We start from the raw sequence: 70,357 nt of genomic DNA, 5'->3' as shown, positions 1-70,357 counted from the left end.
TGGGCTGGCCACCTGCCAAGGACCCCAGGGTGAGAACAGCAGGACTTCTGCTTGGCTTCGTGCCATGCCACACGCAGCAGGGACTGGGTGGCTCTTGATGCTCGCGGACATCCAGAACAAAAAGCAAGGGCCACACTCAAAGTAAAAACTCTGCCACTGAAGGTTTGTACTGTGGTTGTTTTCCAAGAATAACAAACAAATGTTCCGACCGCTCTAGTTTTGAAAATAAGTAGCCATAAATTCGAATGTTAATCTGCTGGCAGTAAAATGTACACTGCGGTTCTGTGTCCTAGCCAGTCACAGACACAGAAGTCGAGCCACAGTTCTGCCATTTCCAACTGTGTGAACTTAGCCAATTATGTGAATTCGCTGGTCTCGTTGTGCCCTGGAAACAGATGGAATGTATTTATCTCCTATGCTCTAGTCTATCCTTAGTTCCTAGCTGAACCTGTGTTATCATGAGGGAGGTAGTGAGGGTGCAGTACGAGAAAAGATATTTCTAGAATGACTGATGCTGTGTAGGGTGTGTGTAGGGTCTCTTTCCCTCCTGAGACTGGAAAAGGTGGAAAGCTGGAGACTAATTTTCCTCCTGGTGACTGGATACGCAGCTCCGGGAAGAATAATACCAGTTCACACTGGTGTTGGCAGAAGTCTCAGGAACTCTGGAAAGAATGAAGCTAGTTCACACTGGTATTGGCAGAAGTCTCAGGAACTCTGGGAAGAATGAAGCTAGTTCACACTGGTGTTGGCAGAAGTCTCAGGAACTCCGGGAAGAATGATGCTAGTTCATTACGTTTTGCCTCAAGGCTTTTTACCTTTCTTTCATTCTGTATGTCCTGCTCCATGTTTGCCTGGCAGCTGCCTGGCTGGCCCTGGGCATCTCCCTCTCTTTCTCCCTTGCTCTATCTCCTTCTTTCATCCTCCCTTGAGCCTAGATTCCTCCTCCTACTTACTCTCTCTGCCTATTTCTCTACTGGCTAGCCATTGGCCATTCATCTTTTAATTAGACCAATCAGGTGACTTAGGCAGGCAAAGCAACACATCTTGACATCATTAAGGAAATGCAGCATGAACAAATATAGCATATGTTTCATAGTTAAAGTAATAGTCCACAACATAAACAAATGCAATACATCTTCACATAGTTAAAGTAATAGTTCATAACATAAACAAATGTAATACATCTTTACATAGTTAAAGTAATACTTCACAACAGTTTGGCCCCTGGTGAAGACTTTCTACTTGTATTGCATCATGGCAAAGGCATTATGGAAAGACAAGAAACAAGATGGGTTCTGGACCAGGATGTGTGTCTGTGTGTGTGTCTAGAAGATGCACCAGAGACAAAAAAGCAGGTTCCTCTGAAACCTCTAGAATGGTGGTTCTCAGCCCATGGGTCCTGACCCTCTGGGATAGAACTATCTTTTCACAGGGATCATGTGACCCTTTCACAGGAGTGGCATATCAGAGATCCTGCATATCAGAAATTTATATTATGGTTCATAACAGTAGCAAAATTACAGTTATGAAGAAGCAACAAAATAATTTATGCTTGGGGGTCACCACAGCATGAGGAGCTGTATTAAAAGGCTGCAGCGCTGGGAAGGCTGAGAGCCCCTGCTCTAGATGGAACCAGCTCTACCTACAATCTGTCTTCAGCCTGATAGAGTCTCGTTCTGCTGAGCTCCCAAATGTAAGCCCAGGCGCTTGTCTTGGTCCCAGCAGTCCATCCACCCAGTAAAGGAAATGAACACCGCCCTGACCCTCCCTCCCTATTTTTGCTCTCCTGATTAGCAGTTACTTTTACACCCTACTCAGAATTACAAAGACATTTGCCACTTGTGTAATCATCAAGATCTGCAAAGATAAACTACTAACACCTTCTCAATCACCCTGGGCCAGGCCCTGTGCAAACCCTCAATATGCCCCGGCTATTTGGTGCTAGAAATATCTCATTTGTCCATTGTCACTTTGAGCCAAGATACACCACATATGGTTCTAATTTCACAATCCATACTTTCAATTAATACCTGCAACTGTGCTATGTTTTCTCATACAGATCATTCATCCATCCGTTCATCTGTCGACCTACCCAGAGCCATTCATTCAATGTCAGGCCTCAGACAGATCAGATGCTCCATTCTCTTGGACCTATTCATGGGAAATAATTGGCCCTCCCTTGAATGCCTTAGATCTTTGTAAATACCTGTCACCTCAAGGTGCTCAGATTGTGCACCTTTGACATTGAAGCCTTTAGGACGCCAAATTCTTGCAGGTCAGCCTTCCTATGATGTCATTATTATAAAAATACAACCGGCCAAAACACCAAAAAGAAAATCTTGAGTCTTTGTTTCTTTTAAAAGAAAGAAAGGAGAGAACGGAAGAAAAGGGAAAGAGCCCAGTGTATACTTCTCACCTTTGCCCCCTCCCCTCTCAACCCCAGGAAGCCTCAGGGGCCCGGCTGGTCCTCTTAACCCCTCTGGTCCTCTTAACCCCTCCCCTCCCTTGGCCCTAAGAGTCCTCGCCCCAGCTCTGAACCAGTCATTACAGCCATCCAGATTCCTGTCTGATCCTGTCATCAGTTAGTCGTAACCCCACGTCACAGTTCTGTTTTTGTTTGCTTTACATTTCCTCAGTATTTCTTGCAAGCCCATGGCCGTAGAACAAGAGAGCAAGCTGTTAATCTACACAGCCAGGTGGGCAAGGGGCAGCCTGGAGAAAACCCGCTCAGTTATCTTTCAATACATCTCATAAGTGACAGTAACACAGCTCAGTGTAAATCCACCCGCATCCGCATGCTGTTCCTGGGATCCCTGAGGGGAGTGTTTCATTTGAAGACACTGACTCAGAGATCATTGGTTCCGCTGGACTCCCCCCCTCCCCAGTTTTCTTCCTTGTCCCACCCCAACAACTCCCCAACCCGGCCTCCTAATTAGTACGTCTTATCAATCCCTCCAAAGCTTAAAGCAGAGCTACGCCAATAGGAAGGACTTGACAGAAAGGCAAAGCTTTCACCCACCTTATTGCTAACCGGAAGTATTCCCGACACTGTCCCACCCACCCCATCCCACCCACCCACCCACCCACCCACAGGGACCAGAAGTCAGGAGCCTCAAGGTCCACACCTACAGAAGTTCTTAGAGTCCTCCGGAAGAGCTGGGAAGGCTTTTGCCTACGTCTATTCTCAACTCACTGTAACCCAGGGGTCAAAGTGGTCAATGGCTTTCCCCACGCGTCTGCTGGAAGGGCGGTTGCAAATACAGAACTTAGAATTTGGCACAGGCATTCTTCAGGTGGTTTCTCCGAATTCCAATCTGTATCTATTCCTGGAAAGCCATATGGTTAACTGGTTGTATTTTTGCATAATTTCCCAGTAAGTCCTATTTATGCTCTATCGCTGAGTTTATAATAGATCGAATTAAACTCACCTTCACTTCTGGGAAAGTCATTTGCTCAGAGCACTTTAATTAACACATCAAACAAAGGGAAGGCCACTAACTTCCGGAATGAAGGAGTAGATTGGGGTGGCAATCCTGAAGCTGAAATTTAGTCTTGGGCAATTTCCCAAACACAAGATCACTGAATTTGACTCAAAGGATTCCTGGGAGCCTCTCTCAGAAAGCAAGGACACCAAGGTTGTTCCACCCAGCCTTCTCTGCCAGTCTTTGTCACCTCTACTCAGGGTCCAAGGACTCCTAGCCTCACCTGGTCACCTCTGTTTTGTCTCAAGTGTCTGCTTGTCACTTCAGGCTGGACAAAAGGTCACAATTTCCCTTTGAAACACATTTCTTTGTTATTCAAATCAGTCTCTTTAAAATCCTTTAATCCTGCATTCCCCCCCCCCTTAAGACCCAGAACACCCCCTCTCCTCCTTCCCTCCACCTCTCCCTCCTTGGGTGTGTGTGTGTGTGTGTGTCTGTCTGTCTGTCTGTCTACTTTCTACAAGATCTTCCTTCCTATCCAGTCCATGCTGACCCTTAACTCACTATCCACCCACCTCAGACTAAACCCACACGTTTGGGTTCCAAAATTCATCTTCATTCAACCAAGACTTTCTTCCATCATGTGCTGAGATCTCTGCCAGGAACTAATGGGAGCAGAGATGAGGGCCTCTTGGAGCTGAATTCTGGTATAATGTCCCTCTGCTTTTCTCTCCTCCTCGACATGTACAGTGAGCTTTTCCCCAACCCTTCCAAGATGATCTCAGCCAGGAGTTAGCTGGTACCTGTGGTGCTACTGGTGGGCATTATTTATGTTGCTGTTTGATGCTGACATTGATTTGTGTTACAGTGTGTGTGTGTGTGTGTGTTATCTGTGTATTGATTGTTAAATGTATTCAGCTAGGACTAGTCTTCCACGGTTTTGTCTGATAAGGAACAATTGACACTCAATTTAAAAATGGCATTCACCTGCAGGATGTATGAAGTAATCCCAGGACTTTGGAGGCCAGAGGATTGTTTCAACTTTGGGACCACCATGGACTATATAGCAAGTCCCAGGCTAGTCCAGGCTATATAGGGAGACCCAGTCTCAAAAGTTGAAGGGGGAAAAGCCTTTGACCATTTATCGAGTGCTTATTTTTGACGCAAAGAGATTTTTTCAACGCCATCAAAGGGTATTATCTGCTTCTTCTGTTTTTCTGTATTCTGATACATTGATATTTGAGGCTTTGCTAGCCTTGAAAAGACATCCCACAGACCACAAAAAGTCAACATTTGCCTGGAACTTAGCTGTTAGACACCTGCCCTTGTTACTCCTAGGCCAGAAACCAAAAGACCTGAACCTTGTAACTTAGAGCCCACTGAAATCTGTCAAGTTAGCCATACTAAGGCTGATTTCTGGCCTCCATTTATTCCTAAGTCATCCTCCTGCCTCCTCGCTTGGTGCTTCCCTGCTGTCCCCTCTACCCTGTGCCATGATGCTCCCCTGTGGTGGGAAATTAGTTTAAGCTTTTGTTTATGCTGTAGAACATTTGTTTTAATGATGTAAAGATGTGTTACATTCTTTAATGTTGCATTTACTTAACTCCGGGAAGCTGTGTTACTGTGTCGGTCTAAAATACCTGGTTGGTCTAATGAAGAGCTGAATGACCAATAGCGAGGCAGGAGAAAGGATAGGCAGGGCTGGCAGGCAGAGAGAATAAACAGGAGGAGAAATCTGGGAAGCAAGAGAACAAAGAGAGGAGGACATCAGAGGCCAGCTACCTAGCCACCCAGTAAGCTATGGAGTAAGAGCGTAAGAGTGTAAGAAAGATATACAGAAGTAAGAAAAGGAAAAGCCCAGAGGCAAAAGATACTCGGGATAATTTAAGCTAGGAAAAGCTAAAAGAAGCCAAACTACGGCTGGGCATTTATAAGAAAGAATACGCCGGGCGGTGGTGGCGCACGCCTTTAATCCCAGCACTCGGGAGGCAGAGGCAGGCGGATCTCTGTGAGTTCGAGACCAGCCTGGTCTACAGAGCTAGTTCCAGGACAGGCTCCAAAGCCACAGAGAAACCCTGTCTCAAAAAACCAAAAAAAAAAGAAAGAAAGAAAGAAAGAATACAACACTGTGTCATAATTTTGAAGCTGGGTGGTGAACTCCCTCTCAAAAGAGTAACGAGTGAAAACCCAACCAGAACACTCCCCCTCCTCCAGGGAACTGTCAGCAACTATCTCGTCAGGGACAGTCATCTCCCTGTTGACCTTGGATAGCTCAAATTTCATATTAACACACTAACTACACTGTAAAGCAATTAGGAAATGATCAGCTTTTCCCCCAAGAGAGATTATATGGAAAACTGAATAATGACATTTTCTGTTTGGAAAAACTGTTGTAATTATCTTATGACTTCAAATAAAGTAAAACATTTATGGTAGTGGAAATGTACAGAATCTGCAGTGATTTTCCGCAGGGGTTGGTAGGAAAATGAATACATCAATGGAAGTGGGGATTGCTAGGGAAACTGGCTTCCTTTTGGGTCAAAAAATGGGGAGGGGCAAAGTTTTAAGGAAAAAGGTCTCCTTAGAATGAGAAAAAAATCTGGTAAATAGTCTTTTATGGCACAACATACACACACTTCATTCTATTTTGTATTTTGTAGGCTATCTTTCAAGAATGTTCTATTCATTGGGTGAAATCAGGATAAGAAATAGTTTTCAGTCTTCCTCTGCAAATTGGCTTTTTTCACACCATAGTCTTTTTATAATCTCAAGTTTTATGGATGTGTGTGTGTGTGTGTGTGCAGACGGCTATGGAGGCCAGAGGATATCGGACCTCCTGGAGCTGGAGTGAGGTTGCGAGTCCTCTGATGTGAGTGCTGGGAACCAAAGTCAAGTTCTCTGGAAGAAAAGGAAGTGCTCTTAATGTTGATACTTTTATTTCCAGTCAGCTAATCTTGATGCAATGTCTTCAGCCCCTCCCCTCCCATCTCAGAAGGAGCATTTATGACTGTCCAAAGGGAGCTATAGCAGTTAGGACATGACAAATGTCTTAACAAGAGCTTGCAGCAATTAACCGGGAGTGCAGAGAGGATGGGAATTTTTTTGTTTTCCCATGTTGGAGGTGGAGGTGAATCATCACGGTTGTCCTGAATTTTGCTCCAGTCAGTCATGCAGGGACTTTGCCTGATCCACATGACAGAGCCTGGACCTCCACAAGTTCTAACTAGGAAAGGGGAAGAGAGTGTGGAGATACAGCATTATCATAGGAGAGACTGCAGTGGGCCTGCATATGCTATAATCCTTAGTGAAAACTAGCCGGGTAGTGGTGGCACACACCTTTAATCCCAGCATTTGGGAGGTAGAGGCAGGTGGATCTCTGTGAGTTCAAGGCCAGCCTGGTCTTACAAGCGAACTTGGTCACATGACATGCACATGCGTGCATGTGCGCGCGCACGCGCGCATGCGCGCGCGCACACGCGCACACACACACACACACACACACACACACCACAGCTTATCCTTGAACTGCCGCAAGGGAGTTCTGATTGAGGGAAGGTGGCTTATTCTGCTAGAGACTGGGGCAGTTTGAGAAGTCCAGCCTTTTGTGTATCTCGAGAGAGGCTGTCATTTTCACTTGGTAGCTGTTTACACTGGAGCTCTAGATGGTAATTAATTAGCCAACTCAAGTCACATCCATGGCTGAAACCAGAAGTAGAATTTAAAGTGAGGACGGGGACTTTTAAAGCTCCTTTCCCTGGCTTGTCTTAAACACAGCCTAAGCATCCTTTTTCTTCTTGTCAATATCCTTCTACTTAAAAAGGCTCCCAGTCTCTGCTAACTCTGTCTCTCCTCCTTCACTCCCTCTCCAGCCAAGGCTACCCCAGTTCTTAAGGAGGTTGGTTGTTTGGTGCTGACAGGGTTTCACCGTTTATATAGCAGGGCTTAGGAAAGAGCTGAACCCACAAAATGGGGACCTCACTTTCCCCCGCCTGAGCCCTCCATCTGCAGGGATGGCGTAAGAGTCCAAGTGAGTGCTGTGCTTGCTTTCTCCCTTCCTCTATTCTTCATGCCAGCGCCACCTAAAGAGCACGTGACCACTCTGGGTCATACTTTGGGGCTGCTTACCTTGGGAAGTGTCCATGGTTCCCTTAGGAGGCCTTTCCTCACTGTTCTAATAATGCTTCATTCCGACAGAACCATGGATGCTTTTGATCTGAGTTAGTCTATCTGGAGTTCCACCGATATGTAAAGTCTATAAAATAATAACATTAACTTGAGTTTCCAAAATAGTTTTGCCCGGGAACTATCAAGCCATCTTATTGAATGAGTGTGGTTGATGAACAGTATTGACTCTTCCTCCCCAGAGTAAAAAACAAACATGCTACAGCAAAGTGACGAAAAATAAAAATATGGAAACAGTTCAATGCTAAGCCATGATGTCATTGCCCACAGGTAATAAAGGCAAGAAACATAGAAGCCTAAGAATCAATTTGATGGGATGCAATTTCATCTGTTTTTAACCAAGAAATGTTTTATATAAATAAATGAAATCAGTTCAGTAAAGGAAAAGCAAATGAATATCTTAGTAATCTTAAGAGACCACTTCAACCAATAAACAAAATTATAAATTAACTCTCCTGTGGCAAGACAGTGTCTCAAAATTTCAGAAGTCCCTGTGGTCAAACAAAAAAAAAGAAATAAAATACCATTATCCCCTCCCCAAGTACAGTAGATGTTTTCTTGTGTCATTCTCATCACTGTGGAATACGGACTGGACTCTGTCTTTTCCAAAGGAAAAGCGATGAAAGACAATGGACTCTCATCTAACCATGCTCCCTGTGGGAAGTCATCACGGATGTGCTACAGCCACAGGCAGTCTGAAATTACTCACAGGAGACCAGCTGCGAGAGCAAGCCACCCAGCCGTCCCTGTCATTTCACTTCTGTGATGGTGGGATGCGGGTGCTCCTGCCATTGAGACCTCCGGGAGGCTTTGCTCTCAGCCATGGCTCAGACCAGCCTCATATTCTTGGGGTCTCTGCTCTTGCCTACACGAGGCATGAGAGTCTATGATTTCTGGCTTTACATACGGAGAGGGAATGATGGTCGCTGGTGCACACTCAAATCATCCTGCTTGATTTGTTTTCCTCCAAGAAGAATAATGACTCCAGACCATCCGTTCTCATCTGGATGGCTCTTAAGGTGAGCGGCCTTTGATCTTCTCGGGGCTGATGGGAACCCCAAGCGAGGAGGGGAATTGAAGACAAGGCAAAGAGACATACAAAAAGAAAGGGCCCGCTTTTGACTAGGAGCCCTTTGTGGGTGGAATAAGAGCTTCCTGTGTGGGCCCTTTTGTACCTCTAGACTTTCAAAGTTGGGCTAAGCTGAGACACAGGCAAAGAGCAGAAAGAGGCTGGACTGGAGATCCAGAAGTTTCCTGTGGGAGAGGACATCACCTTCATTGTTTACTTCTAGGCATGTTGATCTCAAACTTCAACCAGAGCTGGGTTCTGTGAAGGTTTGTTTGGTGAGCGCTTTGTGTCTGTTCCTTTGTCATTTGTGATGTCACCTACGGCCTTCTCACAGTCTATGTGCCAAGATGAAAGGCTTTTCCAAGCACAGCGAAAGTCTTCATGATCTATAGCTTGAAGGGCTGGAGAGGGAGCTCTGAAAATTGCTCACACTTCAGCTAAAGAGCTCAGAGCGGCTAGACAGGGTGTACTTTGAAACGTTTTCAAAGAGGGAGAGCCACCAATTTGTTTTATCAGAGCTCAGGATCTTAAATCTCACACAGAGAAACAATCAAGCACTTGGGATGTTTCTGGGTAGTAGAAAGTGTGTGCTTAACACACTGGAGGCACTGAGATCAACTCTAAGAAGCCAAAAAGGGTTCTATTTATTTTTTTAAAAAAATGTAAATCTAGCTTTCTGTATACTGGCGTAACAAGACTGTTTTGAATTCCAAAAGAATCCAGCATGTCCAACATGTATTATTCCTTTAAAGCACCAGCTGTGAAGGTCGGGCTTTCTTTTAAATTCCATTGATCATCATTGCACCACGCGTCAGACGTGACTAGTCACCGAACATATCGCATTGACCCACTTAGAAAAGGTGGTATTTTTGCTTGTGTACAACCTGCACTTGGTGATCTTAGAGGACAGAATGGAATGTCAGAGCCTCAGTTGTGAGCTGCCATGTGGGTGCTGGGAATTGAATCTGGGTCCTTTGAAAGAGCAGCTAGCACTCTTAACTGCTGTAACCTGAATGTTTTCTAATTTTCTTCTATTAAAAGATATTTATACACATGTATACAAGCAGACACACACACATACACACACATACTCACATATGTATTTATGTGTATGTATATATAGAATGCATGTATTATATAGACTGTAGTAATATATGTATGTGTATATGTATATATATATATTATGCTTGCATGTGTATGTATGTATGTGTATATATATGACTGCATACAAAGAACTCATGAAGCTACCAAAGAGTAGCTGTAATGGTTTAGAAATAAAATGCTGCAGGTCCCCAAGTGGTGGCAGGGGGCAGCAGGTGCTGACCACGAAGGCAGCCAATCCCAGGCAGGGAGCCGCATCATGAGTGAGAGACAGAGACATGGATAGGCACGCCATGCAGAGTGAGGCTAATTCTTCCCCTTCACAATCCCGTTAAGAAAAAGAAATGCTGTCTAGTTCGTCATGTCCATTTGATTCTTTAAAGAAGAAGAGTAAAGATGGTCAAGTAGCACCCGACTTGAAATTTGGTTGTCAAGTGAGAAGGGGAAGCCATGCTGACTCTCCCTGGATGACTTTTAGGGTACTTCTAAGGGACAGTGAGCATGGCTCAGTTCCATAGCCTCAAAAAGAACTGCAATACACACAAAGGTATGAAAGCTGCCCAACCAAGCTGGACAAAGAACAAACACAAGAACCTGGGGTCGAGGGGAGCAAAATCAGAAGTGGTCCTGCTTCCTGGCAGGGCTTACCATGCTGTGTTTAAATATTAAGCAGCTATGACCTTGATACATATCAACAGATGTTTATTGTGTGGGTTAAGCAAGATAGCCGAGACACACCTTACTGGAGATTAAACTCTAAATTTGCTAACTAAGATTCAATATAGGGCCGTGTCCTCTTTCCTTCCCTCCCCCTCCTTCCCTCTCTCTTTCTGTGTGTATTTGTGTGTGTGAGAGCTTGTGTATATATGTGCGTGTGTAAAACTCAGCTCATATATGCTGTTTTGCAGTCCTTCTGTATGTTTTACAGGTAGCATGATCTTTTAACCATTTTCCCATGGTGAGTGTTCTAGAACACATCTTCTGCCTGTGTTAACATTCAGTTTTCTTCACACTGTCTTTGGTAAGGGCGCATGTGACTTATGTAGTACAATGTGCAATTCGTGCTGTAAATCCTTACACTGGGCCTTCTTTCCTACCTGGGAACCCAAAGTTACTCTTCTACTGTTGCGGGGAGACACCATGAACAAGGTAATGTATATAAGCCAGAGTTTACAGCTTGTGGCTGACACCATCAGAGAGAGAGAGTCCAGGACCATCATGGCAAGGAGCTTGACAGTGAGCAAACAGATGTGGTGTTGGAGAAGTGGCTGAGAGATGACTTATCTGCAAGTAGAAGGCAGAGAGAGCAAGAGACAGAGAAACAGAGACAAGAGAGACAGAGAGAGACCAAGATTGACTCCGGCTTTTGAAACCTCAAAGCCAGCCCCAGCGTGGCATGCCTCCTCCACCACATCTCCTAGAGCTTTCCAAGCAGTTCTACCAACTGATAGGAACCTATGGGGGCCTTTCTCATTCATACCACCACAGTTATTATAGATGCTCTGTCAGGGCCTGAGGCTGAAGGACAACTGTCTTAAAGGAGAGATCCACTAGAAGCAAAAAAAGGCCATCACAATGAGGGCATTACAAACACCAAGTCTGTTCACGCCTTCCCGACCACCCACGATGGACTCTCTAGCACCAAGGATTGAAACCATAGCCTCACACAGACTTGGCAAGTGTCCTACCACTGAGCTCTATCCCCAACCCTCTCACTCCTTTTAGTTTTGGGACAGTGTCTCTCCATTGCCCGGGCTGGCAATGTGCTCATCTGTGACTCAGGAAGGCTCTGTCCTCCTGCCTCATCTTTGTGAGTGTCCAGGTTTCCAGGTCCGCACCACTATGGCCATTTCTCTGCGAACGTCATTTGTCTGGTGTGTGTGTGTGTGTGTGTGTGTGTGTGTGTGTGTAAAGTATAGAGCAATAACTAGACATCAGAACCCTAATGAGGCTGCCCAGAAAGGAGAGAAGCTGAAGGCAGAGAAACAAGGCAGTCATAGCAATGTCAGGAAGGACTCAGAAGATATTATCAGTGAAATTTAAAAAGGGGTGATGAGAAGGAGGGAGGTTGAAGCCTATAGAGATGCTGAATTGGAAAGAGTTGTTGAATTCCCAGAGGTCAGCGTACCCACAAATACCATGTTCTGTATAGAGGTCTGTCCAGCTCTGGGACCTTACCCAAGAGGAAGCCCCAAACTTTTGGCAAGATTTCTACACACCCTGAATGGCCATGCTCAGACTCCATGGCCTCTGCCTTTTCCACAGGCTGCTTCTGCTTGTATCATGTGATACTCCACTCCCACTTTGGTTTCCCAGATGGTTACCACACAGTCAGCTGATCTTATCCAACGTCACACCTTCCCGCTGTCTGCCCTCATTTAGATGAATAAATGACCTCTTCCCATCCTGTACTGAAGGAGGCTGTGTGATTGCTAGGGGTGGTTCTGGGATTTTACTTTCTTACCAGGAAAGCAAGGCCTTTTCTTCTTTTCCTGTATTGGATGTGGATTTGATGCATGAGTAAACAGAACCCAGCCAGGGAATGGAATTTGGCACCATGAAGCCTCAAACTCAATAGCAAGGGTAATCAGGTGGGAATATGTATAGCCCTGACTCCCAGGGGCATGACTGAGCAGTTACACACACACACACACACACACACACACACACACACACACACACACAACAAAGAGACTCCTGATTTTAAATAAGCCTCCACTGACCCAAGCCCCAGGGGTAGATATAGTGTTCAGTCCTCATTGCCGTTGTGGCATTTCATAGAACCCTGGGAGAGTGGAGAAATCTATGCATTTTTCCACTGGGCTTGTCCCTAGCCCTTTCTCTCTCTCTTTCCTATCCTTCCCCCTTTTCATTTCCTCCAAACCAAAGCACAATTCATAATCATCCCTTTGTTTTCCATAGGGAAGTTAAAATCATGATGACTATTTTTTTTTTTGCTGTTGTAGCTTAGATATCCTTCCCTCCATTTCAAGTGTTGGTGTTAGTGTGTGTGTGAGAGAGAGAGATTTCTTTTTTCCTCCATGAAGTCAGTTGTCTCCCTAAAAGGAATTCTGGTGCCAGGTGTGCAGATAAAAATATCCTCAACTTTCCTACATAAAATATAAGGCATTTCTAAAACAGATTCTAACACCGAATGCCTCAGAGATGGATGCCAGCACTGCTGAGGTAATGCCGCACAGGGGTGAGAGTTGATCACAGACTCAGGGATGACAATCTATCACAGAGTTAAGGATGGGATCCCACCACAGTGCCGACTCCTCTGACTAGAAAGCACTTCAAAGCCTGAGCAATTGAACTTGTCCCTTCCTGATAAAAAGGGCCATTTCCTTGGGCTCAGACAACAGCCACTTTGAGATGGCATGATAAATCCTAGACAAAGCCCCAAGCCTCTGCTGGCCATTCTAAAAACCCTGACTTCATCCACCAGGAAAGGCTCAACAGATGACAACGTGGAGGTCTGCACTTGCCCAGCCTCAGCCAGTTCCTAAGATCACCCAGCAGATGTCCAAGGGGAGATTTCTTAGAGATACTATTTACTATTTCGTGTGTTCTCTTCTGGGAATAATTGGAGTTTCCTTGCATAAAGGTTTTGAGTGCATTATTTAATAGTTTTCTCCCTTTGTGTAAAACCAAATCTACACATTTGTTGAACCTCTTTAGGACAATTTTTCTCTCTTTTTAATTTTTGAGGTTATATATGTAATCTCAAAATAATAATATATACTTTTATATATGTAGAAAGGGTTTCTCTGTGTAGCTCTGGGTGTCCTGGAACTTGCCCTGTAGACCAGGCTGGCCTCGAACTCAGAGATCCATCTGCCCCTGCCTCCCAAGTGCTAGGATTAAAGGCATGCATCACCACCACCCAGCCTGAGATTATAATGTAATAACAACATTTCTTCAGAAACCCTCAAATATACACTACCCTGCTCTCCTTCAAATTTGTGTGGCCTTATTTTTGAAAAAATATACTCATTTGTGTAAACCAATTGTCCTCAATAGCTGTGATTTTCCTCCCTCGGCTTCAAGGACATACAGTAATGTCTGACATTGTGGTTGTCTGAACTATCCCCACAAACTAACATGTTTGAACCAGTCCTTCGCTTGCAGTGCTGTGTTTGAGGTTGTGGAAACGTTGGGAGGTACATTATTAGGGGTGGACCTTGAGGACTGCAGAACAGCCTTGCTTCCTGTCCTGTCTCTCTTTCCTGATTTACCTTGGGAGAGACAAGGGTAGTGGTCCACACCTTTAACCCCAGAACTATGGATACAGAGACAGGCAGAGCTCTGCAGGTTCAAATCTAGCCTGGTCTGCCTAATTAGTTCTAGTCCAACAAAGACTCTAAAGTGAGACCAGCTGCCACGGCCCAGCACACTCCAGCTGCACACCTTCCTCACCATGACAGAACATACTCTCTGAGATGGAAATGTGAAATTTAACATTAACATCAGTTTGGCAGAATCTGGAATCAACTAAAAATCATGCCTCTGGGTGAGTCTGTGAGGGTATTTTCTGAAGGATTAGCTGACATAGAAAGATCCACTTAACTATAGGCAGCACTGCTCTTTGGGCTGGGGTCCTAGATTGAGGATGAAGGAGAAAGTGAGCTGAGCCCAGGATCCACCACTCTCTGCCTCCTGACTACAGAACCGGTGAGACTAGCTGCCTCAAGCTCCCACCATGGCGGCTTTCCCACCACAATCAACTCTTGGACTATAAGCTGAAACAAACCCTTCCATCAGTAAGCTGCTTCTCTCGGGTATTTTTGTCACAGCAACATGTAGTATGAGGCTGCTTGTTTGTCCCGTCTGCCCAGAACCAAAATAATCACACAGAAACTGTATTAATTAAATCACTTCTTGGCCCATTATCTCTAACTTCTTATCAGCTCTTGCATCTTAATTTAACCCATTTTTATTAATCTAAGTATCGCCATGAGGCTGTGGTAAAGTTCAGACATCTGTCTCTGGTGGGGCTATATGGCTTCTCTCTGACTCCGCCTTCTTCCTCTCAGCATTCAGTTTAGTTTTCTCCACCTACCTCTGCTATAGGTCCAAAGCAGTTTCTTTATTCACAGCCTACAGAGAGGAATCCCACATCAGCAACATAACAAGAAACTAATACATCAAACCCAATCAATCAATCCTTCCTCACTCAAGCTACTTCAACCAGGTCTTCTTCTGTCAGAGTCATAAAATGAATGCATCTGGAAGCATTTCAGACTGTCAGCATGAGGTGATCCTGGGGTGCTGTTGGTAAAAAGGAATACAACTGTCATTTAACAGGGGCTGGCAATACTGTCAAACATTATCCATGCACAGAAAAGTCCCAAATATCAAATAACTATCTATTCAGAAATATCTATCCACTGGGCTGAGCTTGAGAAACTCAGGGACCAATAAAATCACAACAGAAAAAGACAGCCCTTTCAGCTGACTGATGGATGAGTCTTCAGTTTATTGGTTTTCCTTCTAGTTATGTTTTCATGGTTACTTTGATTGTCTTTATGGTTTCATAGCACTTTTATAACCTAGTGACGACAACTGAATGTTTAAAAGCATTTGCTGATATTGATACTTTTGTTTATTGTTTTTTATGTCATAGTTCGTGTGTGGAGATGGTATACTTGTGTATGCGTGTGTGTGTGTGTGTATGTGTGTACTGTGAAGGCCAGAGATCAGCATTAGGTGTCTTTAATATCATTTTCTGACTTACTTTTGAGACAGAGTCTCTCGATGAACCTGGAACTCACAGATTCTGCAAGACTAACTGACCTGCAAGCACCAAGAATCCCCAGTGCTGGGACCAAAAGCAAGTCCATCACTCCAGGCTTTTTATACCGGGGCTAGGAATCCCAATCCAGATCCTTACGCTTGCAAGTCAAATACTTTACCAACTACAGCCACTTGGCCCCACATCTTTGGCTTTTCTTTTGTTTTGTTTTCCCTGAAGTGGAGACAATCCATTAACTTTCTCTCCTGGTAGAATGATTAAAACAGTTTCCATCTTTTTCTACGCCTCCATCTGAGCTTCTCGTGTAAGGAAGCCTGTGAACATCTTAAACCATGCACCTGATGGCCTAGCCCACCACTGTGCTGCTTCAAGTCAATCGTTTCCTTTGCTTTTGCTTTTCCCTTTCATTTCATTTTTTTTAAAAGTTATCATGTGATTCAATGAGTTTCATGGTGCCATTTTCAGAAAGTATTCATAAACTATATAATTCCTTGTATACTTTAAAGAACAATGTTTTAGGTGTGGACCATATTGTATGTCTATTATAATTGTTGTGTTTTCTAATGTCAAGTTTTTTTTTCTATATTGGTATACTGTGCATTGCAATGAGTTTGCTAAGGATGCTTTCTTTCAAGTATATTATATGTTTTAACCATATTAAACCCCATACCCTCTCATTTCTAACCTTATCCCTCCCTACTTCCAGCAGTCTCCTTCCCTTCTCTTCCATACGTAATATGCCATATATAGTATGTATATGTGTGATATGTGTGTAGTTTATAAAAATTACATCACTTTTATTTATGTGAAGGTGTGTATGTTTTATGAGTGTGTGTATTTAGGTGCACACAGAGGCCAGAAAAGGCAATGGATCCCCTGGAACTGGAGTTATAGGTGGTTTCTGATCCCCCTGATGTGGGTGCTGGGAAGTGACTACCAGTCCTCTGTCGTCAGGAGCCATTTCCTCCTAAAATTATTACAGGAACCATCACCCTGGGGAGTCTGCAGAGAACCCCACACCCCCAATTGTATTAAGAACTGTTCTATTGACAGAGCCTATCCCACACCCAATTAGCTGTTAATAGAGAGCTGTCTGTTAGCGGAACCAGCCCCACATTCCAAACTATCTAGAGAACTAGGTGTGTCAACTCGTGACTTCCTGGCCTACGTGACCTGACCGAATGTAACCTCCTGGCCTATGTGACCAACGTGAACCACGTGACCAATGTGAACCACGCAGCAAGATTCCATGCCCCTGTCCCCATCCCAAGCCAAACTCCTTATCCTATATAAGCTGTAACATAAATCTCTCTTTTTGACTCTTACTCCTCTCACCCTGATTGATTGATTAAATTCCTGTATGAATTTCTCTTCCTTTGAAAGTCCCATATCTTTTTGGACAACAGTGAACCTGTGCCTACCTCGTTCTGCAGATCTGTCGAGTTCTACAGCTGCAGAATGTTCTTTTTCCTTCTTGTTGACGTCCCGGGACCGCTCGTCAGTCGTCCAATAGTTGGCCGTGCTCCGAGTCCCTGTTTGGGCGCCACTGTAGTCCGCCTCGGCGGGTTACTCACTCTGTGAGAGCTGTACATGATCTCTTCATCCCTGTGTGTGTGGTTTTAAAAAATATTTTACTTAAAATTCATATTTACATATGATATGTTTGGATCCCTATTCCTACCCTCAATCAGTTTATATATTGACATGTCCATAGTTGACAAAGAAAATATGTTCAAGGTGACAAGTTAATCACCAGGGACCTTTGTTCATGGATCATGTTATTTCAAATTTTACCAATTGTATCAACTTTTACCTTTTGAAAACACCACTGCTTCTCACTAACTCAAGAAGCTTGTCCCATCAAGGACCACAGCTCATCTTTCATTAATTCTGGAACACCAGATTCGGGGTTCATACAAAATCCATTGGGACAGTGACCGTGTAAACCAGATGCACATCCCAGCTCTCCATACCTAAGACAGGACGAGCTTGCTGCTTTATCCCAGTTCTCAGTTTGATCATATCGACCATCAGGAAACATATCTGGCCTCCCTCAGAAACTTCCTCCTACAGTAAAAAGTCTTAGGTAAGCTTGGCCACATTTCTTATAACTCAGTCATGACCAGAGAGAAACTTGGTCCATGACCTTCAGCGATAAACCTCATGTAGAAATGTCAGTGAGCTTAATAAGAAAATGTCAATGAGTTTAATAAACAAAGACAGTTGTCAAAACTTAAAGCATCAGAGGTTCTGCTTGTGTGAATCCTGAGCCCGCACATTCTGAGGTGTTAGAGTTAACTTTCTGATCCTGTTTCTCTTTCTAGTGTTTGCTTTTGACTAGCCAGAGCAGCTAAGGCAATCAGGAAAAACAACCCAGGAGAGATGTCTTCCACTTCCCCACTGCCAGCTTAGACAGTTAGATGCGTGCTTGATCCTAAGCCAAAAGACTTTCCTCAAAATAAGCTGGAATATGAACCAGGACACTGTTTCTTTAAAATAGAACATATAAATTTTCATAATCAAATTGTCTATCCTACCATATGATATGAATTTTTATAACATTCCATAAATGCTTCTCCTGTAGGGAAATGCATATCCTCCTCCCTACAGAGCTGTGCTGATCTATCCTATTCATCCCTAAAGTGTTTTCCTGAACTGAAAGGGACAAACAGCAGCTCTCAGAGTTTTGAGTCCACCAGACTCTGGCAGCCCCGTGGCCCTGACCTGACTCACGGCCCTGCCCAGGATTGAGATTCTCTAGAATGCCTGTTAACTCCGTGTGCAGTCTCTTTTTCCGTTAGCTAAGGAGTCCTAAGCAGTTGATAGAACAGGACCTAAAACACAAAATCAAAGGGAGAGCATGAGCCTGGATGTCAAAACTCAGGTTGAGTGCCCTTCAGATTTATCCCCAAAAGTTCAAGGGGAAGGCAGTTGAATGGCAGCTTCAGTGTACCAAGAGAGAGCAAGTAAAAGGTCAAGGGAACGTGGGGCGAGGAGCAGGAAGACCTTAGGAACAGCCCTGCAGCCTGGGCAGACACTGCGATCACAGCAGACCCAGCATGGGAGCACAAGTGTCTTTCTTCCATTTGTTCCCTCTGTGCTGAAGCTGTCCCACCCCTCTGACTCCTTTTGACCTATAAACAATTTGTCCATTAAACTTCCTGCCCTGTTTTTCCTGTCCACTACTGCACAGGAACAAGCCGAACAGCGATCTGTGTCCTGTAGTGTTGGCTGTACAGCAAGAGAGAAGAAAGATGTCACTGGTCCTAACGGGAGGCCAGTCAAGGCAGAACTTTACATAGCTGTGTCCCTCTTGGTCTGGTATGGAATTTTCCCTGGGAAGGTGGAACCAGCCATGGTAGGTTCCAGAAATGATGGAAAGAATCGGATCACAAGCCCAGGAAGAAAGTTCGGTGGCCATGTGACTGACCCTATAATGCAATTCCACTCATTTAAAAATAGCACTTAGATGATTCACACCAGAGTTAAGTAAGACACCGCCTACTAAAAATAGCACAGGGGGCAAGGAAAGTTGCTTTTAGGAACTAATCCGCCTCCTGCTTGACCAGTAACACATTGGCTAACAGTTAAGTTCTCAGTAATTGCATGCAGTATAAAAGAGTAACGTGTAGAATTACGCCTACCGATACTTCATGTAGAAGTATGTGTAGTAATTCTCCATCATTTCGCCATGAAATACTACTGTAATACACTATACAGCACAGGGAACTGAGGTTTAGAGGCTGTGGTGACTCTCCTGTCACCCTGGCGACTGGTATGGTGCTGAGGTGGGGTCCTATGCCTTAGACTGTTGTTCTTAGATGATTGACTTCCCGGGATCTGTCAGCTTAAGGCGTCATTGTGTGCTATGACAGATGAAACCCAGATTTTCCATTACCTGTCACAGCAGGCTTCTTCCACACCTGCCAGGTCCCTGTGGAAAGAGTGCCTCATGGAAGCAGAACCCGTCCCACTGAAGTGGTCCAAGGCCCAGAGAGAAGGGCCTCTTCGCCACGTTGTCCCTGGAGCTTCAGCTCAGCGTCTCACTGTTGATGAGGCCTGCTTGACTGTCTGGACCTAATCTGCCATTTCCTGCTTCTGACATAATTACTGCACCAAACCCCGACCAGCTTTCACTTCAGAGCTGAACCCGGCAGCTTCACTCTCAAGGCTGACCGCAGATCCAGCAGCGGCTTCCTCCCCACACTTATCATCGGACTCTCAGCCCGCTTCTGAACTTGGACTCTGATGGAGCCTTTTGAACTTGTATACTGTATGTGTGTGTGTTCTCACATGTGTATTTCCTGTACGCTATGTGATATGAGAGTTAATATTAGCAATTAATATTTAAACCAAAGAACCTGAATTCTCTTTGGCCCAGATACCAAAGGAGGCGGATGACACATTGTCGCTAAAACCACTAACCCTTGTGAATTTATCATTATTCAGTAAATTCTACAACTGTGGAAAGATACAAGCATGTTCGTCTATGATTCCACTGCAGCAGGCTCATGAGAGTCTCTGTAGAAGAAATCAGAAGTTGAGAAAACCCCACCCTTCGAAGAGCCTGTAGCGGTAGGCATGACTTCTTTACAGAAGGCCCCTGCTGTGAGCTAGGGCTAAACTCCAGACTGAGTACTGTCCAAACACCCACCCTGGCACTGAAGAACAACAGAGCCTTGCTGTTGTTCCTGCCTAGTGCTCTTCCTTTGTTTCCCTCTTTGGTGCCTAGACCCCCTTTCTATCTGTGGGGAATCTTTGTGATGAGCTCTGCTGGGAGGCAGAGGTTCACTGCCCACAAGGAGTCTAGCTAAAGAGACGATCTTTTGCCTCTCTGTTGTCTGACAGTAGGAACAGGACAGCCAAACCAGGGTTAGCCCCTGGAGCCCTTGCTTGAGGACTCAGTTCTTGACCATCAGAGACAGATGGGCAAATAAGTATATGTTCTTATGATGCTGTGGCATCAGACAAAACTGGTCCAGAGATGGACCCTTGGCCACGCTGGCAAGTCGTGCCAGAAGGCTGATCCTTCTTGTCATGAATTTTCTTGGCCCTTGGCTTCCATCTGTTTCCTAAGGCTGATTCTTCTACCTTCCTTCTGAGCTATGAGCAACTAATTTCCTACTTAAGAGAAAGTTCATTGTTTAAACAAACGATCCACGGGTTCACGAATGGTTTCCCTCCCTTGCTCTTTGGCATCCTTTTTTACCTGTGACAATGTCAGTCTGTTTTCCCACTCCATTCCCTGTCTTTGTCTCCACATTCTGACTTTGGGTTGGTGACAGAGCAGGGAAAAAAAGAAGTCACACACCGGACTGGAACAAGTTCAGAAATGCATGGTCCTTCTAGGAGCAATTGGCTTCTTAGCCCGTTTCCTCTGAACAGTTCCTGCAGTTCCAAGACACTTCTTGAACCCGCTCCACCATCTCTCGCATGTCACATTCCAAGGGGCTTGCAGGAAACCACTTAACTATCTGCCCACGGCTGGAACAGAGACCATGAGGTAGAAAATCATCTGGATAAACAATCCTGATTGCACCCACACTGCACACCTCCTCTTCAGCTTAAGAGAGCCACCAGGGCAGGAAATGTAGCTCAGTTGGAGGGATAGACCCCATCACTCCTTCCACTTTAGGATGAAGCACCAGCATACGCACACACGCATGCACACACGCATGCACACACACATGCACACACGCACGCACACATTCACACACACACACACACATTTCTGTCACTTAAACGATTCTAGTATTTTCCTAGACTACATAAACTTATTGTGCCTAAAGATGATACTGATATATACGCATGTGTCTATCACACGTTTGGGGTTTTGGGTGGAACAAATTTTTCCTTTATGCCTACTTACACTATAAATAGGGCAGATATGTTTGTATAAGTAATATTGTTTCCTTTTAGTTTATTTCTTTAGAGTATATTTCCAAGATAGAATAACTAGATTAAAGTGTATGAAGAGATGGTTGGAGAGATGGCTCAGTGGTTAAGAACGTGTGTTGCTCTGAGTTGAGTTTCTATTACCCATGTCAGGTGGCTCACAACTGCCTTGCTCCAGGGGATCTGACGCCTCTGTCCTCTGATGGTACCTGAACTCATGTGCATGCGTGCACACACACACACAAACACACACAGACACACAGAGAGACACCTACACACACAATTAAAAGCAAATATTTTTAAGGCATATAAAGATTTTTTTTAACTTATTGTTTATATGAGTGTTGTATATGCCCCGTGTGCTTAGAGAGGCCAGTAGAGGGCATCAGACTCCTGGACCTAGAGCGACAGACGGTTTGTGATCCACCGTGTGAGTTATGGGAACTGAACCCCAAGTTCTCCGCAAGAGCTGCAGGTGCTATTGACAACTGAGTCTCTCTCCAGACCTGGGGTTTGAAAATTTTAGAAGAACCTGAAATACATTACAAAGTAATTCTAAAGAAATATGTAAACTGTAGTTAGCTGTTTTTCACTTTTTACTCTTTACTCTTTTGGAGGGCCTGCCACCCAGCTCCCAAATCATGACACGGAGGCTTTTCTCCCTTACGAATGCCCGGCTTGAGCTTGGCTTGTTTCTAGCCAGCTTTTCTTATCTTAAATTATCCCGTCTATTTTTTTTTTTGCCTCTGGGCTTCTATCTTTCTCTATTTCTGCATATCTTTCTTAGATGTTTTTCTCTGCAGGTTGCTGTGTAGCTGTGTAGCTGACCCCTGATGTCCTCATCTCCTTGTTCTCTCTCTCTCCTTCCTTCATTCTCGCAGATTTCTCCTCCTATTTAACCTGTCTGCCAGCCTCGCCTATCCTTTCTCCTGCCTTGCTATTGGCTGTTCAGCACTTCAATAGACCATCAGGTGTTTTAGACATGCAAAAAATCACAGCTTCATGGAGTTAAACAAATGCAACGTTAAAGAATGCAGCACATGTTTGCATCATTAAACAAATGTTCCAGAGCGTAAACAATTATAACACACCAAAAAACAATATTCTACCACAGTAAATCTCAACATGAGAGGCTGATGTAGGAAGATTCTGAGATGAGGCCAGCCTGGACTACCTAGTAAGAGAGTGTCAAAGGAAAGGCAAGAGGGGAGGGCAGGAAGAATGGACAGAGAGAGGAAGGGAGGAATCTCTTCTACAATGGTTCATAAAATCGTGTATCAATATTGTTTGCCCGTGCTGAGCAGGCATCACTGGCTACACTGAAAATCACTGTTTCTATTAATTTTTAATGCTTTTTCTCATGAACTCCTTTCCCACAATGCACTGTGTGTTGCTCCATACCACAATGAAATAGCTGCCTAGTGAGCAATGTTGATTTCTACACTCACATATGGCTAGGTTTGGTAGTAACTGTGTGGGATATTGTCAAGTGTTACCTCTAGCTCACTCCTTTCTTTCCGAGGTTTGTTGTTTTAATTTTACTGTGTGTATTCATACTTTCATCTTGCTGAATGAACAGGGAGGATTACACTTCTCTGTTCATAGCCCGTCCTGTCTGGATTTTCAAATCCTTGTCTCCCCTCAATGGCTGTATTCAATTTGCCAGGACGTTCTTCATGAGCGTCTTTCCTTCAACAAATTGCAGTTCAATGGTACTTAAATCTGTCCCATTCGAAGTATACTTTAACATGTCTGCGAAGTGAGGATCCAAATGAATTTTCTCTGTACTCTTATCTACTTGCTTGGAGATGTTTATTTCCCTGTCCATCTTCACGCCCACCCCCACCGGTTTTCCACTCCTGACCATCATTTTTCAAGTGAGACCTGCAGACTTCCCTTTGAGAAGACAAGGTTGATTTCTCTTCAGCTAACGAACACATGGAATAGAAAGGCTCTGTTGCATTTCTCTTTCCTGTTGTAAGCGAGGGAAACTGAGTCACCAAGAAGCTGAATATGGCAAAAGATATTCTGCTGGGAATGTGGGAAAACATGACAAGTAGAACATCCGTGAGAAATTAGGAGGATGGCTTTCAAGTAAACATAAAATGCACATAAGCATTAAATATACCACTAATAAAAATACATAGTAAATATAAAAAGCACACCACAATAATACATTATTTCTAAGAAAATATATATCTATCTCATAATAACAGCCATGACTACTAGTAGAAGCTCTATGATCCAAGCCCTGGGTATCTCTTCTAAGCTTGTGATTCTTGGCCACTGTTTCCGCTAAAGCTCCTAGTAGTAATTTGCCATGATCTGCCACCAAGTGGCAAAAGCCAGGTATCAGCTCACCGCCCCCACCCTTGCTTTTTCTTGTGCAACAGTGCCTCCCAGCTACCCAGCGGTAAAAGACAGGCTACCAAGCTCCTAGTGGGCCTGGAACTGGTTACAGAAGCTGAGGTGTGACCAAGGACAAATCAGGTGACTACTTAAAACCCAGTTGATCCCGCTGTGAAGAGAGTAGGCACTGGGCTGAGAAGCTCAGTGTGAAGGAAATGACCTTAACATCGCTTCCATTTTTAGCGCCTAGGATTCTATTTCCTGCTGTTCACATTTTATTCTTCAGTGCATAATAAAAAGAATATAAAATTTTAAATTTTTATTTTTTGAAATAAAAACATAATGACATCATTTGCCCCTTCTTTTTCTTTCCTCTAAACCCCATCTACCCTCCTTTCTCTCTCTTAAATTCCTGTCCTTTTCTCTTTAACTTTTTATGTGTGTGTGTATGTGTGTATATACACATAAATATATTCCTAAATATATAAATACCACCTGCTCGGTCCGTAGAATGCCGCTTGTAGGTATGTGACTGCAGCGCTGAGCACTTTGGTACTGGAGAAGCAATGTGGGGGCTCTTTTCCGGGGAAGACGACTTCTCCCTCCATCAGGATTCTTTACTTGCCTACGTTTCTTTGTCTTGGGTTGGGGTCCTTAGAGGTTAGCATGTCTATTGTGTCTTCCTTCAGGTCTTGTGTGTGCAGCCGTGTTGGTGAGACCTCATGGGTGTAGCTCCTCTGGCATGTCTAGGACACACAGTCTTACAGTAAACTCTCTGTTCCTCTGGTTCCTACGGTACATCCGCTGCCTCTTCCACAGTGCTCCCTGCGCCTTAGGAGCAGCTTTGTTCCGGGTGCAGTCAGGACTGGCTACCGCACATCACCAGTTCTCTGCAGTTTTATTGGCTGTGAGTTTTCTGTCACGGTCTCTATAATAGGAAGTAATTTTTAAAATTAATGAAAATTATTTTTATTTATTTATTTATTTTGAGGTTTTGGACAGGATTTTTCTGTGTGGTTGCTCTGTAGACCAGGCTGGCCTCAAACTCAGAGATTTGCTTGCTTTTACCTTCTGAGTGCTGGGATTAAAGGCATGCGCCATGCCTGGCTATCATTCTTACGTGTGTGTGTGTGTGTGTGTGTGTGTGTGTGTGTGTGTGTGTCACGGCGGAGATCAGGGACAGCCTGTGGGAGTCAGCTGTCTCATACCCTGGGTTCTGGGAATCAAACTCAGATCATCAAGCTTGGGCGGCAAGTGCATTTGCCCATTGAGCCATCTTGCTGGCAACAGAACCTATTTTTTTTTTTATCTTTCCATTCATTTATTTATTTAGTCAGTTCATTTTCTGTTCTTTTTTTTTTCAGACAAAGTCTCTCTATGTGACTGAGGGGAGCCTCAGGCTCATTAGGTAGGTCTGGAATTTTCCATCTTCCTGTCTGCATCTCCCCCACGCTGGGATTGCCAGTGTGCTCCATCATCTCTGGCTTCCTTTCCTTTTGTAGGTCTAAGACAACTGGGAAAGGATACCGGATTGGTGCAGGTCAGGGTCAGTGTGGGGGCTAGGTGATTGGCCAACAGAACCTATTTTTGAACCAAGTAAAATATATTTCTATTCTTATGGCCAGTAACATTTCAGTAACCACAAAAGAAAAGGAAATAATAAAATAGCTGGAATCTCTTACAAAACTTTCAAACTCACATAAAAATATAAAAACAGATTTTTAGTTTATGGAATTCGTAGCACTAGCTTTTCATTTGTTTATTGGTTTCTAATTTACTCCTAAAGCACAAAACTGTGGTTTGCAATAAAGAACTTGGAGAAGAAAATGACACCTAGGTAGAGAGGTGGCCAGCGATTGAGAGCACTTGATGCTCTCTGAGAAGACCTGAGCAGAGTTCCCAGCACCCACACCAGGAGTCACACAGCCATCTGTGATTCCAACTCTAGGAGAGCGAATGCCCTCTTCTGACCTTTCCAGATACCTATATACATACGATATATACACTTCTAGACACACAAACACACACATAAATAAAAAACTTAACTTTTTAAAAAAGAGAAAATTATACCTTTTGTTTTCCCCCTAAAGCAAAGTCTCATAAAACCAGACTAGTATCAAATTAGCCTGATTCTTTTACCTCTGCATTATGCTTGCTAGGGGTTTATTTTGAGACAGAGCCTCACTCTGTAGCCCAGGCTGGACAGAAACTCACAATGTAGCTGTAGCTGTTCTCTGATTCACCACAATTCTCCTGCTTTAGCCTCCTGAATGCTGTGATTACAAGGATAAGCAGAAAATATTGTGTGTGCCTTTAAGAAGTATCCTTTCTCATATGAAAAGATGAAATTTTTCCTCTGTAAATATTAGAATCATTTATTTATTTTTCAACCCATTTATATTTCTATTTGGGGTTATGCTGTATGAAAGCAGAATTTAAATTGAGACATTATCATCTATTATATTTGGTTATCACCTAGAGTTCAGTTCATCACCCATGGCCCAGGGAGATGACTCATTGGTAAAGACACCTGCTCGCAAGGCTGATGGCAAACCTCTGCCCCGCCCCCACCTGAATGCTGTCTTAGTTAGGGTTTCTACTGCTGTGAAGAGACACCATGATCAGGACCAATCTTATAAAGGACAACATTTAACTGGGGCTGGCTTACAGTTCAGAGATTCAGTCCATTATCACTGTGGTGGAAAACATGGCCACATGCAGGCAGACATGCTGCTGGTGGAGGAACCAAGGGTTCTACATCTTGATCTGCAGACACTAGCCATAGCTTGGACATATCAGACCTCAAACCCCACCCTCACAGTGGCATACTTCCTCCAACCAGGCCACACCTCCTAATAGTGCCATTGCCAACACATGAGTCTATGGGGGCCATTCATACACACCACACCACACACACACACACACACACACAAAACATAGGTGCACGCACACACACACACTTTTCATTGCTGCCCATGTGTTAAAAACTACATTTTAAAAATGCTTTGGGAGGGGAGCATTGACAATACAAATTATTTTTAAAATAAAAGATGTTTAAGATAAGAAAATTAACTTTAAAATATACATGGCTATATAAGTATGAAAACTACCATATTTTCTCTCAAATTCTAAATGTATATTTATATCAGCCTTAAGTTTGATGAAAACTCTCAGCAGAACATCTGGATGATTAGAACATAACGTCTCTGCAAACAGATGTCTTGGCATGAAGGCTCACGATAGTCCCTGATGACTCGGAGGCAAACAATTGATGTGAAACATCACTCATGAGAAATGAGGAAGTCACAGATGAAAAGATGCTTCTTCTCCCTTTGAACGATGCGTATTAGGATGTTTTACTTCCACATTCCATTACAAATAAAGGGCAAAGTGCTAACATGTCACTTAAGATCATGTGGACTCTTCCATTTTCAAAGAACATAACAAATACCTGTGGAATGAAAATAAATCTATCTGCTTCAATGAGTTATAGCCACGATAAATAGAATTGTATTAACAGTTAAAGGCCAAGGTCCCAACTGAGTGGTGAGACTCAGGGTTCAGCTTAATAATCACCAGTCTGGTCTCCAATATCACCATCATGGTCTCCAATATCTTCAGACTAAAAAACCAGGTGTTTGTTTCATTGTTTTTAGGATTTCAGCATATTCCGGAAGTTTTTCATATGATTTCCGACTTCCGGCTTCACCTTTTACAGCTTAAAATGACGTCGGCATTCAGAGGTTCATGGGTCTAACATCCGAGGCCTGGATCCCCACTTTCTCCTCGTTTTCCCTGTAAACTCCTTGTACCACTGTTGCTGCTGCCTGGTCTTCCCACCAGACTGAAGCCTTTCCCTGTGGAGGAGTGGGAAGCTGCAGGGGCGAAGGAAACTCTAAGTAAACTCACCAGACGCCAGAACCTGCCCCTGAGTTTATGTAAACAGTGAAGAGCTGCTGGGGAAAGGAGACTTCACTGTTGTGGCTGCCTGTCCGATGTGCAGGGGACTCCATCGAGGCGGCTCTGGGATTTGACCATACTGGGCTTTTCGGTGATGCGGATACCCTCGTCACCCGTGTTCAGGAAAGGAACCCCTCACCTTCGTTCTTGTAAGTAACTCCAATAACCTTCTGATTCATGAAGGTGGACTTTGAGGAGAGTTTTCTTATCTGTTTCCCCCTCCCTAACTGAGGTGAACAAAAACAGTCTTCGAGGAAGAGTAACACGGCATCCACCCAAACACTGCTGCTGAGCACAGCCGCCCGGCATTTTCATGTCTGGAACACGCTCTTGCCCTTCTTCCTGTAACACCAACTTTCTTTATTCAGATTCATTTTTCTTTATGTCTCAGCTCCTGCTTTTATTTCCTTTCTGTTTCTTCACTCCTTGGAAGAACTGGAATGCTGACCATAAACTGGGGGGAGGGCGTCCTTTCGTGCAGGTACTGCGGATGGGTGGCCGTAAGCTGTCAGCAGCAGGCTCAGAGCACAATGTCTAGTGGACTTCTGGGGCTTTCTCCTAAACCTCAAGGGCACAAGCTCTGGAAACTGCAAATAACAGAATATTTTAAATACAATATTGCTTCAAGGTGGTACAGGGAAATAAAACAAATGTTTTTGTTTCATTTAAAGCTACAATAACTATCCTGAACAAGTAAACCAAAAAAGCAAATGCGACGGTGGGGGGAAGAAAGATCTATTGATTGCTTTTAAACTACGGTTGCCATGACTTCAACTAAGTTGGTTGTAGATCTTGAATAACCAGTAATTTCTGCTTAAGTCATTTCCGTATACCGCACTCTTACTTGAAGGTGTGTGCTAAATATTCACGCTGATATATAACCAGAGTCAGGCTAGGTAAGATCTTAGAGCTGAGCAGATGTTTCCTCTCTGAATAGAAACAGAATTCTGAAATTCCTGTAAGATTATATAAGCTGTTGCCAGTGTGAAAGAGATTCTGCCTCTCTCTCCACTGGGGTCATGGTGGGCCAAAGGGTGTCCCACGTGAGCAAGCCTGGGGCTGTAGCTTTTACCTTTCAGGGGAAGAGCCCACAGGGTTTCATATATGTAAGTAAACAGAAATGGAAATTTTAAAAACTATTATTATTTATTTATGTATGTAAGTGTTTTGCCTGAGTGTATGTCTGTCTGACACTTGAAGAGGTCTGGAGAGACCACAGGATCCCCTGCAACTGGAGTTACCAACAACTGCGAGCTGCCTTGTGGGAGCTGGGAATTGAACTCAGGTCCTCTGGAAGAGTAGTCAGGGCTCGTAACTGCTGAGCCATCTCTCCAGCACCTATTTTATTATTTTTAATTGGGGAGGGGTGGTTATGTGCGTGTAAGAGCAGGTGCCCAAGGAGCCAGTGTTGGATCACGGGGAGCTGAAGTTACAGGCAATAACGTTGGTGGAGGGAATCTAACTCACCGGCTCTGGGAGAGCAGCCATTCTCTGAACCACGGGGCCGTCTCTCCAGCCCCGCAAAATGGGGAATTCTCAAATTTAAATTAAGTAATATTATTAAAATATAAACAGAAAAAAGTCTATTCCTCAAATTTTCTAAAATACTTTGAATGGACTAAGACATAGATTGCTGCATGATACCTCTTACGTCATCCCATAGTTCCTAGAATTTTGTTTTTTAACCAACATTAAACGTGGTGCCTGAAGAGGGCGCCCTTTCCTGTGAAACCAAAATTCAGCCACTGAGCCTTTAAACCTAAAAAGAGGGAGTATATCAACTTTAAAATTTTAATAGCATTTTTTTTAAGGAAACACGTGACTGGTGACGTAGCCCGAAAGTAGAGTCCATCACGCACAAGGACTGAACTTTGGTCACGCCTACAAAACAAGATGTAGTAAAATGCGAAGTAGACCCTGGTAGCCTGGAAACCCTTCTGTGCGTCTCACAAAGCGTCACAGTCTCTCCTGTCTCCAAAGCAAACCACGTTTTACCATTTTCTTCCTTTCTATTAGTTTTATGACTTTTACATTGTTTGGCTCCTCCCTTGACAAGCCTAAATACAACTGTATTGTGCTGTAAGCTTTCTTCTTTGGTTGGCTTCTTGATCAATGTAAAGAGCTTGAGATTCAACCATCCCGACACATGGAGCTGTCTAAAGTTCTTGCATTTGGACTGCCATGTAGGAGTCCATAATACGGACACAGCACACATTACATTCATTGCCTGTGCTTACGGGAAAGTTTTTGGTTGTAACAGCAGCCTTCCTTCAGACCCTCTTAGTGCATATGCACGGCCATCCTGAGACAGGGGTCAGCTCACTGCAGTCAGTAGGGTACAACACCTCCCCTCTTGTTTTTATCTAGCCACAGCTGAGAGTGATTTTTACACGTATTTGCGTAATTTTCCATTTTTGTTTGTTACTGTGTATTTGTAAGATATATATTTAAGAACATTGACATACAGGCCGTAGCATGCTTGTAGAAGTGAATTGTAGAATTATTAGTTTAGTAATTGAATAATAAACTAATAAGTAAATTATTAGTTTAAGATGTGTTGCATTTGCTAATGCTGTGGAATATTTGGTTAATGACGCAATGCTGTGTTGTATTCCTTTATTTTGCATTTTGTGTAACTCTGTGATGCTGTTTCACTTCGCCTGCCTGAAACACCTGATTGGTCTAAGGAAGTGCTGAATGGTCAATAGCAAAGCAGGAGAAAGGATAGGCAGGGCTGCCAGGCAGAGAGAATAAATAGGAGGAGAAATCTGGGCTCAAGAGAAGAGAAGAGAGAGGAGTAAAGAAAGGAGGAGAGGAGGACACCAAGGGCCAGCCACCCAGCCACCCAGCCACCTAGCCACCCAGCCACACAGCCACTCAGCCTCAGAGCCAGCCATCAAATAAGAAAGGCATATAGAAAAGAGAAAGGTAAAAGACAGACCGGATAATTAAGTTAAACAAAGTTGGCTAAAAACAAGCAAAGCTATGGCCAAGTATTCATAAGTAACAATAAGTGTCTGTGTGTTTATTTGGGAGCTGGGTGGCAAGGCCCAAAAACAAGAGTTAAAAAAAAAAAGAAAAACAAGCAAAACAACTACAGCAAGAGGACAGCTTTGAGAATTCAACAGCTTTGAGTAGCTCCAACCATCAAACTCAGGTCAACAAGTTTGGGCATCAAGCACTTATAGCACAGAGGCATCTTGCCAGCCCAATGTTTACATCTTAAATGTCTGAAAAGAGAAAATGTTTTTTTCTCATGCCAAAAATTACATGAAACACAAATGTAAATATAGACCAACTTTTATTAGACCGCAAACACACTCATTCACATGTGTGTTCTCTACTCAGCAAGCACAGCGGTAGTCACAACCTCCCGACTGGTGCAACCCAAGACACTTCCTGTCTGGCCCTCTGACAGTAAGCCTTTCAGAACCCTGCTGTAGACGAACCACTCCCACCAGAACCGCTGCTGCCAGAAACACACTGCTAATTTGATTGTTCTGCATCCCTATTTGGGAAGTATAAGGTTCTGTGTTCTCATGGTGGAAAGAGAAATAAGTCATCCAGAGAAATGATGAGGTTACTTGCTGTGCCTCTGTGGCAATGTGGTAATTGGCAAAGCCCGTGCTACAGTTTCAGTGAACTTGTAACAAAGATGGACCTTAGCTTGGCTGACTTTGGCTAACCCTTAGCAATTTTCAGCCAGTAGGGCCCTTGAATGGTGAGGTAGTCCACGCCTCATCCTCCCTGGGATCTTGACCAAGTCATTGTCTGAGGTGACTTACTCCTCAGTGGGGAAGAGACTTCATCTGGCTGAGACCAACTGAGGGTCTTTTATAAAATCGGATGAACTGAATGTTATTGGTATGACTGTTGTGTGATTGTGATTGGTAACTGACTCAAGATTATGAACTGGTTCTGATATTCTCTGAGGTGAGGCCTAAACTACATTCTAATTATGCCCAGGCCTGGCAGCCCCGACAATGCTTGACATGTCCTCATGCAGCAAGACATCTGTAGACAGTTTAAAATCTGATGTGTAGGCTGTTTCTAGCCTTCAAAAGCGAAGAGACAACACCTCTGAAGGAAAATACCAAAAGCCAGGTGGTGGCGGCTCGTGCCTATCCCAGCATTGCAGAGGCAGTGGTAGGTGGATCCCTGTGTGTTCAAGGCCAGCCTAGTTTCCAGAGCAAGTTCCAGGACAGCCAAGACTGAGAAACCCTCTCTTGAAAAAACCAAAAAGACAAGAAAGAAAAGGAAAAGCACTGAAACACTACCAAAGTCTCAAACACTACCAAAGGAAGCCAGTTTTACACTGAAGACAAAATATCATGCTTATAGTGTGGATACAAAATGTTCCCACAGGCTCTGATGGCACTGTTTGGAAGATTGTGGAATCTTCTGGACATGAGGCATGAGCAGTCCAGGCTGGCTCCAGTTCTAGCCTGAGCTCCCTCTTATTCCTGATGTTAGGGCAAGACCAGGTCCTGTCAACAAAGCTTCCCCATTGTAATAGACTCTATACCCTGAACCAGGAACCAACAGAAACCCCTCCTCCCTTAAGTTGCTCTGTCAGATCCATTGTCACAGAGACAGAGCAATAACTAAGACAACGATATGACTTTAAGAAAGAAATTCCTGGGGCCATGGGTACACCTCAGCTGGTGGATCCTTGACTAGCAAGTACAAAGTCCTGGAGTTGGTTCCCAGCACCACGCAAACTAGGGGTGGTGGTACATTCCTGTAATCCCAGCATGAGGGAAGTAGAGACAGGAGAATCAGGAAGTCAAGGTCAACCTCAGCCACCAAGTGAGCTAGCTACAGGAGACCCTGTCAAAGGAAGGGAGGGAGGAAGGGAAGGAGGGAAGGAAGGAAGAAAGGAAGGAAGGAAGGAAGGAAGGAAGGAAGGAAGGAAGGAAGGAAGGAAGGAGAGGGAGGAAGGGAGGGAGGGAGGAAGGAAGGAAGGAAGGAGAGGGAGGAAGGGAGGAATGGAGGGAGGGAGGAAGGAAAGAGAGGGAATAAAAGGAAAAAAAACATGGATGTCATTGTGTCAGAGCTGTAACCTTCTCCAGCTCCCCTTTCTCTTGTGATCAGGAGGGCTGCCATCTGGAGGGGGGCTGCCATCTGGAGGGGGGCTGCCATCTGGAGGGGGGCTGCCATCTGGAGGGGGGCTGCCATCTGGAGGAGGTTGCGCACCCAGTGATGGGAAGGGCAGCAGGTATCATCCTTTCAAAGGGATTATTTCTCAGCTGTTTCCTCGCTTCACTGGAGGAACCTTCATGGCCTTCAGACCAGGCTCTGCAGGATTCTGGGAAACAAATCATAAAGAAAGCTGGGATAGCTATCAATTTTTACCAAGTTTTATTCTTCAATGAATGATAAAAACAATATGAATTTTTCACTTTTTTCTCTTTTGAAATTAAAATATAATGACATCATGACCCCCTTTCCCTTTTCAAGCACAACTCCCACCAGTCTTTCTGGCTTTAGACCCATCTTCACCTCTGCTTCCAGAAACACGTGGGTCCTTGGGGTTCTGCCTTAGAGAGGTTGTTCTCAACAGCAAGTCTAGAACTCAGGGCTTCAGACTGCTGTAGAACTCACTTCCACTTCCGGGATTTTGTACTATGACCCAACTCTCCTCATTTTCTTCGTTCTAAACTCTCTATTTTTCCCCCTCTTAGCAGAGTTTTAGAAGCAAAAGCCAATGCATAGAGTTATTGCTTGCTTGTTTTTGAAACAGGGTCTCCCTAAGCAAAATCCTACAGCTTGGAACATGTTAAACAGCCTAGATTGGACTCAAGTTCCCATCCTCCTGCACGAAAAACAGAGAAAAGCCTGGCTCCCTCTGCTCTTTGAGGACATTGCAATGAGGTACCATCTATTAGAAGTGGGCCCTCAGCAGACACCGAGTCGGCTTCCACCTTGGTCTCTGGTTTCCAGGCCTTGAGGACTGTACGGAATCCATCTCTTTGGTTGATAAACTACCCATTCTGCAGGATTTCCTTAGAGTCATCTGACTGGACTAAAGCATATACCTCTATCCAAACATGAGTGAACACTGAGATGTAATGATATCCCTGTCATATAGCAATAAGATTAACTTTGCTGAAAACCTTTAATTATTTAGCTGTCCAACCATAAAATTACCTAAGCCTTTAATTTGAAAAGGAGCCTGTGCAGGGGAAATGATATTAACCAAATCATGTTTTGATAAGATCCCATCAAGCAAAACTATGATGTAGTATTTTTCAGACCTGACAATTACCAGGAGCCAAGAACCAGAGGCATTTTCCCTGGGTGCTTTTTGTAGAAGTTTTTTTCTTTTTAATCTCTGTCCAAAGGTATCTTACAGTGCCAACTCTTAGCATTTTACCAGCAACACTTTCATGGTGTGTGGAGAAGCAATTTGATTTTCTTATGGCTAAGAAGGAGCTAGGATGCTGTAGGAAGTCTTACAGCCAGTGGTTACCCGCCCACTGGGGCGTGGCCTCTTAAACTACATAAGCCGATGTAGAGCATGCATCTGCTCTCTTTCTGGTTGCTGGATTCAGTCTCTGTTCTCCATTCAAGCAGAGGATTCTGATTTGTGAGTTTACCCCTAAATAAATGACCATCTATTTCTCAATTCTGAGCGAGTGTGTGATTTGTTGTAAGCACCCTTTCCACACCAGGACTCTTGTTCACAATGGCTGGAGCGTGGCTCCATGCGTCTTTAAGGGAAGGAATGCTGTTTGCTAAGGGACTCTCACAGGTGTAAATGGGAGAGAGGTTAAGAATTTTAACCACAAGAGAAAAATAGGATTGGGAGAAAACCGAACAGCAACTAGAATGGGAACGATAACAGGTTTGAAATTTTTCTTTGGTGAACAACAACTCCAGGAAAGAAGCTGTGTCTGCAGAGAGCAGCTGACTACAATTTCAGTGCTGTGGAGAGATTGGAACATCACAGGTCCAGAAGCTAATTACCTTCTCTTGGCCTAGTTCTAGCCCCCTGAACATCCAGCCATCCCTTGCCCACCTCTGTCTACTAAATGTCTCATAACCAATGAGAATCTATTAACTTAGCTGACCACTATCTTCCACCAATTCAATAGCTAAGAATTCCATCAGAGAGGCTCTGAGGCCAGTAGAACAGCTTCCCTATCTTGCTGTCACCACCTCTCAGATGGACCCACCAATGTATTTTAAACTTGCCTTAGTCTATAAATTCCTATGTTCTGCAAAGCTACAAAACCTCAGAAAATATGGAATTTGGAGTCACCTAAATCTGGACCAGGGTCAGTCACTCAGTGGAGTACCAGAGTAAACTTTCTTCTTGTTTCCTTCAAGATGGCAGCTATGAATTTGTACTTACACTTTCTTAAGTTAAACACAGCAGCATTTTAAAAGCTGTGAGGCGTGCTTTGGGTCTCAGCACTTAGGAGGGAGAAGTAGGTGGCTCTCATGAATTCAACTTAAAGATAAACCACATAGTCAGTTAAGATCAGCCAGGGCTACAAAGAGTGCTCCTGTCTCCCCCCCGCCCACACACACACCAGAAAAAACAACCTTAAGGCCAAATCTGGACAGCATTTACCTGTAACCCCAGCATTTGGGAAGTGGAGGATCAGGAGGAATTCGATGTTGTCCTCTGTCACAGAGCAAGTTTAGCAAATTTGAGAGCAAACTGGAACATGTCACACAAGGAGAGTTCTAGAGCTGGAGTTAGAGGCGGGTGTGCGCTGCCTGACCTGGATGCTGGAAAATGAAGCTTAAATACTGTGTAAGAACAGCAAGTACTCAACCACTGAGCCTTTCTCCAGCCTTGAATGCTCTGGAAGAACAGCAAGTACTCACCCACTGAGCCGTTTCTCCAACCTTGGCACATAATATTATTAGAGGCCAAAGTTCCTTTTAATAGTCTAGACATGTCCCCTTTTCAACACTGTTAGTTTCGTGAAGCATAAATTCAATATGAACACAGACAGACTTAAAAATAACAGTGAGAAGGATCAATGTCATTTCTGTGTGTAGAGGAAAGTGGCTCTGGCCCGCGTGAAGCAGTACGACTTACCTTACTAAGATTATCTACTATCTTGCTAAGATTCTACAGGGCATTTAAAAAAAAAAAAACTCTTTGGAGCAGGAGTGTTCAGTCTTTTGACATTGCGGTGTGACAATAGTAAGTTTAGAACAAACATGTTGAGCTGCATTCTCACCGTTCTGGGATCCATTCAGCCTATATGGGCTGGGCTGCAGGCCAGATGTGCCAAGAGGGCCTTGCAGCATCCACACAGGATTTCCCCCATTCTCACAGGGCTGGGTACCACTCTGACCGACCAAACAGACCCTGAGCTCTTAGCAGTTTCTCAGCAGTGCCTTTCTGAGTTCACACATCCTTAGGGCTTCTAGAATATCCAGGTCCCTCAGGCAAAATGACCCAGTGATGCTGGCCCAGGCTTTACTCTGCTGAGAGACAGGCTCCTCTCGAGATGGTTGTGACAGGCAGACAGACAGATATCTGAGGGGCAAGGTTGCTGTTGTTGGGTTCCTTAGGAGGAAAGAGAAGAAAGGAAATACCTATGCAGAGACACAAAGCAGACAAGGGGTTAATTATTCTTTCTTTTAAGCTCTGGAGATCAAGCAGTGTCTGCACACTAGGCACACCCTACCAAGAGCGAGATCCCCAGTCAAGCTGTTACATTTTAATAACCAGAAAGGCTAGTGGGAATTGAAAAGCAAGCTATTAAAATGAGCAATGAGAGAAATTAGTCAGCTTTAAGAAGGTCATGAAACTGAATATAAATAATAGATGGTTTAATTTTCACTGGCAAGGCCACTGTATGTGAGCCAGGCTGCAGAAGCTCCCACTGCTGCTGGGGTCGGGGTCTCCGGCCAGCGGTGGACACTGACAAGGACCTGTCACTGGGTTATTTCCTCTCGTCAGTCGTGGAACTAGGTCACGAGAACATGATGCTAACAGTTTCATTTTCCTTTGTCAAATTCAAAGAGTTTTGTTTATTAGTTTGCATAGAAAAATTATGTAATTTTTAAACCCGTATATTATTCTATTTTAGTATCTTCTTCATGAACCCTGCTGCTTTATTCTTTAGCAAACACTTATCAGTTACCTATAATCAACTCAGTATGTTCTATACACTTGAGACACAGATAAAAGAAGGAAAGATAAATAATATTTTTATTTTATTTATTAAATTTGTTAAGGATGTTTTTTATATTTCATTTTGTGTGTGTGTGTGTGTGCACATGAGTGTATGAGTGTCATAGAGGCCTAAAGAGGGGGTTAGATATTCTCTAGATGAAATTACACATAGTTATAGGCTCCCAGTGTACGTCCTGGAGAACAGCAAGTGCAAGCCACTGGACCATATTTCTAACCCAACAGATATAACGCTACTAATGAAAATTTTAACACCACAGCACACAATGAAAACTGCTTTGAGGAAAAACTAAAATAGAAATTAGGCTGGATAAAGTGACCAGTAGGGTTAGGGCTGTGCTACTGGGGGCTCCTGGTTCCCGGGAGTGCACTTGCACATTTTGGCATCTTGTAAGCCAGTCATTACTAAGGGGTAAATGCAGCCAGGTGTGGCAGCCTCTGATAGTAATCTACAGCACTCAGAAGGTGGGGGTGGGATAATTGCAGTGAGTTCAAGGCCATCCTGAGCGACACAGGGAGACGTGTCTCTAAAACAGCATTAGGTGGAGCTCAGTTGGTAGAAGTGCTTGCCTAGCATGCAAGAGGACGTGTGTCTGAACCTCAGAACCCAGTAAGCTGGGCAATTGGGAGGTAGAGGCAGAAAATCAGTCCCTTAAGCTAATAGACACTTAGTCTATAAGTGAATTTGAGGCTTGCCTGGGCTGCGTGAGGCTCTAGCTCTACAAAAACAACCAAAACACTAAAAGCATTTTAATTGTTTTTAGAAGTTACATTACATTAACCTACATGCAAATGAATTCTATTTAAGATGTAACAAAGATTGAAGACACCGCTTCATGATTTACCACCCGTCATGATTCATTACACTCTCTGAGCACGATCACCTCATTTAATGACGGGCTGTGGGCCGAAAACATGTTCTGAAGGCACTTCATCACTGGGTAAACATTTTTTCTTACACAACCTACATAGTAAAGCTGACTACACACCTCAGCTGTGTGAGTCCATGCACGTGTGTCTCGCAACAGGAAGTGTGAACAAAGGTGCTTGAGCACACACGCTCTTAGGCCGTGAGGAGTAAAACCACATGAGACAAAACCATGTGCAGGGAGAAGCGAATTCGTGACTCGGGAAGCATGAGCTTGGTGACACGGCTCGCTGCCCGTGGAACATGGTTCGTGCTTCCCAGCAGGGTTTTTGTTTGTTTGTTTTTGGTTTGCTTCGTTTTCTTCCCCCATGACAGGGTTTCTCTGTGTGACCATGTCACCATCATGGCCTCACTTTGTAGACGAGACTGACCTCGAACCTCAAACTCAGAAAGATCCACCTGCCTCTGCCCGCCTGGTATTAAAGGCGTGCATTACCATGCCCAGCTAGTTTTTTTTTTGCTGTTGTTTTAAATAAAATGAGTACATTCTAAAAATAATGATTAAGGGCTGGGGAGGTGGCTCAATGGGTGAGAAAAGTCTGCTGTACAAGCATGAGGACCTGAGTTCGAATCTCTAGCGTCCAAATAAAAAGCTAAGCATGGGCTGACAAGATTGCTCAGAAGACACAGGCATTTGCTGCCACTTCTGAAAACCTGAGTTTAGCTCTCAGAACCCACATGTTGGAAGGAGAGAACCATTTCCCACAAATGGTCCTCTAACTTCCACAGGTAGTCTATAACATGTGCTCCCCTACCCAACCCCCGGGCAGGTGGAGTACTTTTCTAGACCTCATAAAGCCCTGGGTTTGATTCCCAGGACAGAAATACGAGTAAAATAAATACATGAAACATTAACATTGCTGCTGTCGGGTGTTCTGCATGGTACCCTATTATGGCCATCAATAAGAAACTACACCATCCCCATCCAGGTAAACGACAAATGGTCCAGAGTCATCAGGAATGAAGGTGTGGGTCACCTGTCCAGGTAAAGCACTAAGGTCAACGGAGGTGCTTATAGGAGGTAGGGGGAATCCTGACTGAGTAGTATAAAAAGATAGTTATAAATATCAATTATGGGGTCTGGAGAGATGACTCAGCAGGTAAGGGTAAATCCTGGTCTCTGGCCTCCATCTTTGGAGGCCCTGCCCCTATGCCCCTTGCACTTTGACACCTCCCCGAGGAGGGTCAAGGTAGACCACCAAACCTTGACCGCTCCCCGAGTCTATTTAAACTGCTCCCTGGAAAGTCAACACAGGACATAAGGAAATAGGTTTGGTGCCAAACTGGCAACAAGTGAACTCTAACAGTCTTGACTGTCAACCTGACTGGCTAGAGAGATGCTAGTCTCTGCATTGGTCAAGATGCTTCTGAGTATGTCTGTGAACACTTTTCTGGACAGGACTGGCATATGAGAGGAAGACTGGAGGTGAAGGATCTGCCTTGAATGCTGACAGTGCCCTGCAGGCAGCTGGAGAAACAGAACAAATCTAGAGAAGACTTGAGCATGTGAACACTCCTGCTCTGGTGTGTCTAGAGTCACCACCCATAGCCACGCAATGCCAGTTTCCACCGTGTTCTCAGGTGGCCCCACATCAGCAGCTCCGCAGGGAGCCTGCAGACCAACAGCTTTGGACTAGGAAGTCATCGCTGGCTTCCATATGCTAGTTCAGCATCTTTGACCAATTACTGAATTCTCTGCCTCTCCAGTGTGGACTACCCAGCTTCCTGTTGTGTAAGTCAGTGTAGGAAGTCCATTTATAAGCATGCACACACACACACACACACTACTGGTTCTATCTCTCTAGAGAACTATGACCAATACAAGAATATTGCTTCTACCTAGAAGCCAGAAAATATTACATGATTTGCCTGAGGAACTCAGAAAAGAAAGAAAGGAAATAAGAACCATTGCCAGCAACTCACTCTAAAGTCTTCCATGTTCTGACCAGAGGAAAAAACAACAACCACTTGATTTCCTCATTTTTAATTTATTTATTGAAGACTTACAATGTTAGCTTCTAAGCAGACACAAATAAGACACTATTTCTTGGAGAGTCCACCATTTAGTAAGGAAAGTAACGAGTGAATTTTCAGGAAATGGAGGTGAGAGAGAAACTGACCAAAGGACACCCCAGAGTCAATCAGCAAAATCCAGACTTCAGGCCAAGAGACTGTTTCTTCACAGGTGAACTCCAGAAAACTAAACCTGTGCCTTAGACTGAATGAGACTTAAGACAGGATTGACTCAGGGGAAGCTTTCTTCACTCTTAATTCAAGCAAACTGGACACAAAGTTTAAGTGAGATGGGACAGAAGTTTGAACACTAAAATGGACATTTGGTAGCATTAGAGGAGAATAAGTTTAATTTTGGAAATGTTTCAATGAGATCGTGGGGCTACGGTTACCATTAACGTGACTTTAGATTTCAGACAAAAAATATAAGAGGAAATATTTGTAGACAAAATGATACAATGTCTAGAAGTTTCTTCAGAGCAATTCAGGAAGAGACAGTCAGTGAAGGAGGCAAGATTGGCCACCAATTGATCATTATACAGCTGGATGAGAGTTACCTGGGGATCAAAGTTAGCGAATAATTAAAATCTCCCATGCCTTAGAAGAACGGTGCCTGGGAGGACTCAAAGAGGCTGAGAACTGCTGACAAAGTATTGCTGCACGTTGGGACGCTTCCAAGATTAGGCTATTCATAGGAGAAACAGCTCTTAGGCAGCCCGAGAGCACCACAAACGCATGGCATCCCTCGGAGGAGCCCCTCATGCTGTCAGGGTCAGAGATGGCTGGTATTAGTTTATCAGCAGGTGCCAGCTACTATCACATACACACAGGCTGCCAGAGCTCATGGAACTTCCTTCTGTTGACATGTGTTAAAATGAACTCAGTGAAACAGGATTGGATGTCTGTGCAGGAAATTGGGAGAATAAGGTAGGGGGATGTGGGTTCTGTCATTAACCAGTTGTGAGCCTTAAAGACAGATTCTTTTAAAGCTAAAAACAAACAAATAAACAAACCAGACTCAGGCTGGGCAGTGGTGGCACACACTTTTAATCCCAGTGCTTGGGAGGCTGAGGCTGGCAGATCTCTGTGAGTTCGAGGTCAGCCTGGTCTACAGAGCAAGTTTCCAGGACAGCCAGGACTACACAGAGAGACCTTGTCTCAAAAAACCAAAAGAAAGAAACAAAAACAAACAAAAAAAACCCTTAGACTTTTTTAAAAATTTATTTTATTTATTATACTGTTCTGTCTACATGTTTGCCTGAATGCCAGAAGAGGGCACCAGATCTCATTACAGATGGTTGTAAGGCACCATGTGGTTGCTGGGAGTTGAACTCATGACCTCTGGAAGGGCAGTCAATGCTTTTAACCTCTGAGCCATCTCTCCAGCCCCCCCCCCAACCTCAGACTCTTAAATTTCCTATTTCTCATTTCTTTATCCATAATACTTGAAATTACAGGCCATCCCTAAGTGTCTAAATTATTTACTTTTCTGCTGTTTTGATCAAACACCAGGACCAAGATAGCTTGTAGAAGGAAGAGTTTATTTGGGTTTACAGTTTCAGAGGGTGAGAGTCTAGGACGGCAGCAGGCACAGTGGCGGGAGGAGCCGTCCGAGAGCTCACCTCACCATAAGCATGAGCCAGAAGGAGAGCAGTGGGGATGGTACATGGTAAACCTTAAAGCCAACCCCCAGTAACACACCTCTTCTCGTGAGGCCACACCTAATCCTACCCAAACGGCACTACCAACTGGGAACCAAGAATTCGAATACCTGAGCCTATGAGGGACATTCTCATCCAAACCGCCATGGTGTTGTTCCTGGACAAATAAACCGTCAACATGGGTCTCTGCAGGTCTGACACGTCATAATTGTCTCAGAAGATACCTGTGGGAAATCGGCAGCTTCAGGTCATTATCATCAGGAAATAAAGATCTCCAGGGTTGGCATCTTTGTCACAATACACTCTAAGAAGGGTGGGGTTTTTTTTGTTTTTTTTTTTGTATTTAGAGACCCCCATCATAGCCCCAAAATCTGTTTTCTACTTCACACATAAGTGGGTGGGCATGGTGAACCCTAGTTATGTGCGCTGATTTTCAGCACAGTCCTTACGAACTTGGCACTTTCCTCAGCCAGGGAAAATTAGGTATGATTTGGTGATACCAGTGTTCATAGTTCCTCTCTGCATGAACACACTATGCGTTGTCTTTTCTTGGTTCTATGGAGGAATATGGAGAAGCTTGGTGTACCTGATGAAGTTAAAATAGTTCTTACTAGATGTCACCCTAGGTCCGTAATTCCCGATACAATAAAAGGCATGAAAGCACCCAGTTGGCCTCCCCTCTCCCCACTTTGCCCCCTGTTCCCCAGCACACACCTTTACTTTGGGCTCAGCAGGAATGTAGCCATCTATCTTAGCTGGGGGTCACTGCGGCTGTGAGGAAACACCATGACCAAGCTGCGGGAGGAAAGGGCTTCTTTGACCTACTCGTTTTTATCCGTTGTCCATCCTTGAAGGAGTCAGCACAGGAATGCAAACAGAGCTGGAACCTGCAGGCAGGAGCTGATACAGAGGCCATGGAGGGGTGGTGCTTGCTGGCCTGATCAGCCTGCTTTCTTACAGAACCCAGGAGTATCATAATGGGCTGAGCCCGCCCCCATCAACCACGAATTAAGAATGCTCTACGGGCTTGCCTAAAGAGCAATCTTATGGAGGAATTTTTTCAATTGGGGTTCCCTCCCCTCAGGTAACTCTAGCCTGTGTCAAGTTGACATCACATTAGCCAGGCCACTGTCTATCATGGAGACACCTATGTGAGCTCTGATGCACTGAACGTCATTCATGGAAACACCTCACCCCCATCTTGGCAGAAGGCACTAAAGAGCGCAAACACGGTGTGAACCGCACCTTGGCATTTGAAAGACAAACAAGGGTGAGTGAGATCTGCTTGGTCTCTGAACCTGCACCTTACAACTCCTGTCGGTGTGGATGGTGCCGAGAGAGGAGATGGCAGAATTAACAGATGGGAAGGCAGGGCTGACTTCTTGCTATGGCTTCAACATGTTCCCCAAAAGTTCCAAAGATAATGGACTTCCTGGTTTCCAGATCCACGAGCAAAAGACACCCCTCTTATTTATAAACTATCCAGTTTGTAGTATTTGGCTAAGGCCACAGAAGCCTGGCTAAGACAGCATCCTCTCTTCTCCTCTTCCTCTCTGCTTCCACCTCCCAGTCTTTTGGTTCAGGGACAGGAACACATTCTGTCTTAAAAGCATCTGCCAGGCTGCCAGCCCCAAGGCGGGCCATCTCACTTGCCTGTCTGCATAAGCTCCAAGAAGCCTCCCCACACCAGCAACCTTTTAATGTCCACTCTCAGGACTTCCTCACTTCCCTGCCAGCTTCGTTATCAGACAGTAACTTTGTGTTAGTTCCTCTATACGGGTACCATACACTCTAATATGTAGGCTTTTATCTAGTGCTTGCAGGAGAACACAATGGAGACGCACAGCTCTTAAAGCTGTGGCTGGATATGGCGGTGTGTGCCTGTAATCCCAGCACTTGGAAGTTAGAGACAAGGGTAGCAGGTGTTCAAGGCCATACTTGGCTACTTGAATGCCATTTTGGATTACAGGAGACCCAAAAGCAAACCAAGCCACCAACAAAAATACTATAGCTCTGTGAATTATTAATAACTTATGTGAATGCATCTATATCATCTCCATTCAGGTGATAGAATAGGTCTAAGCAAGGGATGATGGCAAACATCAGCTGCTCTGAGAGACTGGGGCAGGAGGATCATAAGCTCCAAGCCAGCCTTAGCTATAACTATAGGCAGTTTAAGATCAACTTATACAACTGGACCAGGCTTTTGGACCACCAACCAGCTCCCAAATCATAGCACAGAGACTTATTAGTTGTGAATGCTTGGCTGAGCTCAGGCCCATTTCTGGATAGCTCTTTTAACTTAAATCAACCTGTTTCTCGCGATCCCCTGGAATTGGAATTTCAGATGGTTGCAAGCACTTTCTGTGTTAATGCTGATAACCAAGCGCGGGTCCTCTGAAAGAGAAGTCGGTGTTCTTAACTGTCTTTTTAAACCCTCGGTGACCTGGCACTCACTGCCTAGGTCAAGCTTTGAACTCACAACAACCCTCCTCAGCCGCCCACTGGTCAGGATTGCAGGAGGGAGGCAGTTCAGAAATATTCTTGCTTGTGCTTCGTCATGCCCAGGTGTGTGCATCACTCAGCTGACCCCGAATACACATTTGTGCGTGATGACATCAGGCGGGTGAATCGACTTTCTTTTTACGTGATCTGGTGTGAAAAACCCGTTGCCCCAGCATTCTGAAATAACCAGTCCTTCCGGGTGCTCTTCAGCGCCACTCCTGACATAAACTGTCTCTACAAGTGAACTCCTTTCTGAATTTCCTTTTGCTTTGCTGGCCTATTTGACTTATTCCCCATTTGGCTCTTCTTTTTCAAAAAATCTCCCCCATCTGCTATATTCTTTTTTAATTTAATTGAAATTTTGAGGCAGGGTTTTACTAGCTGGTCTGAAATTTACTGTGTAGACCAGATTGACCTCGAACTCACGGAGATTTGCCTGTTTCTGCTTTACCGCTACTGGCCCGCGCCTAAGAGCTGTTTTCGAATGCAAGCAGCCAGCATCCCAGACACGATGGACACCGATGCACACGTGATGCATGCTGGAGGGTCCTTGGTATACCTAGGAGAATAGCGCAAGGCGGCCTCCTGCTATGCTTGCTACGAGACATCCTCGCAGCCTGGCCCTCCTGGAGGTGCACCCGTAAGGACAAGCTTCCGGGAGCCGGGCAGAGCTGCACGTCCACTTCCAGCAATTCCTCTGTCTACGCCTCTGTCTCCGCCCTCTCCCCGCCCTGCCGGAAGGGTGACCCAGCCTCCTACACCCGGTTGTGGCTGCGGCGGGTTGGCGGCGGCGGCAGCGGCGACCCCAACACCAGCTCCGGGAGTCAGTGACTCTGGCATGGACGCGCGAATGGACCAGGAGACCGCGCAGTGGCTGCGCTGGGACCGGGTGAGGGCCGATCGCGGGCTCCTGGGTTCCCGGACGCGGCGGTTTGACCCGAGGGGCGCCGGGCCCAGCTTCTTCCTCCCCTGCTCCGCCGCACCGAGTCTTTTCGGAAAAGGCTGTTGCGGGACGGAAGCAGTTGTGTGGCCCGCTTGGCTGCTAAACCGGATAGAGGAGCGAACTGGGGCGGGGTGAACATAGCGGGACTGGGGCCGGGGTAGTACGGGCTTGAAAGGGTTTCTGGGGTTCTGTGACGGGCTGCGCATCCTCATCCGTCCAGAATCCGCTCGGTCTAGCTTTCCCGGGACCCGGACCCCTCCACCGTCTAGAGCACCCTTCCCGACCGCGTACTTGCTAATGGGTCTCTGGTGGCCCGGGGTCATCGGAGTTTCCTAGAGGACATTCACTTCCCTAGGAAGTGACTCAGGTTACACTTTGTCCCAGCTGCACCTTTCTGCTGTAAACTGTCTTATGGCTGAAACAGTTAGGTGGCCAGCTCAGGACATCACTTCCTCTGCCCTCTACAAGTTCTTTCCGACCTGTGCTTTCGTATTTCCCCATAATATTCCTCTTTCCTGTGTTCAGTGGACCTTGTTTGTTTTGTTGTTATTCCTGTGTGAACTTAAACGAGGTCTTCCTCATCTCTGAAGTGCAACTTATTTCTCTCGTACACTTTCTCTAAACAGCCCGGTCTTTTCCTTCCTGGCTCTTACTGGGATTGGAAGAAACAAAACCAGCAACCCCTTTACAGGTTTGTTCGTTTCATGTCTGTTGGTGCCCATCCAGGGTTGACTTCAGGAGGTGAGACCCACGCAGGTAGACGGAACCAATGCCCGGGGGGTAGGGCCTAAGTCGTAGTTAAAAGCTCTGCTTTCAGATTCTCTGTTGTTAAACATGGAGCCTTTCCTTTTAATTTTCCACGGGCCCCTGAAAATATGTAGCTTGTGCTGTGTGTTCCTGCTACCTCCCGTGTCTACCGTACCTGCACATAGTAGGTCCCTGAAGCATTTGTTGACTGGCAGAGGGTGAGAGTCTCAGAGAGGCCATTCCCCCCCCCCCACTCACACCTGTGTCCCCCCCCATCCTATTTCCTGGGTGCCAGTGCCAACTCCTTGAGGGAGTTTTTCTTTTTCTCTTTTCCTGGAAAGTTAACCTCGGGATGCTTAAGGGAAGGAAACTGTTTCCATATCTGATAACTTAGTAACTTGACTTGTGTGATAACTTAGTAGCTTGATTTGTATAGATTCTCCTAGTGCCGGGGTTAAAAGAAGTACTGTTCTGTACTGGGCTATGGTGAACCGTGCAGCTCATGTCATGGTGCCTGGGAAGTAGAGAGGATGCAGGAGGAGGCCCCAGCAAAATATATTGCCTAGCGACAAGCCCCAGTAACCTCTATCCTCCAACTGGCCCCCAGTTTTTACCTTCTGTCACCTCCCCATAATTCCACCATGTTTTGAACCCATTAAAGGAGTGACCTTCTGATTCTGTCAGAGCCCATGGTCTAATTACCTTTGGAAGCTACTTCACAGACACCCCAGAAGCGAGCAGCATTGCTTTCCTCGGCCTTCTCAATCTCAACAAGTTGAGACTCAGACTTAGTCATCAACCTCCATAAAAGAAAACCAGAAAATGTAGTTACTCCAGAATATGGGATCTGTCTAGGATTGGTACCTCCATGGGTAGAACTGGAGGGAAACTGTCCTTTTCTCCTTTGGAGATGTTTCAATGTTCTTTTCCCAGTCAGAGGGTGCGCGTGTGCGTGCGTGCGTGCGTGCGTGCGTGCGTGCGTGTGTGTGTGTGTGTGTGTGTGTGTGGTGTATAAATGTGTCTGTGTGTATGTGTGCATATTCATACAGAGGTTAGAGGTCGGCATCAAGTAGATTCCTCAGCCACTCCCCACTTTGGCTTAACTGACTGAGCAGCCCACTCTGCGCATCCATTGCCTGTAGCATTAGGGTTACAGATGAACTCTGCTGAGCTAGGCTTGTTGGTGCATGCTGGAGCTGCGAGCTTGGGTCTTAGTGTCTTGCATGCACTTCACTGACATAGCTGACTTTAGTCCCTCTCCGTTTCTGTAACTGGAGACAGGTGCCTCTCTGGGAAGGTCCCATTCATTTTTTCAGAGACACACCCACCAACCGAAAGTGCTGAAGCTGCTGACCCACCCGACACCGTGTCCCCTGCCGTGTGCTTCCCTCCCTTGTCAGTTTCCATCACTCCCAGGTGTGACCTTATCTCTGCTGCCCTCTCCACTTTGCAGTATCTCCCTGATTTGTTCTCTCGGGCTGCTGAGTCTTTTCTAGATAGCCAAGGTCAATTAGGACTTTTGAATCTACTGTGGAAGCCCTGGATATTGGGTGTGGCCAGGAAGCCTGTGTTTTCTCATCTACTCAGCCTGTGTTTGTTGAGCTCCTTTTGTTTACCAGCTCTGAGCTTTTCCTTGGGGGCACCAGGCAGTTTAATGGGTAAGATTGTTCTCTGTGATTGGGATCTACTGTTTTTAATTAAAAGGTTGGCCCAGGTTCCTGTTGCATCCGGAACAATTTGGAAGCATAGGCTTGACTCCAGGAAGCCAAGGTTTTATTGCAACCAATCTCAAAGTTTAATCCTGGGGCCTTATCTTGTCCAGTGTTCACTGGGTGGCTGACACCTGGAAGCCAGGACTGCTTACTCCGGTAGTCCTTAGCTTTCAATTTAGAAGTTCACGTGGAGTTAGGTAATCACTCTAGCTCTCCAATCTTAACATCTCCTGCAGTTCTTACGCAAAGAAAGCAAGGCCATGTATGGTGGATTTAAATGGTTCATATTCTTGTCTATGTGCAATTAATGTAATAGAATAGGCACTGGCCTGATGTTTATCGTGCAGTTAAGCAAGCCACTCAATCTCTGTAGTATAAAATACTACTAAAAGTCATCGACTCTTATTGGCCTGAATAGTCATTGAAACTTGACTAAATACAAAGGAAATACTTTATAAAAAAAAACAACTAAAAAATAACTATAAAACCCCACAAAAGTAAGGGTTTAGTTAAATTGACTGACGTTGCAAATTGTGCAAGAGAGCTTCTAGCTGGTTCCCCTTTTACAGATGGGGACACTAAATACTCAAGAAACTCCATAGCCTTCACAAGCATGGGTTTGTAAGTGATGGGTCTGGGGTCTCCCTACTAATTTTTTTGTTTTTGTTTTTGTTCTTTTGTTTTTTGAGACAGGGTTTCTCTGTAGCTTTGGAACCTGTACTGGAACTAGCTTTTATTGACCAGCCTGGCCTCAAACTCACAGAGCTCTGCCTGTCTCTGCCTCCCGAGTGCTGGGATTAAAAAGACATGCACCACCACCATCCGGCTCTAAATGTCTATTCTAAAACAGCTCCTTGTTCGTTTTCTCTAAAACTGCTTACCAAAGTAGGAAAGAAAATAATAAATCATACTATCAAAACATCAGAAAACGCAAAAGCCTGTATATATTCAGGTTTTGCCTAGAGGTTAGAATTACCTGTGTGAGTGTATGTGTGTGTGCGCGTGTGTGTTGAGGGGGGTGGCTGACTTTGCAGGGTTTTTTTATTTTTTAATTTTTTTTTTTTTTTTTGGTTTTTTGAGACAGGGTTACTCTGTGGTTTTGGAGCCTGTCCTGGAACTAGCTCTTGTAGACCAGGCTGGTCTCGAACTCATAGAGATCTGCCTGCCTCTGCCTCCCGAGTGCTGGGATTAAAGGCGTGCGCCACCACCGCCCAGCGACTTTGCAGGTTTTCTGTCCTTCTTTTAACCAAGCTGTGCCTAATACATCCATGTTTGTCTTTCAGAATCCCTTGACTTTGGAGTCAGTAAAACAGCTCATCGCTGAGGGTAATAAAGATGAGCTACAGAAATGCTTTGGCGCCCGGATGGAGTTTGGGACAGCTGGCCTTCGGGCTCCTATGGGAGCAGGGATTTCTCGAATGAATGACTTGACCATCATCCAGACCACACAGGTACCATGATTTTGTCATTGCTGGTATCTCCTGATGCACCTGATAGGTTTAATTTGTTTTAATTATGGATATGTTTTTGGATCTGACAAAGTTGAGAAAGTTCCCACTATTTAATCTCTGAAATGAGGCTTGTGCAGTCCTTGTTTAAAAATTCAGCAGCTTTCTATCCACCTTCTGTCTGCCCAGTCAGCCGTGCAACATGTTTATTGAACACCTGCTGATTGTCAGGCAGGGTCAATTGATATGACTAACACAGATTCCCTTGTGGCTTATTTCTGCCACATTCTGTCAACAATGAAGGTCAGCATCACAGGAGTGAGATGTTCTATCAGCTTGGGGTAGGTAATGATAGCCCCAAACTGGGTGGGTTTGATTTGTGTGGCCAGTTATGCCCTGCAATCTGATTCCAGGGCCTCCTTTAGAGCTGGAATATTCAGTATTAAACAAGCAGATCAACAGATTTTCATCAGTTAATTGGCAAAATCATATAAAACATATTGGGTTTCTCCAACTCAATGGTTTCTCAATCCGTGGGTCCTGACCATCAGAAAACACATATTTCTAATGGTCTTAGGAACTGCAACACTCCTCAGTAGCAAAGTTACAGTTATGAAGTAGCAATGAAAATAAACATATGGTTGGGAGTTCCTAGGACCATTCAAAATATGTGTTTTCCCATGGTCTCACGCCACATGTTGAGAACCACCGCTCAAACTTACATCACAGAGCAAAGGAGAATGTCTGAAATGCCTACTAACTCTAGGCTGGCGCTGTAGAGGAAGCAAGGAGTAAGCTCTTTGGAGGAAATGATGATTCAAGTAACGCACTAAGCAAAATGCTTATAGTATTATCCATAGCATGCAATGTATGCTAGACTGTGTGTGTGTGTAGGGACAAAAAGATAACCTTGGGTGTCATTTCTCAGGCACTATCCACCTTTTCTTTTGAGATAATCTCTAACTGGCCTAGAACTCTCCAAGGAGGCTAGACTGGCTGGCCAGGGAGCCCCGGGATCTAGGAGCTGCCTCTGCCTCCCCAGTTGTGGCGGGCTTCTCGACCAGCGAGAAAGAATGACCACCACATCAGGATTCTACTCAGATCACTCTTTACTGGAGTGCCCTTGATTGATGGGGAGCAGGAAAGGAGGGGGCAGGAAGCGAAGGGGGCAGGGAGCTAAGGGGAGAGACAGCAGGAAGCGAAGGGGGGAAAGCGAGAGAGAGCATAAAGCGAAGGGGAGAGACAGTAGGAAGCGAAGGGGGGAAAGCGAGAGAGAGCATAAAGCGAAGGGGCAGGGGCATTTAGGCAGCTGCTTAAATAGGGAATTGGCACACGGGTCGCCCTGTGATTGGCTGCCACCAACAGCTGACACCAGACCGCATCGGGATAGGCTCAAGGATCCTCATCCACCGCGCATGCGGGAAGCGGGACGCACAGCTCTCAAAGCCATAGCCAAATATGGAGTTGTTTGTAACCAACTAGACAGGATGTCAGCGCCATCTTGTAATGGCGATCCTGTCCGGCTCACTACACCAGTCAGTCCTGGATTTGCAGGCATGTCCCACCATGTCTAACGTCTTCTTTTGTTAAACTTGGCCTCTGGGAATTGAACTCGCGTGCTCAGGTTTACAAGGCAAGCGCATAACTAACGAGCCCCACTTCGCATGTTTTTATTTAAGTCATACAAAGGTCCTATATGGTGCATATTATTGCTGTTACTATTTATAGAGGTGGTAACTGAGGCATCGAAAGGCTGAGGAATGTATCTCTTCCTCGGTAGGGGCACAGTGGGGTGCAAGTCCATTTTCTGGCCTCAGAGTATAGACTTAATACCTGACGCTGAGCCACCTCTCACCAGAGCTGGGCATAAGCCATGTTCTGGAGCTCTTTAGGTCTGACACTAACCTTGCTCTTGCTCATCTCCGTGTTTCCAACGAGACGATGGAGATTCTGAGTAAGCTGGTCTGAACCTGGAGATAGTTGATTCTAGCTGCTCGGCACAGCATCTGACTTAGAAGAAAAAATAACCTTTTCATCTTACTGATCAGTTTGCGTAAGCACTGTTCCCCCCAACATATGATGTGCTAAAAATATAATTTTGGAATGATTTTTTTATCATATGTATGAAATATGTGCTTTTAATCCCTGGGCTATTTTCAGGGATTTTGCAGGTACCTGGAAAAGCAGTTCAGTGACCTGAAGCAGAGGGGCGTGGTGATCAGCTTCGATGCCAGAGCTCACCCAGCCAGTGGAGGCAGCAGCAAAAGGTACTTAGGTTTTTGCAGCACTTTGGGGATGGAGCCAGAGATATTTTTCGGAAAAGGATTTTTTTTTAATATTTTCTTTTATACTTTTTAATCATCATTTTAATAATTTGACTTTTTAAAAACTGTTTTTTAATGATGTGGATATGTGTATGCATGTGGGTGCAGGTGCTCCCAGAGGCCAGGGAGCTGGAGTTACAGGCATTTACCAGCCTCTGTAAGACAGTAGGGATAGCTGGGCATGGCGGTGCACGCCATTAATCCCAGCACTCAGAGGGACATTAGATCCCTGGAGCTGGAGTTACAGGCATTTACAAGCCTCTGTAAGACAGTAGGGATAGCTGGACATGGCGGTGCACGCCATTAATCCCAGCACTCAGAGGAACATTAGATCCCTGGAGCTGGAGTTACAGGCATTTACAAACCTCTGTAAGACAGTAGGGATAGCTAGACATGGCGGTGCACGCCATTAATCCCAGCACTCAGAGGGACATTAGATCCCTGGAGCTGGAGTTACAGGCATTTACAAACCTCTGTAAGACAGTAGGGATAGCTGGACATGGCGGTGCACGCCATTAATTCCAGCACTCAGAGGGACATTAGATCCCTGGAGCTGGAGTTACAGGCATTTACAAACCTCTGTAAGACAGTAGGGAGAGATGGGCATGGTGGTGCACGCCATTAATCCCAGCACTCAGAGGGACATTAGATCCCTGGAGCTGGAGTTACAGGCATTTACAAACCTCTGTAAGACAGTAGGGAGAGATGGGCATGGTGGTGCACGCCTTTAATCCCAGCACTCAGAGGCGAAGACAGATGGATCTCTGAGTTTAAAGCTAAACTGGTCTACAGAGCTAGATCCAAGGCTAGCTAGGGCTGTTACACAGAGAAACCCTGTCTCAAAAACAAAACAACAACACAAAAAAGTATAGACTCTTAACCACCGAACCATCTCTCCAACCCTTTGATTTTTCTTTTTAAATAACTTGACTTTAAACCCATAATAATTGCTTAACTATTAAAAAAGATTGTTTAGGCTGGGCCTTTAACCCCAGCACTCCGGAGGCAGAGGTGGGAGGATTTCGGTGAGTTCAAGGCCAGCTTGGTCTGCATAGCAAGTTCTAAGACAGCCAGGGCTACATAGAGAGAAAACCTTGTCTCAAAAACCAAAAATGATGTGGTCAGATCTGCTAGTAGCTTTAAAATTTTTGCTTTTCTATTTAAGTTAAGAAAATGAAGTTATTTGGGTGTTTAAAGGGTAATATTTACCCAAAGGAAAGAAACTGTCTAAATTGTCTCTGACTTGCTCCCATGTAATTTCTTCCCTCCTGTTCAAAAGCTTCAAGGCCTCTTCCTTTCTTGAACACACACCCTTCTCAGGCTGAAGCTTTGTGATGGTCCCAGCCCAAAGGACTCCTGTTTGCTGTGGGCAGATGAAGGCCAAGATAGTGAGACAGTAATGGCGGCATGTTTTTGAATGTTGATTGGGTATTTAGGATTCAAATCCCCCAAATGCCATAGAAAGCATTTAAAATTGGCCCTCAATATCCACTAAGGCTGGTTCTAAGACAAGCTCAATTCCAAAACCCAAAGGTGCACAAATCACCTACACAACACGGCATATGGTTTGGTAAAAACCTGTGTACAATTTCTCATTTTTTAATCTTTTCAATTTGGAGACTAGATCTCACCATGCAGCTCTTACTGGTACCGAATTTGTGATTCCTTTGTCTCCGTCTCCTAGAGCTGCAGGATTACAGTCACCCCATCCCCCACCCCCAAGCTTGGTGTCACAGCGCCTGGACCATTCTTTGTTGTGGGGCCTGCCCCGTGCATTGCAGGGTGTTTCGTGGCACTTCTGGCCGCTACCCATTAATTTCTATTAACTGTTGATAGCACATGCCCTCTCAAGCATAATTACTGGCCGTGCCTCTACATCAGAAACCTTGTGAGGAACAGATGAGCCCGAGCGAGAACCACTAAGCTAGGCTGAGATAGATAGTGTTGGCAGACTTTAATGCAGGCCTGGGTACATGCTCAGTGGCCTTGGACATGTGACAAGGTGACCTGTGAGGCCTTCATCCTAAACAGAAGGTGGCATGAGAGGACCCCAGCAGTCCTCAGCTTTGGGTACCAATGTACACATTAGAAAAACATCTTCTCTCCCTACCGTGTGCAATCTTAGGGCGCGGTGGCAGGGGCCAAGGCTACAGCTCGCTTAGAGTGCTTGCCTAGCACGCATGCGCAAGTGAAGCCCGGGCTTCCAGCCCAGCATACTTGTTTCTTGTTCCTCCCTATCGCCCGCAGTCTTGACCCCACTCTCCTGTTTCTTCATTCCTAGGTTTGCCCGACTGGCTGCGACTGCATTTATCAGCCAGGGGGTCCCTGTGCATCTCTTCTCTGATATAACCCCCACCCCATTTGTGGTAAGTAACCCTTCCAGCTTCTTGTCACGGGACCCAGGGTGATACTGCTAAATTTTATGGGCCTTGGTGCTCCTGGGCTTCGTCTGTTTTGGTGTCAGACAATTCCCTGATGCATGCTGGGCCGACTCCTCTCTCTCTAGGCCAGTTTCACCCACATCCTCATAATCTGCGTCTGGTGTGCAACTTTTCATTCCGAATTGGTTTTCTCAAAGTCTAATAAGGGTTGCGGCTAGAGCTCAGTGGTAGCACAGGCAGGGGCCTGGGTTCGAGCTCCGGCACCAAAGGAAAGGCAAGATACCATTTTATTTTGTTAAACTTTTGTCTGAGTTCTGATTTCTATTGCTGTGAAGAAACACTATGACCACGGCAACTCAGGGTTAGTTAAATGTTAGGTTAGGGAAACATTTAACTGTGGTGGCTTGCTTACAGTTCAGAGGTTTAGTTTATTGTCATGGTGCGAAGCAAGGCAGCATTCAGGCAGACATAGTGCTAGAAAAAGAGCTGTTCTTGCATCTTGACTGATGAGCAACAGGAAGTGAACTGAGATACTGGGTGTGGCTTGAGCATATATGAGACCTTAAAAAACCTCCACACTTCCTCTAACAAAATCCAATAAGGCCACACCTCCTAATAGTGCCACTCCCTTCAATGGCTGTTTTCTTTCAAACCACCACAAATTCAATGGATCTTTTGGCAAATTAGCAAAATGCTCATTTTTTTTTTTTTTAACTAGAGGTAGTTCTTCACTGCAATTATCACAATTAGGGAATCTCTTGGGTCTAAATCTGAGTCTACTTCTCTCAAACATTATATTACTATGTCTTTGAGCAAGTTGGTGTATATTATTTGTGTTTTAATAAATAAAGCTTGTCTGAAGACCAGAAGATACTAGTCAGCCATATAGACCAGGCAGTGATGGCACACATCTTTAAGCCCAGGATTGGCAGACAGAGGTAGACAGATCTCTGTTAGTTCAAGGCCACCCTGGGCTACACAAAATTAAATCTGTCTAAAAGAGAAACAGAGCTCACACAGAGGTGATCCCAGCACTTGGGATAACATGCCTTTAATTCCAGCACCATGGAGGTTGAAACAGGAGCAATATGGCTGGGTGGAGAGAGAAATATTCTATTCTATACAATCTAAGTGTCAGAAGCTAGCATACTGTAAGAGAACTGAATGACTGTCTCGCGAATCATAGAGTGATTCTAGCACTTTCTTTGAAACAGGGTCATGCTATGTAGCTCTGATTAACCCCGAATGTGGGCTGGGCTGACTTTGAATGTACAGTGATTCTTCTAGGTGCTGGAATTTCAGACATAAGACTCCACACCTCCTCGCTCATTCTGCCATTTCTCTGTACCAGGTCAAACCCCCAAGGAGTGTAACGTAACTCCAAGGAGAAAGTTATGGCAGAAGATAGAGAGGATCGGGTGGTTCAGATCTCAGGTTTCCTATGTAGAAATCTCATTGATAGCCAAGCATAGAATGAGCCAAGACCTTTCCGCCATTTTGGCACGTTGTCTTGTAAGGATGGGAACTGAGTTGAAATGTCAGGGCTAGATGTTAACCTTGGAGTGAGAGATGAAGAATCTGTGTACACACTCCATTGTCTCAGCTTTTTCCTTAGTGAGTAAGAAAAGGGAGGGAAGGGGAATGGGTACAGAGAGTAGACAGTGCTTCAGCTTCCTTCCTGAGCAAACGCTTTGCCTGAATGCAGAGTGGGGGCATGGCCCATCTTTGTCTTCAGAGAGTTTTCTAACTCTAAGAAGAAGACAGAAGGAGGGGACCTGGGAAATAGTTCCCTGTTTTGTGAGAATGAACATTATGAACATTCTGGAACTTTGGGCAGCCAGTTATAGTTATGAGACTTTAGTAGTCTCCTCTTAGCCTCAGGCAGAGTAGTCCATGGTAGTGAAAGCCGCAGATAATATAAAGGTTTATGCAGCTTGAAGCCTACAGTTCATTCCAATGAATGTTTAATTTATGGGTTAAGGGTATAAAGGACTAACAGCAGTAACTGATAATAAAATAGAACGGTTGTAGCAGTATCCTGGCATGAGGTTATGTGGGTGTGGGCCCTGCTAAAAGAGTTAAGGCTCTTCCTGGACCTCGAGTGACCGAGACAGAACAGAGCAAAGCCACAGGTGAGGGGGACACCACGTGTTACTTGATGGCACACAGGATGCTGAGTGGTGTGTTACAATATCAGGGTAATAAAGAGGGATGAGTGGGCCCAAACCCTGCATACTAGGCATTTCCCTTCTCTCTAATCTTTGCTGAGCACTGTCTCCTGCCCTGTCCAGCCCTACACAGTGTCACATCTGAAGCTCTGTGCCGGGATCATGATCACTGCCTCACACAATCCGAAGCAGGACAACGGCTATAAGGTACCACCACCCCCCCTCTCTTCACACGGTGCTCTTATAAGGCATCCCCACCCCCTTTGCTGTTTGGAAGTGGGTGCTCTGCGCCCTGCACCTGCTAAATGCATTCCTGGCTCCTCTAGGTCTACTGGGACAATGGAGCCCAGATCATCTCTCCACACGATCGAGGCATTTCTCAAGCTATTGAAGAAAACCTAGAGCCCTGGCCACAGGCCTGGGACGACTCTTTGATTGACAGCAGCCCCCTGCTTCACAACCCCAGCACTTCCATCAGTAATGACTACTTTGAAGACCTTAAAAAATACTGTTTTCACAGGTAACTGGACCGCGAGTTCACCTGAACTAATATGGTTGAGTCGTATTCTATGTTTGGTTTTAGTTTTGTTCCCCTTTCTTGGTGCATACGCTGTAGCTATATATGCAAGGGCCAGCAGGAGGGGCCCCCTTTTCTTAAAGGAACTGATAACAATCCTCATGACCTTGCCAGCTGCATGCTGCCTGTCTTCGCTCCTCAGAATTGCTATTCTAGTATGCAAACAGCCTAGGTGACCAGTCAAAGAAGCCACTGTAAGGTGGCTTTATTTACAAAAGCGGGTGGCGACCCATGGGCCACAATTTGAAATTCTGTAAACTTATATATTTGTGCCAATGTCTATATATGCTTGTATGGATACAAGTGTGTGTGTGTGTGTGTGTGTGTGTGTGTGTGTGTGTGTGTGTGTGTTTAATAGATGCATATGCATTTTCAAAGTTGAAGGTGATAAGCAAATTGCCCTCCAAGAACAATAGAGTAGTTGGCACCCACACCTACAGCCTGTGGTAATAACATAAGACCCATGTTTGACCCAGTGCTCAGCCTTATCAATTTATCATATCCCCTCATTTGTTAGATGAGAGCAATATCTCCTTTTCACTTATATCCCTTAAATATGAATACCTTTTTCATGTTTATTTGATATATATTTGTCTTTTCTACGTATTTGTTTGTCTGTTGTCTTCTTTATTTATTTAGAAAAAAGGTCTTGTTTATTTCTAGTATCTACTTTCCTCTTGTTACTTTTGAAACTTTTTATTGAAACCTCAACAATCTTATTAATATTTGGTTGTCTGTTAATTTTTGGTTTCTGGGTTTTATTTACGCTTTAAAAGACTCTATACCAGATTTTATAAGGGAAAAATTCTGCCATTTGAACTTTTGCATTTGCATTTTGTGTTATTGAATCTTTCAGGTCATTGGTCCTTTTTCATTCTGTACAGAGGACATAGCTCTGGTCGCTCTGAAAGGCTACAGCTGTGCCATCAGCATATGTGAGAGATTCCATCTTACTAAGGCGCCCAGCCCTCCCCTTGAGAGCCTTGCTTATATCCCTTGTCATTTCCATTTTGTCCTACTCCAGGAGTGTGAACAAGGAGAGCAAAGTGAAGTTTGTGCACACCTCTGTCCATGGCGTGGGTCATGAGTTTGTGCAGCTGGCGTTCAAGGCCTTTGACCTCGCTCCTCCTGAAGCTGTCCCCCAGCAGAAAGATCCGGATCCTGAGTTTCCAACTGTCAAATACCCAAATCCTGAGGAGGGTAAAGGTGTCTTGGTAACCTACTTTTATTAGATAATGGCTCTACCTTTTATACCCTAAGCCAGTGGTTCTCAACCTGTGGGTCGTGACCTCTTTCACAGGGACCTAAGAACTTCAGAACACAGATATTTGCATTATGATTCATATCAGTAGCAAAATTACAGTTATGAAGTAGCAATGGAAATAATCTTATAATTGGGGGTCATGATAGCATGAATACTGTATTCAAGGGCCACCGGTAAGGAAGGTTGAGAACCATTGTTCTAAAACATTGTTATCAAATCCATTATGTTTTTGTGAATTTTTAATGTGCTGGAAAATGAGTTATATCTCTGGAAATATGTTTATCAGATGGACATTAATTTCTTTTTTTTTAATTAAAAATTTCTACCTCCTCCCCGACATTAATTTCTTAAAGGAATTTTCAAACTTGACATCTTACAAGAGGACATAGAGCTAAAATCTAAAGTATTCTTTAAATTTTAAAGAAATATTTATTTGTATTTTATGTAAATTGGTGTTTTACTACTTGTATGTCTGTATGAGGGTGTTGGATCCCTGAGGAGCTGTAGTTACAGACAGTTGTGAGCTGCTGTGTGGATGCTGGGAATTGAACCTGGGACCTCTGGAAGAGCAGCCAGTGCTCTTAATTGCAGAGCCATCTTTCCAGCTCAAATTAAATTAAATTTTAATTGATAGTTTCTTTATTGCCAAGAATGCATAATAATAGAACAGAGATGGGGTTTTTAATTTTTAATTTTAGTATTTATTGTTAGAGAACATTATTTACAGTATGGTTCACACACCATTCTGAAAGGTTAGATGATACTGAGAGAGTTAGTTTGGTCTGCTTTGTGTGACCAGACACACACACACAGTGCCTACAAATTCCAGTCCAATCACAAGGCTGCCACAGTTTTGTGCGGTCACAGGGCAGGGATGGGCTGTACATTGGAACTCTCATCATCGGATCTCCAACTTAGGAAGATAAAATAAAATCTGACTAAGCAAAACCAGCTGCAGGAAAGAAAAAAAAAGCAGAAAACAAAAAGGCAGAAAAGAAAAACAACAACAACAACAAAATCCTACAGCCCTAATTTTGGGGCAAGCCCTTTATAGCTCATGAGACCATGCACATAAAGACTAAGGTGTGTTCTGTGTTCCTTAAGTAATTTTTATTTTCTGCACTTTTTTTTCAGACTTTATCTTTCGCCTTGGCTGACAAAATCAAGGCCAAAATTATCTTAGCCAATGACCCAGATGCCGACAGACTTGCTGTGGCAGAGAAGCAAGACAGGTGAAATTACCTTTGTTTATGTGTGTCATGAAAAGTACATAGAGGCCTGGCGGTGGTGGAACACAACTTTAATCCCAGTACTGGTGGTGGGGGGCAGAGGCAGGTGGATCTCTGTAAGTTCCAGGCCAGCCTGGTCTACAAGAGCTAGTTCCAGGACAGGCTCCAAAGCTCCAGTGAAGCCCTGTCTCGGAAAAAAAACAAAATAAAACAACAACAACAATAACAACAAAAATAAACCAGAAAAATACACAGAGAGCCAATAATAATATGTTTCTGGGAAGGTTGAGTTTTCCAGGTAATTATATTTGTTTCTACCGCAAAACATCTGGTGGATTCCTCTAGCAGGACGGTTTGCTGAGCCTATGGGCAGGGGATCACGACATAGAGCAAAGCAATCCAGTGCACTGGGAACTGAAATGACTCTTTGTGCCCCTCTCATGATGGAATTGAATTTAGTATGTGAAGGTCTCCATGCCTGATAAGGCAAGGTCCTTTTTAGGATGCTAGTTTTGCAGTTCACTTTCTGCCAGTGAATCTGATAAGGCACTGGACCTTCAAGGCAGTTTTGAGTTTAGGGGGAACAGACAGATGTTCAAACTATAGACTTTGTCAAAGATGAAAATCCAACCATCCTTGGCTAATACCATGGAAGCTGCTAGGTGTTTGTGATGGGGCAGGTCCATTTCAGCCCAGTAATTTAAAGACCGGAACAAGGTGTACAGAAAGTATTCCGAGCTTCGTTGGCCTAGCTCCAGGGACTTCTGGGCCTCCCTGGAGGTTGCTAAAACATAGGCCCTGTTTCCTTGCAGTGGTGAGTGGAAAGTGTTCTCTGGCAATGAGTTGGGGGCCCTGCTGGGATGGTGGCTCTTCACGTCTTGGAGAGAAAAGAACCCAGATCGAAGCACCCTTAAAGACACATACATGTTGTCCAGCACTGTCTCTTCCAAGATCTTGCGGGCCATTGCCTTGAAGGAGGGCTTTCATTTCGAGGTAAGGTGATTTTGACTTCCATGTTTCCTAAAACAATGTTTTTCCTTTCTTTTCATTTTTTCTTTTATATTTTGAGACAGGGTTTCATATAGCCCAGACTGGCCTTAAACTTCATATATAACCAAGGATGACCTTGAACCTCTGATCCCCCTGCCTCTACCTGCCCATTGCTAGGATTATAGGCACGCACCGTGACTCCCAGTGTCTGTGGAACTGGGGCCAGCACTCTGCCAATTGAGCTGCATCCCCAGCACCAAACATTTTTTTTTCTTTTGGGTTATCCCTTTAGGAAACATTGACTGGCTTCAAGTGGATGGGAAACAGAGCCAAACAGCTAATAGACCAGGGGAAGACGGTCCTGTTTGCATTCGAAGAAGCTATCGGTAAGAAGTAATAATGAGGTTCACACAGATTGCTCAAGACCGCTGCGTTCAAGACACTGGGCTAAATTGTTTTGCTTCTGTTTGTTTGGTTTTTGAGACAGGATCTTATGTAACCCAGGCTGGCCTCAAACTCTGTACCGAGGATACCCTTGAACTCCTGACCTACTGCCTCTGTCTCTGAAGTGCTAGCATCCGTCACCACTCAGTCCAGTGTAAGCTGATCACGCTCTGGTCCGCTGGGGGCTCAAACCCAGGACCTTCTGTGTGTAAAGCAGACGCGATAGCATTCGTATCTAGCTTCTCCAACACTTAATTGAAGAACACATGTGTGTGCCAGACTAGCCCCTTACATGGACTAGCCAGCAGGCTTGCCCTCCGTGCAGCCTGTTCCGGTGCTGTCAGAGAATCCACCCCAGAGCTGTGTGTCTACCGCTTTGTCTGCAGGGTATATGTGCTGTCCTTTTGTTCTGGACAAGGATGGCGTCAGTGCAGCGGTCCTAAGTGCAGAGCTGGCAAGCTTTCTAGCAACCAAGAATTTGTCTTTGTCTCAGCAGCTCAAGGCCATCTACTTAGAGTAAGTGTCTATGGCGGTGGTTCCCAACCTTCCCAACACTGTCACCCCCATCGTAAAATCATTTCATTGCTACTTCATAACTGTAATTTGGCTACTGTTTTGGATCATAATGCAAATATCTGATATGCAGGCTATCTCGTAGGCGACCCCCAAAGGAGTCATGAGCCACAGGTGAGAACCACCGGTCTGTGGACTGTTGAAGGAATGATGGTTGTATTTCAAGTGCTCTAATTCTGCTGACGTGTTCTGTCTCTTATGAAAATCAAGGTCACCTCTTCCGTTTAATGGGTCACCACTAATTAGTAATGGCCATTTGTGGTTGTGTGAGTTCTAGCTCGTGAGAACATTACAAGAATGGCTTTATCGAAGAGTGTGACTTTAAGTAGTCAACGTCATAAAAAGATTAAAGGCATCGATATTGTAGCCAGGACTGAGTGCTCCTGTGTGGCACAGAAGCTGCTCGGGCGGCACAAACAGTAACCCGTGCAGCACGGCTGTGTTCCATAATAAAGCCGAAACTTACCTAAGCAGACTGGTCTGCAGTAGAGTACTGACTCATAGTTTTACTATGTGTGCCTGTCATTCAGGGAACAATCTCGGCTTTTCATTCCTCGGCCGTGACCAGCTGATTGATACTGTTCTGCCTTAGCCTGGAGTTTGACAAGCAGGCGTGGCTGGCTGGCCATCAGGTCCCCGGGATCTGTCTCTGCCTGTCTCTGTCTCCCGAGTGCCGGGACCACAAGCATGCACCTCCATGCCCATCTTTATTTTATTAGGATTCTGGGAATTACTCAGGTCCTCATGCTTGGGACTGAGTTAGCGTCATGAACTGAGCTATCTCTCCTACCCTGGACCTCTTTTGTCATTTTCCTTTTAAGTTTATTCACTTCTGTTTTATGTATGTGGCTGTTTTGACTGCCTGAGTCTATGCACCATGTGTGTGCCTGGTGCCCACAGAGGCCAGAAAAAGGTCATCGGGTCCCCTGAGGATTGGTATTGCGGATGGGTAGGAACTGCCTTGAGGGTGCCGAGAACTGAACCCGGGTCCTTTGGGGGAGCAGCTGATGTTCTTAATCACTGAGCTGTCTCCAGCCCCCTTTTTTTTACGTTTTTTTTAAACAATTATTTCTTTTGTGTATATGTATGTGAGTGGGTGCACACATGCTACCAAACACACATGGAGGTCAGAGGACCACTGAGAGCAACAGTTTCTCTCCTGCTACCACGTGTGTCTGAGGGTCAGCTCAGGTCATCAGGCTTGGCCGCAAGTACCTTTACCCACTGAAACGTTTTGCCATTTTTGAACCTTTTTTTAAATGTTAGATTATTCTTTTGAAGTTGGTTAGGGCTACCCGTTTCACTTATTTTAGAATGTGCTAGCTGGTACATATCTTGCAAACAGTCTACAGAAATTTTTGGGGCTCGTTTTGCTTAAGTTTGTGGGTTTTTTTTTTCTCTTATAGGTATGGCTATCACATTACCAAAGCTTCATATTTTATTTGCCACGATCAAGGCACCATTCAAAAATTATTCGGAAACCTGAGAAACTATGATGGGAAGAATAATTATCCCAAAACATGTGGCAAGTTTGAAATCTCTGCTATCAGGGACCTTACGACGGGCTATGATGACAGCCAGCCTGATAAAAAAGCCGTAAGTCATGTTGTTTACTTTGATCAACTAATTTATTTTGTGTTTACCATTTCTGCAGTTGGAACAGATTCATTTATTCACGTGGCAGGCTGAAGCTAACTTGGGACACTCAAGTGTTGTTGTAATAAACTATCCGGGAAGTTAGAGCTGGTGCTGTGTAGCTCAGGGGTAGACTGCTTGCTTAGCATGCACAAGGCCCAGGTTAGACCCCTAGCCTAGAAAAATGAAATCATGGGCTAAAATTGCAAGTAACCTCACAAGTCATCTGGTGATAAATGGCATCCAAAGTCATTCTTTCACACTCAAGGAAATTGTGACCCAAAAGGGCAGTAATAACTGGGGAAGGTCCAGGTGACATGAGACTTTGAACTCTGGATTAGCTTTCCCTCTAACTCACTCAGCACACGCCACTCCAGAGAGTGTCTGAGTCACATGGAGAGTGTGTGACTACTAGCTGGTATGATGGCACATACCGGTACATCTTTAAATCCCTACACGTGGCGGATCAAGACAGGAACATCAGAAGTCTGAGTCTGAGGCCAGCCTGGGCTAGGTCATGAACGGTGTTGAAGGCCACTCTGGAGTTTCTCATTGAGTAGGCCTGAGATAAGGACAAAGAATTTGCACACCTAATAAGGTTCAATGCCCTTCGACCAAAGAATGGATAAGGAAAATGTGGTACATTTACACAATGGAGTACTACACAGCAGAAAAAAATAACAGCTTGAATTTTGCAGGAAAATGGATGGAGCTAGAAGACATTATTTTGAGTAAGGTAACCCAGATACAGAAAGACAATTATCACATGTACTCACTCATAGGTGGTTTTTAAACATAAAACAAAGAAAACCAGCCTACAAATCACAATCCCAGAGAACCTAGACAACAATGAGGATCCTAAGAGAAACATACATAGATCTAATCTACATGGGAAGTAGAAAAAGACAAGCTCTCCTGAGTAAATTGGGAGCATGGGGACCTTGGGAGAGAGTTGAAGGGGAGGGGAGAGGCAGGGAGGGGAGCAGAGAAAAATGTAGAGCTCAATAAAAATAAAAATATTCTAGATACTGGTCCACTCTGGGAGAGCCACTTGTTTTCTGAGAATCTGGCCTTCTCTGACTGCATGTGGCCTACTCACTGTAAAGCCCATGCTTGCCTTGGGATCTCTCTAGAGCCAGAGGTAGCAGAAGTTCAGGGCTGGCTGTGCCGAGATTAGGAGGAGAGCAGGAACAGCCTGACGAGCTATTAGATGTCTTCCCTGATTTTTACCTTTTTCTGTTTTGTTTCGAAATTTTCTTAGGTACACAGTTTATTTATAAGAGATAGATTATGGTAGAAGGATTATGGTGAAGTAGGATAGTGTATTGCCACACCGAGACAACCAACCATCCTTCCTTTCAATTGTTTCTCTTGGTGTTTGCCACAGAACTTTTGTCTCTCTCATGGAGATAAAGAATCCATGCCTACACTTCCAACATTCTGTAGCCCCTGCCTGCCCTCATGAGTTACATCTGAGCCTTGACTACAGTGGCTAGTCGTTACCAAACCTGTTCAGTATATTCTTCACAGGGCTTCCTACTGTCCATAAAAAGTTCCATTTCCTATAACTGGTCATTGCTTTCTTTGTCTAGATTCCTATGCCACTGTCACTAGTCCTCGCAAACGTCTCCCCATGGCATTTTCCACTGCTCTCAGGTCTCAGCCACTGTGTGGGCTTCAGTCTGAGTCCATTGGCCATGTCCCCCAGCCTTCCATGCCGTCCGTGCCTGCTATCCTCTGGACAGCAGCTGTCATTCTCAGAATGCCGTTTGCCAAGGTTGAGACCCTCACTCCTGACCTTCTGGCGTTTTCCTGTATTCATTTTCCTACACCACATCTACTTGCTTCCTGGAGTGGCAGTAGTAATTTTAGGGAGACTGTTAGGTCTGCACATATTTTGCTTTTTGCTCTCACACTTCCGCAGACTCAGAGTTCGAAAGCATTGCTCCATTATTGCTGGGCGTCCAGGCACTGTGTTCAGCATCTACTCATCTATTTAGTGAAAAACGGAGTCAATGTGTGATGGCTTAAAGGACATTAACACCATACCCATCATTTCTTCACAACTGATTCCGTTCCCTCAATGACAACATGTCCTCTGAACTCAATGTTGTAAACTTTGTGTGTTGGCTAGCATTTCTCTCTGTTCAGGGAGAGTTGTGGTCACTTTTAGATCTGTCAGACTTTTTGGTACTGCAGCAAAATACCCAGGAGAAGCAATTTCAATGCTGAAAGGTTTGGGGACTCACTGTTTCTGTCAGTGGTCGTGTGGCTCCACTGTTCTGAGGCCCGTGGCAGTGTAGAAGTCTGACAGAGAGGGGCAGGTAGAAGGAAGCTGGTCGCTTTGTTTGTTACAGACAAGATGCAGGAAAAGTACAGCAAGGAGTCAGGGCCAAGTTAAACCTTCAAAGGTGGGCTCCAAAGACCCACTTCCTCCAAGTGGTCCCTGTAATGGTAAAAATAAAATGACGCCATTCCCCAAGGGGCCTGTGGGCCATGAGGGGCAGCCGGTCCCAGGCAGGAAGCTGCACAGAGCTGCAGTGAATGAGAGACAGAGATAGGCACACTATGTTGAGTGAGGTTGGATATTTATTTAGTGGGTTATGAAAGGGAAGAAAGAGGGAGAAGGGGAACGAGGAGAGAGAGGCAGAAAGAGAGAGTGGAAGAGAATCAGAGAGGTTAGGGAGAGGAAAGAAGTTACCTCTCGTGAGAGAGGCAGAACAGAGAGAGCTCTTAGGAAGGAAGATCCACTTGCCTAGGCAGACCAGGGAGGGAGTGGGCAGGACTTGTCTCTTAAAGGGACAGGACAGACCATTACAGTCCTCATCTTCCACAGTTCCAGGCCTTCTCAGGACACTACTAAAACACTGCATTATCAATGCATTAAACCATTGATTAGGTCAGAGTCCTTTGGATCCAACTTTATCTGGAAATGCCCTCACAGACACACCCAGAGTGTGCTCTATACCTTTCCTAGTCTTGTCTCAATCTAATCAAGTCAGCTGTCACAGTGGGTCCTTTGGTCTATGGGCATCATTTTCTTTAGGTCTCAGTTTTCTTGGTATATCATGGAAGGGTGATATATCAAGGAAGGGTGGTGGTTGACTGGTTTCTTAAAGAGTTCCTAGGTAGATGCTGGCTCTCCGGGACTGTTACCTTTCCTTCTTTGTTTCTTCTTGTCCCACTCTACTCCTTTTTTGAGGGATTTTTCTCAGCTTTTAACTTTTAGTGTTCCTGTTAACTGTTAATTTCAATTCTTATTCTAAGTTTTTCCCATAATGGTATCCTATTATTGTTTTTGTTTACTGTACCTTTCTAAAGATTCTTTTTAAAAATTAAATATTTTTCATCAATATAGCCTTGATTTCCTCCATTTTTTTGTTTTTTTAAAACATTTTTTTAAATGGCTTTTGTTTAGTTTTTGTTTTTCCTATTAGTTTTGGACTTATTTACCCACTGTCTTTCCCTAAGGGTCTCTCAGTATCCTTTACATACTTAACTGGTTGTAAGTTTTGTGTGTACATGACAAATGACCTAATGGGCTTTGTGGATCTTAAGTAGCAAGACAACTATTCTAAGACTGACCTTCACTTTGGAGCTATTGGGCTGGTCCAGAACCTAACCCTGTGGTTTCTGAAGGGATGTAAATTGACTTGTCAAGGCCCTAGAGGTCTGGCTAGGGGCAGGTCTGGGACAACTCACTCAGTGTGTCCCTTCAGACCGTACACTCCATGGTACCTGGTGGTCCTAGTTTCTGAGCCTTTTTGATTCAAATGCCAGAGAACTCATTCCTGGCAGGCAGAGAAGAGCTAGCAGGGAATAACTTTGAGCGTCTGGTAGCTTCTCTTCAACCCTGTTTCTCTGTTTCATTCCTGCCTCACACCAACCCTTGGCATATCTGGTACCTCTCAGATATCAGCCCCGCTGGACTGTGCAGAGCACAGTCTCCTTTCCTGTTTCTGTCTCCACCCTCTGTGCTGGGACCCCACAGTCACGGGTTTCATCACACCATTTCTAAGTCATTGTCTGCTTCCTGTCTTCCATGGTTGAGTGACCTCCGCGTCAAGTGTCACCGTCTTTGTTCCTCTTTGCCCTTGTGTTTATGCCTATGAAAACACAAAAACTGTTCACTTTAGTGATGTTCTGAAGTTAACAACTGTAAATACATCTGTCAGAGTTTTGTATAAAAAACAAAGGAAAAAAATACCTCCTTATGAATCTTTTATTTTGACAAAATTCCAATTTACAGCCTTGAGTTATGATCTAATTTTCTGTAGTACATTATTCAGCTGAAATAATGTGTTTCAATTTGAACAAAACCTTCATAACTGCTAATTTATGGACGTAGAAAGCCAGTCTGTGAAGTTTCTGAATGTTCACACACCACTAGGATTGCATTCTCTGACTTCCTAAGGAATGTCCTTGTGGCCAATGTATTCATCTGGTATTAATTTTCTTGCTTATTTGGGACGGATTCACCGGGTCAGAGCAGCTGGTTACTGTCTCTAACTGTGTGACGTGTACGAATTAATCTCTAGGTTCTTCCTACCAGTAAGAGCAGCCAAATGATCACCTTTACCTTCGCCAATGGAGGCGTGGCAACCATGCGTACCAGCGGGACAGAGCCCAAAATCAAGTACTATGCAGAGCTGTGCGCTCCCCCTGGGAACAGGTATGACATGGATGGTGGCGCCGTGCCTCTTAGTCCTGAGATGTGCGGCTTAGTCAGAAACTGTGGCGATACTATGTTACCATAGACTACTTTAAAAATTAAAAAGTAAAAATTAGCTGTCTTGGTGGCGCACATTCTTAATCCCAGCACTCAGAAGGCAGAGGTAGGTGGATTTGATTGAGTTTGAGGCTATCCTGATCTACAGAGGAAGTTCCAGGACAGCCAGGGATACACAGAGAAAGTCTGTCTTAAAAATCAAAACTTGAAAAAAAATAAAATCAATTTAAAATTTTTTAGAAAGAGGTAATGTAGTAATAATGCTGTTTAACATGTAAAGCACTATGCTATTTAGGCTTCCATGTTGCTTTTCAGAGTAGGCTTCATTTCAGACCTTTATAAACTGGGGACCGGGCGGGGGGAAGCTTTTAAAAACTGCCCTTGTGTTACAACCATTGAAAGGTGGCTCCTCTTTATTAAAGGGGCATTGGGTTCTAGGTTGGGCATAATATCACAGCTCAAGGAAACATCAGCCTACTGACATGCAACAGCAATAAAAACATAACTAAGATAAGCTTAAATATTAATAGACTTTATGCCATGCATTTTATTTATTAATAGAATTATCTAACCTATGAATTAGTTAGAATCAAAAAGATTTTCAAGTCTAGGTCCTGTTACTTAAGAGATAATTTTGTGCAGGGCAGTGGTGGCGCAAGACTTTAATCCCAGCACTCAGGAGGCAGAGGCAGGCGGATCTCTGTGAGTTTGAGGCCAGCCTGGTCTACAGAGCGACTTCCAGGACAGGCTCCAGAGCTACACAGAGAAACCCTGTTAGATTTGAACAAAGGAAAAGACCACTACCCCAACTAAAGAGACTGCCAGGGCAAATTTAACCCTGATCATGAGGGTGCATTCAGAAGAGCAAGCACAGGGAGACCGGAAGTGTGACTGTCTTCTTCCCCTCGGCTGGAGTCCGCTAGTTTTAAAGGAATGGGCACAAAGGAGATGAAGGAAAGAGGAAAGGGCTCGCTGTTTAATTCACTAAGTAGGGAATGCAGTAGGTCTTTGTATAAACAAGAGTTTTACTGCATGGGGTGGGGCTTTAAAATATTTGCAGAAAGGTTTTATAAGGTGATGGGGGGGGACAGATTTGAATTCCTTGTTAAACACAACTTTTATAGTATTTGATAGAAAGATTTGTAGTTAATGTTTCTTGCACCGTGAAGAGGCCTCTGTATACGCCCTTTCTCTGAAGGCAACTTGGCGTCTGTGACCCGAGGACAAACAGTATCATGAGCAGTCTTCCAGGAAGACTGAGGACTTCACAGAGATGTGGTCAAAGTTGAGCAGGATTGAAGCACGAGCAAAATCAGGAATGTTTCCTCTGTGTTGTTAGATACAGACAGTATAGATCCCTGGGGATGCTAGGATTAAAATTGTGGTTCTTTAAAGTTCCTAGAAGAAGAGCAAAGAGTAATTTTATTTATTGTGAAAACCTTGGATTGAAAAACCTTTAGGGAAAAGAATACATATCCTATCGCCTCCTGGGATTTTCCACCCAAAGTCAACAAATGCGTTCCCACACTAAAGTTCATGGAGTCCCGTTCTTTTCTGAATTCCACTGTCTTGAAGTTTAGTTTCAGTCTCACTAGGTCCACGAAGGGAGCATTTTAAAATACAGTTTGCAGGGACCTAGAGAGACGGCTCAGTGATTAATATGTGAGCCGCTCTTGCAGAGGGCCCTAATTCTTTCCTTGGTGACTCACACACCATGTCACTCCAGCTTACGTATACACTTGTGCATATTAAAAATTAATCTGTAAAATACACTTCTATATGTTTTAAATGTCTAATTTTGCTTGGAAGCTGTGCCTCATACTTATAATCCTTAATCCCAGCACTCAGGAGGCTGGGGTAGGAGGATTGTTGGGATTTCAAACAGAGCCTGGGATACATAACAGGATCTCATCTCAAAACCAAGATGCTAATGCAGGCCTCTAAGCCTTTGGAAGGCAGAAGCAGATGAGTCTCTGTGAGTGTGAGGCCAGCCTGGTATGCATAGTTACTTAGTGAGACTGTCTCAAAAAAGAGCAAATCTCTGTACTTGTTTGGCATTGGAATAATCCATTAATCTGAATTCTCCCCCCACCTTCTATTTTTCAGTGACCTGGAGCAGCTGAAAAGGGAACTAGATGAGCTAGTCAGTGCCCTCGAAGAACATTTCTTCCAGCCACAAAAGTATAACCTGCAGCCAAGGGCAGAATAAATTATCCCAGCATTGGACACGATCTCATTTACCTCCAATTAAGCGATTAAGCTTAACTTTTCTTTTTCTTTTTTTTTTTTTTTTTGAGATAGGGTTTCTCTGTGTTAACAGCCCTGGCTGTCCTGGAACTCATTTTGTGTAGTGAGTCAGGCTGGCCTTGAAAACAGAGATCCTCTTGCCTCTGCCTCCAGAGAGCTGGAATTAAAGGTGTGTACCATCTCGCCAGGCTGAACTTGATTTTCAAAGCAATATTCCTGAGGGCCAAGCCATCTGGACAATTACAAGTAGTTACATCTTTCAACAGCACTGCCTTCCTGGGGTTTTATACTTTTGCCCCAAAAACTGAATAAAGAAAACATGACCAAACCAATCAAACTAATATCTTTATGAAAATGTTAAGTCTGGGCATTATCTGAATTTTTTAAATAAAGATTTTTTTTTCAAAATTCAAAAAGTAGATTGTAAATAATATGCCTTAATTTGCATACACAATTATTCTGTGTAATTCTTTGTATGTGTAGTTGAAATAGACAGAAAACTAATATAGTTCCTAAGTTCCAGGCTCTGCTGATATTTAGTGTATGTCAGGATCTCATAGAAGTAAACTATAATTCCAGTGAAAAAATGCCTCACAGCAGGATTTGTGCATTTGCCAGTGAGAATGAAGGCGAGCAGGCAAAGAGCAAACCCTGCTTTCTTCCTCATCCTTTATACAGGTTGCCATGAGAAGGTGTGTCCCAGATTTAGGGTGGGTCTTCTGACCTCAAGTGGTCTGGATTGAAGGTGGGTCTACCCACCATGAATGATCCAATTAACTCAACGTTCCTCACAAGCGTGCCCAGATGCTTGGGTTTTTAGTTAATTCCCAGATGTGGTCAAGCTGACAACCACATACCCACCACAGCATGTGAGAATCAATGTTGGAAAAAACATCATGGCTGCAGACGTCTCCATGGAAACAAGGCATGATGACTGCCCACA

General features: G+C 44.5%; 1 protein-coding gene across 1 annotated transcript; it reads left to right on the top strand.

The window, feature by feature from the left end:
- Positions 1-44,499: 44,499 nt before the first annotated feature.
- Pgm2 (phosphoglucomutase 2) lies at positions 44,500-69,830 on the top strand. Its single transcript, XM_075943462.1, has 14 exons — positions 44,500-44,892; positions 48,689-48,856; positions 51,014-51,120; positions 53,459-53,543; positions 55,850-55,933; positions 56,053-56,246; positions 57,328-57,517; positions 58,702-58,799; positions 59,609-59,789; positions 60,079-60,172; positions 60,617-60,746; positions 62,210-62,399; positions 66,977-67,110; positions 69,274-69,830. Exons 1-14 carry the CDS (start codon positions 44,842-44,844, stop codon positions 69,374-69,376), a joined length of 1,809 nt encoding a protein of 602 aa, XP_075799577.1. The 5' UTR covers positions 44,500-44,841; the 3' UTR covers positions 69,377-69,830.
- Positions 69,831-70,357: the final 527 nt, after the last annotated feature.

This window comes from Microtus pennsylvanicus, chromosome 12 (genome assembly GCF_037038515.1).
Source record: "Microtus pennsylvanicus isolate mMicPen1 chromosome 12, mMicPen1.hap1, whole genome shotgun sequence".
Taxonomy (NCBI): domain Eukaryota; kingdom Metazoa; phylum Chordata; class Mammalia; order Rodentia; family Cricetidae; genus Microtus; species Microtus pennsylvanicus.
This window is presented reverse-complemented; position numbering and strand designations above follow the sequence as displayed.

Excerpts from the sequence above, each read along its gene's own strand:
- Pgm2 (XM_075943462.1), top strand. The coding sequence starts at position 44,842 with ATGGACGCGCGAATGGACCAGGAGACCGCGCAGTGGCTGCGCTGGGAC. Across the intron at positions 44,893-48,688 it reads AGTGGCTGCGCTGGGACCGG|AATCCCTTGACTTTGGAGTC; the intron begins GTGAGGGCCGAT and ends TTTGTCTTTCAG. Across the intron at positions 62,400-66,976 it reads GCCAGCCTGATAAAAAAGCC|GTTCTTCCTACCAGTAAGAG; the intron begins GTAAGTCATGTT and ends ATTAATCTCTAG.